General features: G+C 36.5%; 2 protein-coding genes across 2 annotated transcripts; both read right to left on the reverse strand.

Moving 5' to 3' along the window:
• Nucleotides 1-26,650: 26,650 nt before the first annotated feature.
• On the reverse strand, nt 26,651-27,598 carry LOC308432571 (vomeronasal type-1 receptor 100-like; the record flags this gene model as incomplete). The annotated part of the gene is made up of 1 exon (XM_080932363.1): nt 26,651-27,598. The coding sequence occupies one exon, from the start codon at nt 27,596-27,598 to the stop codon at nt 26,651-26,653; it is 948 nt and encodes a 315-aa protein (XP_080788489.1).
• Nucleotides 27,599-60,126: 32,528 nt separating this feature from the next.
• LOC308432573 (vomeronasal type-1 receptor 100-like) lies at nt 60,127-61,014 on the reverse strand (the record flags this gene model as incomplete). Its single annotated transcript, XM_080932365.1, has 1 exon — nt 60,127-61,014. The coding sequence occupies one exon, from the start codon at nt 61,012-61,014 to the stop codon at nt 60,127-60,129; it is 888 nt and encodes a 295-aa protein (XP_080788491.1).
• Nucleotides 61,015-72,089: the final 11,075 nt, after the last annotated feature.

A 72,089-nucleotide genomic window follows, 5' to 3' on the forward strand; every position in this document is an offset into this window, starting at 1 on the left:
TTTTGTAGTGTGTTGGAGAAGCCTACATCTGTGACTCCTGTTTTTTGTTTTTTGATTTGTTTTGTTTTTTATGTTTTCCACCTCCCGGGTTGGTCTTTTAGTGTTTTCTTTATTGTTTCCATTTCCATTTTCAATACCTTCGTCAATTCCTTCATCTGTTTGGTTCTTTGTTCCTCTAGTTCTTTGATTTCTTTGAGTGTTTTTTGGTTTTTCCTCTTTAAAAGCTTCTATTTCCTTCTGATTTTTTTTCCAATTCTTGTTTAAGGGAGTTATTCATGCTCTTCTCAAAGATCTCCATCATCATCTTGAGGCATGATTTCAGTTTTGACTCTTCTTTTTCTGGAGTATTTGGCAATCTGCTGCTTGCTGTGATGGGAGAGCTGGGTTCTGATGTTGCCAAGTTGTCTTGATTTCTATTCTGTAAGTTCTTTCACTTTCCTCTTGCCATCTTCTAGTCTGTGATATACCTGGTCTTGTTGTCAGTGATTGGTTCCTTTCTTGTGTATGTGTCCTATGTTCCTGGATTTCCAGTGTTTTAGGTGGCAAATGGCTTGAGCATTTGGTCTGCATGCAACAGTCCTTCAGGGTGTACAATGAGTCCCTACAGCAGAGTACCTGTTCCCCTGGGCCAACTGGAGGGCCACCCCTACCTTTCACTAGGCCCAGCCCTCTCTGCAACCTGGTTACTCACAGTGCAATCATGCCAGACCTGTGTCCAGCAACTCTGCTGTTCAGAGTGGCAAATGGCCTGAGCATTTGGTCTGCATTCCCTGGCTTTCTGGGTGGATAACAAGTCCCTATTCCAGGGTTCTTGCTCCCCTGAACCAATGGTGGGGGCTCTTTCTGAATGTTCGGCCCACACCTCTCTGTGCCACAGCCCCTCATGGCACAGTCCCACCAGGCCTGTGTCCCTGGATCTCCACTATTATAGGTGGCCTTGAGACATAATTCATATATAGTCACAATTATAATCCATGATTATCTCACTATTTTTATTACAAAAATATCTATCCGAATTAATTGATTTTAATACATTTTTCCCATGAAATTTTACATCTTCAGAATTTAGAATTGAAGACACATATACATTGAAGACTATTAGCGTACTTTAAATACCCGAATCATAATATTAGTAGTAGTTAATAATAGTAATTAGTAATTGTTAATAATTAACTATTACTTTTATAAATGCCCTTAGGTTGATTCCAGAAAACTTCTCATCACATTAAAACCATTTGTCAACTTCAAATAAGGAATAAACAACTACAATTTTTGGTTCATTATTGCGGGAAAGAAAACTAAATCTCTAAGAATATGATGCTTTATGGCTCTTTCTAGCTATCCATGTTGTTATTTTACCCAACTACTCATTTTTCTATATTTGTCTTCTCCACTTTTACCTAAGAACTTACTCATTTTTATCTTTGATGAATTTTGATAAATGATATTTTTTCCCCTTTGTCCCCACTTCTCCCATACATTCCTGCCCGTTCCCTACTAAGCAGTACTGTCTCCCCCACATCCTCCATGAGGTACTTGTGTGCTGCTGTTCTGCTGTCCATGGCTTTCACTCTCAGCCATTTCTGGTGTTGCTTTCCTGGTTGCCATAGTCTCTAAAGTTTGTATAATATCTGATGAGGTAAATCTAGGAGCCTCCATGAAGAAAGAACATGTGACATTAAGACATTCAGAACTTTAAAATCAGCTTTGTGATAAAGATACAAAATATTACTACACTGCCCAGGATTCTGTGAGAAACAAAGTGCCTAATTATATTTTTCAGTTCACTTTTATATTCCTCATATAGAGACACATGCATACATGTGTAGAAATAATATGAAGTTAGTAGATGAGACCATCTTATAATGTCCCAATGAAATTAACATGATAAATCACACAATTTATATTTACATGAATTTTTGACCTAAAATGTTTAATGTAGTAAAGGAATAAATTCATCTCAACTGCCAGAGCCAACCCTCTCATTCTCACCACAATATACAATTACAGTAGCTGCACACTGATATTCTGTGTGCAGAAAAGCTGTGGGATTGAGGCTGCAGATATGGATTAGTGATTTAGAGAAATTTTAACTCTTGCAAAGGACTTTTGTAAGATTCCCAGCAATGACATGATGATCCAAACCAATTGTGACTCTATTTTAGGGAAATTAATTGCCCATTTCATGGAATGTTGATGGTAAACATAAATGCAAGCATGAAATTATTCATGTATATAATATAAATGAGTCACATAATTATATAACAATTTGAGAATACTTCAAGCCCTGCTCACCACATTGAAAGATATACCAATTTCTAAATTGCAAATGCCAAAATATACATGTACATTAATTTTGTATTAGTTTTACATATAATATATTAATATAGCACATGTATTATGACTAATATAAAAATATGGTAATATAAATTAACAACTATCAATGAGAATTGTTTTTTTTCTAATGATATGTTCTATGAAGTCTCTACACATCTGCTGCTTTATAAATGCCTATCACATGCAGAAAATGACACATCTTCTAAGTTTCTCATGTGATATCTTTTCCTCTGGTTCACTGAAGCTAAAACTGGATGATAAGAGACCATAGCTACCATGACTTCAGAGTTGTTATTACGTCAATCAAAAGAAAATTTGCATAATTTATTTAAAAACAATTTGCAGTGCTATGGCCTACTTGATTAATTTACTTTGTAATATTTATTTGTAAGTACTAATACTCAAAGTGTGTCAATACAATTTATGAGAATGGAGAAGCCATCATGGTTAAATATTCCAAGAACAAAAATCAAATCCGTGTGCAGAAAACCATCTCAAGCGATGTGCAATAAGAGACCAAGAGCTGCTTTTTATATAGCTCTTCATATTTTTTTCATTTTTATTGAATATTCTTTGTTTTTACATTTCAAATATTATTCTCTTTCCCACAACTCCCATTCCCTCTACCCTTTCCCTTGCTTCTTGAAGGTGCTCCCTCTCCAAAATAACCATTCACACCTCAGGACCTTGGCATTCCACTACAATGGGAAAATGAGCCTTCACTGAACCAAAGGCCTCCTCTTTCAGTCCTGCCAGAAAATGTTATCATCTGCTACATATGTAACTAGATCCATGAGTCTCTACATTTTAAAACAAATATTTTACCTCCTTATCATCATAGGTTTCAATTTTGAAACATTTTGGTTTATCAATTTATGGTATCCTTTACATTTGTGCTGTGGATATTTAATAATCTAAGGCACATATATACATCATAGATGACATGTATCCATTTTATTTGAGATTTTACCACACTTACTAAGGACCAAAATGCAGGATTACTGTTCAGCAAGAAGTTAAAGTAAGTTTGAGACTTTCAGGTGACAAGATACATGGTGTTGCATGATGTACTGTCTACTGTCAGCAACAAGAAGACTTCAGGAATCTCGATCATTGAGGACCTTAGCCACAAATTTAGTGCTACTGAATTTTTAGGAAATAGATAGTGACAGCAGAAATACACACTGATTGGTTATTACTAAGGTATTAATTAATATCTATTACTTGACTGATACTTGTAAATAACGTAAATGGGTGTATTGCTATTTGGAAATTGAGTTTAGCACAGGGGTAAGAGTGAGCACACAGATGCTGACTAGAATATTTTAACCTCACAGTTATGAGTCTATTCACCTGAGATGAAGCAGCAGCAGAGGTGTCACTGCAGAAACTGTGAAAGCAATCGTACCCAGAGTTTCATCATCAGTTGCGTGGCATAATTTGGAAATATGTGAAATTATTCACTAAGAATGTGTGTGTGTTTGTCCATGTGTATGTGTATGTGTGGGTGTTTTTGAGTGTGTGTGTGTGTGTGTGTGTGTGTGTGTGTGTAAAATTATTAGAATATTTAGACTAATTAATTAGTCTAGGCTAGGGCTGCTAACATAAATACCTTTCCATAAAGTGATTGAAAAACTGAGGCTCATATAAAATATGGTTGTGAAAAAAATTAAGGAAAATGGAGAATATTTTCTCTGTTTTGATTAACTCAATCAAATGCAGGAGACCTGCATAGTGTACCAGTGCAGACATTTAATTTGAATTACCAAAAAGAAACTATAAAATATGTAATGATTACAAAAATTCAATGACTATCATATAGATATTTAAATATTGATACTATGTGATTAAGGAAATAATGAAATTATCTAGTAGTATTTTGATCTTTTTTAAAAATACATCAAATTCATAATTATATACTACGTTTTTTAATCTTCAGTACTGGAGTGTGTGTGTGTGTGTGTGTTTGTGTTGAGGAAAACTGTGGAGGGAGATAGAAACCTGTAAAACTGTACTATATTATTTATTAATTATTGGAGGAAACCTTGGGGTAATTGTCATCAAATAATTTTATACTGTTCGAGAATTTTAAATATTTTTCTCACTGCTAATGAATAGTTTGCTCTAAAACATAGCAGGGGCAATGTTGAAAGGATTAATATAGAAAATTTAAAATATTAAAACTTATTCTGTTTACTTTAAACAGTAAAACATCGACTAAAATGTATTCAGTTCACCTGTTTGAACAATAAGTTCGCATGGATTTAATTAGTAAGTAATGTGAAATTTACTGATCCTTTTGGAATACACAGAAGATTTAATATATTAGAACACTATGCAATGGAATTAAAAATCTCTCAAATTCTTTACAAAACTTTTTATATCACCTTAACAATGCCTAATAATTTTGTAGACCTTGAGTTGAAACTTTCCTAAAATACCCAAGTGTATGCAGACATAACAAACTTGAAAATTACTGACAAACACTAAATTAGTTAATATTTTTGTACATTCCTATCTTAAGTTTCATTGTAGTAAATGCATACAATCAGTTAACCAGAAAAAAGTAGTAAAATATGAAAATACAAAACACAAGTTGAAAGTAGCTCAATATTATAAATGTACTTCTGAATACAAATAAATGTGTGCTCTTTATTTTTACCTTTAAAGTATTTCAGTGTTTTGTTACAGGAATTGAAAACTAACACTGTTGGCAGTTGAAATACATAGAGTATGTGCTCCGGAGAATCCTCCATCAGATGTGATCTCTAAGTTATTGAATCTGAAGTGACTTTTTACATGCACATGCATTAATATGATCATTTACTATATAGAACCACTGATGAACTTTATGCTTTAGCCAATACTTTTTCTCCTTCATTCTGTTAGAAACCTGTCCTCTTTCCAATACCCTTCTTTGAGTCCCACATACATAATCAGAGATGACATTAATTTTTTTTATAAATGGTTACAACTTATACCTCCATGCATACATTCATCTGTTGAATTCTTATTATACATTATGGCTCAATAGGAATATTCTAAGCAAAGACTTCTCAAATCCTTCACCACAGAATCTCCTGCTTCCCTCTTTCACCTACTTACAGCTCTCAATATAATGAAGAGAAAAGAAACACTCACCAGACTTGGCCTTTGACAAACATTCTTGTAGAACAAGTGTCTACCAAGTGGTTATAAGGAAGAAATGCCATCATCTCATCTCCCTGTAGTCCCATAATAATCTTGTCATCTGGATAAGATAATTTTGACTTTCCGGGTCTTACAAAGTGGTGCCCTCAAATGGAAAAATGAACTTCCCTAATTACAGGAAATTTGTAGGGTAGGAGCAGCTGAGTACTAGATTTCCCATGTGTGATCAATACTTTTCAGGAAATATATGTCTGTGTGGATTAACTTATCACAGCCCTTGTGAACAAAACAAAAGTAACAATAATAATATTTTACTTAATAAAAGTAGAAAACACGTAAGATTTCTCAATATATCCTACCTAAGTTGCAAAACTTATACAGGTCCCACCATACTTTCTTGACAGTGGCTTCAATGTCTCACTGAGAAATTAGCAGCACTTGTGAAAAAATTAATTAATTGCAACCTTCTCTTAAAAGACTTAAGAAAATTAACTTTTCTTGCTTAGCACATGGAAGTAAGATTCTGAAACTGTAGAATCAGGAGAAACTGATGTGCAGAGAGTATGTAGCTCAGTGACAGAGTACATGCCTAGAAAGTTTTGCATGTGGTAGACCATGACATAAGTCAAACTTCAAGTTCTAGGCACAGGGAAGGGTAAATAATACCAAGTCAATGGCAAAAATGAGCTTCAATAAAACCAGAAAAGTAAAAATTCTAAAGGCAAAAGAACATCATTGCCCGAGATACACAGGGAAAACAGAAAAGAATAAAGGAGAATAAGATTTACTATGCATCTTATAGTTAAGTCACTAAGTATACAGAATGGGAAAGAAGATTGAAAGCTCTATAAGAAAATTGCAAGTCACTAATAAAGACAATCCATTTTGACGGAAAATAAATTATGTTCATAGCAGCCTAATTTATAAAAGGCAGAAGCTGGAAAGAACCCATCTGTTCTTCAATAGATAAATGGTTACAGAAATTGTGGTATATTTACACAATGAAGTACTACTCAGTTATTAGAAACAATGACTATGCAATTCCTAGAAAATGGATGGATCTAAAGAATATCATCCTGAGTGAGGTAACGCAGTCACAAAACAACATACATAATATGCAGTCACTAATAATTGGATGCTAGCCTTAGAAAGCTTTGATTACCCAAAAACCAACTCACCGATCATATGACGCTCAAAAAGAAAAAAAAAAAAAAAGGTTAAAATGTGGAAGCCTCAGCTCTTCTTATAAAACAAACAATAAGTGTATAACACACACTCAGAGTGGGGTACAAGTAGACCTTAAATCATTAATAATTCAAGAGTTAAGAAGATAGCCTTGAGCAGTGAGCCTGCCCTGAGCCAGCTTGTGGACCCCAGTTCCCCCTCCCTGCCTCAGCTTGTTCCAGGGAACCAGTAACCCTGCATAGGCTTATTCCCCACCAGACAAGAAGGAGTGAGGAACCGCACTCAGACCACCGGCCACCGGGAACAGAAGTGAGCCAGAGTTGAGCCAGAAGTGAGCCAGGGACACAGGTCTGGAACAGCAGTGAACCAGAAATGAGCTAGCAGTGAGCCAGCTGTGATTCAGCAGTGATCCAAAAACACAAAACTGACAACAAGATGGCAAGGGAAAGGTAAAAGATGTACCGCAGGGGAAAAAAAAAAACAACCTGCCAACACCAGTACCCAGCTCTCCCATCACAGCAAACAGCAGAATGCCAAATACACCAGAAAAAGAAGACTCAGACCTAAAATCATACTTCAAGACAATGATAGAGATCCTTAAACAAGAACGTGAAAAAGAGAAAAAGCATAGAGAATTAGAAGCTTTTAAAGAATAAACAAAAAAAAAAAAAAAAAAAAAAAAAAAAAAACAATCAAAGAACTCAAAAACTAAAGGAAAACAGAAACAAAGAGATGAAGGAATGGAAGAAGGAATTTAAAATGGAAATTGACACAATATAGAAAACACTAAAAGAGATAACCCAAAGTTAGAACACCTAAAATAGAAATCAGGAGTCACAGAAGCAACCATTTTCAATAGACTACAAGAGATGGAAGAGAGAATCTTGGGGGCTGAAGACAACATTGAAAACATAGACAAAACAGTCAGAGAAGGTGCAAAAACCTAAAACCTCCTAACCCAAAATGTCCAGGAGATCCAAGACACAATGAGAAGACCAAAACTAAGGATAATAGGGATAGAAGAGGGCAAAGAATATCAACTAAGAGGCACAGTAAATATTTTCAACAAAACCATAGAAGAGAACTTCCTTACCCTTAAGAATGAGATGACCATGAGCATAAAAAAAGCAATCAGAACTCCAAATGGATTGGATCAGAAAGGAAATTCCTCATGGCATATAATAGTCAAAACGCCAAGTGCCCAAAGTAAAGAAAAAATATTAAAAGCAGTAAGGGAAAAGGGCCATGTAACATATAAAGGCTGACCAATCAGAATCACACCCAATTTCTCAAAAGAGACTATGAAAGCTAGAGGAGGCTGGAAAGACATCATGCATACCCTAAGAGATCACAGGTGCCAGCCAAAGCTGCTACACCCAGCAAAACTCTCAATCACCATAGATGGAGAGACTAAGATATTCCAACACAAAACTAAATTTACACAATATCTGACAACAAACCCAACACTGCAACAAATTATAGGTGGAAAACAGATTACAACCAGGAGAACTACATCCTAATAAAAACAAGAAAACTCCTAAGCAAGAAAACCAAAGGAAGAAAGACATACAGGCACAATTCAACCAACAAAAGCAAAAATAGCAGGAAACAGCAATCACTATTCCTTGATATCTGTTAATATAAATGGACTCATTCCCTAATAAAAAGATAGAGGCTATCAGAGTGGGTACATAAACAAATCCCAGCCGTCATCAAAAGCCTCTCAACCAAAAAAAGCCCAGGTCCAGATGGGTTCAGTGCAGAATTTTATCGGACATTTATTGAGAACATAATACCAATACTTTCCTAACTATTCCACAAAATAGAATCAGATGGAAAACTACCTAACTCATTTTGAAGCTACAATAACCTTCATTCCTAAAACACAAAGAGACCCTAGAAGAAAAGAGAACCTCAAACCAATCTCACTTATGAACATTGATGCAAATATACTTAACAAAATACTAGCAAACCGAATCCAATAACACATCAAAATGATCATTCACCATGGTCAAGTAGGCTTCATCTCTGGCATGCAGGGATGGTTTAACATATGGAAATCCATCAAAATAATCCACCATATCAACAAATTTAAATAAAAAACCACATGGTCATCTAAATAGATGCTGAGAAAACATTTGACAAAATACAACAGCCCTTCATGTAAAAAGTCTTGAAAAGAACAGGAATCCAAGTCCCACACCTAAACATAATGAAAGCAATATACATTAAACCAACAGCCAACATCAAACTTAATGGTGGGAACTTGATGCAATCCCACAAAAATCAGGCACTCGAAAAGATTTCCCACTCTCCCCCTACCTATTCAACACACTGGAAATCTTGGCTATGACAATTAGACAGCAAAAGAAAATCAAAGGGATACAAATTGGAAAGGAAGAAGTAAAAACATCAATATTTGCACATGACATGATAGTGTACTTAAGCAACCGCACAAATTCTACCAGAGAACTCGTACAGCTAATAAACAAGTTCAGCAAAGAGGCCGGATATAAAATTAACTCAAACAAATCACTAGCCTTCCTATATTCAAAGGACAAACTTGTGCAGAAAGAAATTAGAAAAAAGATACCCTTCACAATAGTCACAAAAACTATGAAATACTTTGGTGTGACTCTAACTAAGCAGGTGAAGGACCTGTATGACAAGAACTTCAAAACTCTAAAGAAGGAAATTGAGGAAAACCTCAGAAAATGGAAAGATCTCCCATGCTCATGGATTGGAAGGATCAACATTTAAAAAATGTCCATCTTACCAAAAGAAATCTACAGATTCAATGCAATTCCCATCAAATTTCCAACCAAGTTCTTCACTCTGTTGGAAAGAACAATTTACAATTTCATTTGTAATAACAAAAGACCTAGAATAGCGAAATCCATCCTCAACAACAAACAAACATCTGGGGGAATCCCATCTCTGACCTCAAGCTATATTACAAGGCAATTGTGCTGAAAACTGCATGGTACTGTTACAGAAATAGGCATGTGGATCAATGAAATAGAATAGAAGTTCCAGAAATGAGCCCTCAGGTATATGGCTACCTGAGTTTTGACAAAGGAGCTGTAAATGTTCAATGGAAAAAGGACAGCCTGTTCACCAAATTATGTTGGTCCAACTGGCACTCAACATGCAGAAGAATGAACATAGACCCTTACTTATCTCCTCTTACAAAGCTCAAGTGCAAGTAGATCAAATATCTCGACATTAAACCAGATACACGGAAAGTATTAGATGAGAATATAGGGAAAACCTTAGACCTCGTGGGCACAGGAAAAATTTCCTAAACAGAACACCAATAGCTCAAGCTCTAGGGTTAGAGATTGACAAATGGGACTTAATGAGATACCAAAGTTTCTGTAAAGCTACACACACTATAATGATAACAAAACAGCAGCCAACAAATTGGGAAAAGATATTTACCAACCCCACATCTGATATAGGCCTAATATTCAATCTATACAAATAACTCAAAATGCAAGACACAAGAGGATCAAACAACCCTATTAAAAAATGCGGTACAGACTTAAACAAAAAGTTCTCAATTGAGGAATATCGAATGGCTGAGAAACATCTAAGAAAGTGTTCAACATCCTTAGCCATCAGGGAAATGCAAATCAAAACAACCCTGAGATTCCACCTCACACCAGTTATATTGGCCAAGATCAAAGACTCAGATGACAATAGATGCTGGCGAGGATGTGGAGAAAAGGAACACTTCTCCACTGTTGGTGGGGTTGTAAACTGGTACAAGCACTCTGGAAGTCAGTCTGGCAATTCCTCAGAAAACTGGACATAGTACTACCTGAAGACCCACTTATTCCACTTTTGGGCATATACTGCAGAGAAGCTCCAACAAACAACAAAGACACTTGCACCACAATGTTCATAGCAGTCCTATTTATAATAGCCAGAAGCTGGAAAGAACACAGATGTTCTTCAGTAGATGAATATATACAAAAATTGTGTTATATTTACACTATGGAGTACTACTCAGCTATCAGACCCAATGATTTTATGAAATTCTTAAAACAATGGATGCATCTAGAGAATATCATTCTGAGTTAGGTAACAAATTTGCAAAAAAACAGAGATAATATGCAGTAACTGATAATTGGATACTAACCCCAGAAATCTCTGTACACCAGAGAAAAAACTCACAGACTATATGAAGTCAAGAAAATATACAGTCCAAAAAAAAAAAAGAAAAGAAAAAGAAAATGAAAAGCCATTATGCTTAATCTTTACACACCAAGAAAACTTTGACAAATTCCAGGTTATATTTTGTTTTGCATGTAGTTTGTGCTCATTTTAACTAGTAAGATTTTAATGTACACTATCAAACCTTTAAAAAATCAAGTACTGACACAAATGAATTCCTATGCTTTTATACAAAAATGCTTATAATCTGTATATTTATTTTTGTTGTCATTTAATTTTTGATCTTAGCTAATCTGACTGGTGTGAGGTGGAATCTCAGAGTTGTTTTGATTTGCATTTCCCTGAAGGCAAATAATGTTGAGCACTTCCTTAGATGCTTCTTGGCTATTCGATATTCCTCAAGGGAGATTTTTTTGGTTAGGTCTGTACCATATTTTTTAATAGTGTTGTTTGATTCTCTGGTGTCTAGCTTCTTAAGTTTTTTGTATGCATTGTATATTAGGACTATCTGATGTGGAGTTGGCAAAGATCTTTTCCCAATCTGTAGGCTGCTGTTTTGTTTTCTTTTTTTTTAATTGAACAACTTTATTTAAAAAAACAATATTAATGTATGATTTTTATGTATTTTTGCATAAAAGTATATGAATATATTTTTGTCAGTGCTTGGCTTTTTTTTTAAAGGTTTGGTAGTGTGCACTATGAACTTACTAGTTACCATGAGCATGTAAAACACGATGTAACCCTGGAATTAGTCAAAGTTTTCTTAGTTTTTAAGGATTAAGAATAGTGTTTTTTTCTTTTCTTTTCTTTCTTTCTTTCTATTATTTTTTTGAACTTCACACAGTCTTTGTGTTGTTTTTGTGGTGTTCTGAGCTTTCTGGGGTTAGTATCCCATTGTCAGTGACTGCATACTGTGTCTGTTCTCTTGTGACTGGGTTATCTCACTCAGGATGATATTCTATAGATGCATCCATTTTCTAAATAATTTCATAAAGTCATTGTTTCTGATAGCTGAGTAGTATTTCATGGTGTAAAGGTAAAACAATTTTGTATCCATTAATCTACTGAAGGACATCTGGGTTCTTTCCAGCTTCTGGCTATTAAAAATAGGGTTCCTATGAACATTGTGGTGCATGTGTCTTTCTTGTATATTGGAACGTCTCTGGCCAGAACAGGAATAACTGGTTCTTCAGGTAACACCATGTCCAATTTTCTGAGGAATCGCCAGTCTGATTTCTGGAGTGGTTGTATCAGTTTACAATCCCACCAGTGAACATCCTCGCCACCATCCGCTGTCATCTGAATATTTTATATAGCCAATCTGACAGGTGTGAGTTGGAATCTCAAGATTGTTTTGATTTGTATTTCTCTGATAGCCAAGGTTGTTGAGCACTTCCTTAGATGCTTCTTTGACACTAGATATTCCTCAGTTTAGAACTTTTTGTTTAGGTCTGTAGCACATTTTTAATAGGGTTGTTTGATTCTCTGGTGTCTATTTCCTTGAGTTCTTTGAATACCTTGGATATTAGGCCTCTATCAGATGTGGGATTGTTAAAGACCTTTTCCCACTCTGTTGGTTGCCATTTTGTTTTCTTTACAGTTTCCTAAGCAGCACAGAAACTTTGAAATCTCATTAAGTCTCATTTGTCAATCTTTGACCTTAGAGCTCGAGCTTTTTGTGTTCTGTTCAGGAAATATTCTCCTTTTTCTACGGGTTCTAAGTTTTTTCCTAATTTCTCATCCAATAGTTTCAGTGTACCTGGTTTAATGTGGAGATCTTTGATGCACTTGCACTTGAGCTTTGTACAAGGAGATAAGAAAGGGTCTGTTTTCAATCTTCAACATGCTGTGTGCCAGTTGGACCAACACCATTTGTTAAATAGGCTGTCCGTGGGTAGACCATAGTGATCTGAGAGGATGCATGGGAGTATTTCAATCTTTTTATATCGATGAAGGCTCGTTCTGTGTCCAATTATGTGGTCAATTTTCGAGAAGGTGCCATGGGGTGGTGAAAAGAAGGTGTATTCTTTTATTTTAGAATAGTATGTTCTGTATATATCTATTAATTCTAGTTGGTTCAAAGTCTCTGCTAGTTTTGCAGTGTCCTTGTTCAGTTTCTGTTTCCCTGATCTGTCCATTGGTGAGAGTGGGGTGTTAAAGTCTCCCACTATTATTGTGTGGGGTGAAATGTATTTTTTGAGCTTTAGTAGAGTTTCTTTTATGAATGTGGGTGATTTTTTATTTGGAGCATATATGTTAAGGATTGAGAGTTCCTCCTGACAGATTTCCCCGGTAATGAGTAAAAAGTGTCCTTCTTTATCTTTTTTGATAACTTTTGGTTGGAAGTTTACTTTATTCGATATTAGAATAGCCACTCCAGCTTGCTTCTTGGAGCTGTTTGCTTGGAAGTTTTTTTCCCACCCTTTTACTCTGAGATAGTGTCTGTCTCTGTCTCTGAGATGAGTTTCCTGTATGCAGCAAAAGGCTGGATTTGGTTTATGTATCCAGTCTGATAGTCTATGTCTCTTTATTGGGGAGTTGAGACCATTTATGTTAATAGATATCAAGGAATAATTGTTTCTGTTTCCTGCCATTTTTGCTTTTTTTGGTTGAGTTGTGTCTGTGTTTTTTTCTTCTTTTAGTTTTCTTGTTTAGGAGTTTTCTTGTTTTTACTAGGCTGTATTTTCCCTCATTGTACTGGGTTTTCCACCTATAATTCGTTATAGTGCTTGGTTTGTGGTCAGTTATTGTGTGAATTTTGATTTGTCTTGAAATATCTTTGTCTCTCCATCGATGGTGATTGATAGTTTTGCTGGGTATAGCAGCTTGGGCTGGCACTTGTGCTCTCTTAAGGAGTGCATGATGTCTGTCCAGGCTCTTCTAGCTTTCATAGTCTCTGTTGAGAAATCGGGTGTGACTCTGATTGGTCTGCTTTTATATGTTACCTGACCTTTTTCCCTTACTGCTTTTAGTATTCTTTCTTTACTTTGGGCACTTGATGTTTTTATTATTATGTGTCGGTAGGTATTTCTTTTCTGGTCCAACCTCTTTGGAGTTCTGAAAGCTTCTTTTATGCTCGTGGTCATCTCAATCTTGAGGGTAGGAAAGTTTTCCTCTATGATTTTGTTGAAGATATTTACTGTGCCTCTTAGTTGATACTCTTCTCCCTCTTCTATTCCTATTATTTTTAGGTTCGGTCTTCTCGTTGTGTCTTGGATTTCCTGGACATTTTGGGTTAGGAGCTTTTTGTTTTTTGCATCTTCTCTGGCTGTTTTGTCTATGTTTGCAATGTTGTCTTCTGCCCCCGAGATTCTCTCCTCGATCTCTTGTAATCTGTTGGAAATGCTTGCTTCTGTGACTCCTGATATCTTTTTTTGGTGTTCTGACTCTAGGGTTATCTCTTTTAGTGCTTTCTTGATTGTGTCAATTTCTGTTTTAATTTCCCTCTTCCATTCCTTTATTTCTTTGGTTCTGTTTTCGTCTCGTTCTTTGAGTTCTTTGAGTGTTTTTCTTGTTTCTTCTTTAAAAGCTTCTGAATCTTTTTACTTTGCTTTTCCTCCCTTTCTTGTTTAAGTAACTCTATCAGCGTCTTGAGGCATGATTTCAGGTCTGTGTCTTCTTTCTCTGGAGTGTTTGGAATTCTGATGTTTGCTACTATCGGAGAGCTGGGTTCTGGTGTTGCTAGATTGTCTTGGTTTCCTTGGGATATACTCTTTCTCTTTCCTCTTGCCATTTTGTTGTCAGTGATATGTTCTTGCCTTTCCCTTGTATCTGGTCTGTATCCCTGGTACACTTTCCGTGTGCACTCCGCAGAGATCTCTCTACTCCCCGGCAGCCCAGGTTCCGGGTGGCAGCTGGGCCAGGCTCTGCTCTGCGTACTGAAGTCGCCTCCGGGTGGGAACAGACGTTCCTAAGATCTGTTCCTGGTCACAGATGCTCAGCCTCTCCAAGCCACCTTTCCGGCTGGCAGGTGGGCCAGGCTCTGCTCTGTGTCCTGAAGTCATCTCAGGGTGGGAACAGAAGTTCCTAAGATCTGTTCTTGGTCACTGGATCGGGGAGGACAGGGCAGGTCAGGGCAGGGGGTGCCCTTTCCGTGTGCACTCCGCAGAGATCCCTCTGCTTCCCCGCAGCCTAGGTCTCCCACTCACCAGTTACTCAGCCTGTTCGAGCCGCCTTTCCGGCTGGCTGTTGGGCCAGGCTCTGCTCTGTGTCCTGAAGTCGTCTCCGGGTGGGAACAGAAGTTCCTAAGATTTTTTCCCAGTCACTGGATCAGGGAGGACAGGGCAGGTCAGGGCAGGGGGTGCCCTTTCCGTGTGCACTCCGCAGAGATCCCTCTGCTCCCCCGCAGCCTAGGTCTCCCACTCACCAGTTGCTCAGCCTGTACAAGCCGCCTTTCCGGCTGGCAGTTGGGCCAGGCTCCGCTCTGCTCCCTGAAGTCGTCTCCGGGTGGGACCAGAAGTTCCTAAGATCTGTTCCAGGTCACAGTTGCTCAGCCTGTACGAGCCGCCTTTCCGGCTGGCGGTTGGGCCAGGCTCCGCTCTGCGTCCTGAAGTCCACATCTGCTAGTTTTAATGTGTCCTTGTTCAGTTTCTTTTTCAATGATCTGTTCACTGGAGAAAGTGGGATATTGAGGTCTCACACTATTATTTTGTGGGTTGCAATGTATGTTTTAAGCTTTAGTAGAGTTTATTTTATGAATAAGGGTGCCCTTTTATTTGGAGCATATATATTAAGGATTGTGAGTTCTTCCTGACAAATTTTCCCTGTAATGTGTAGAAAGTGTTCATCCTTATCTTTTTAGATAACTTTTGGTTGAAAATCGACTTTATTCGATATTACAATGGCCACTCCAGCTTGCTTTTGAGGCTGTTTGTTTGGAAGGATTTTTCCCAACCTTTTACTCTGAGATAGTGTCTGTCTTTGTTTCTGAGATGAATTTCCTGTATGCAGCAAAATACTGGGTTTTGTTAATGTATCCAGTCTAATAGCCTATATCTTTTATTTATTTATTTATTTATTTACAACTTTATTTTACAAAAAAAGATAAATGTACAGATTTATACATTTTTTGCTTAAAATTATACAATTTTGGTAAGTACTTTTTTTTAGATTTTAACACAATTTTTACATAATACTATATGAATATATTTTTTAGTCAGTACTTGATTCAAGGTTTGATTGTATGCCTTGAAAACTTAATAGTTACAATGAGCTAAAGTACATGTAAAACAAAATGTAACATGGAAATAGTTAAAGTTTTCTTGTTTTGTAAATATTTTTTTGTTTTGTTTTGTTTTGTTTATTTCTTGGACTTCATACAGTCTGTGGGTTGTTTTTGGGGGAGTGCAAGCCTCTGGCGTTAGCATCCCACTATCAGTGACTGCATATTATGTCTGTTCTTTTGTGACTGGGTTATCTCACTCAGGATGATATTCTCTAGATGCAGACATTTTCTTAAGAATTTGGTTAAGTCATTGTTTCTGGTGGCTGAGTAGTATTCCATTGTGTATATGTACCACAATTTTTGTATCCATTCATCTTCTGAAGGACATCTGGGTTCCTTCCAGCTTCTGGCTATTATAAATAGAGCCGCTATGAACATTGTGGTGCATATATCTTTGTTGTGTATTAAAGTGTCTCTGGGGTATATGCCCAGAAGTGGAATAGCTGGGTCTTCAGGTAGTACTATATCCAATTTTCTGAGGTATCGCCAGACAGATTTCCAGAGTGGTTGTATTAGCTTGCAACCCCACCAACAGTGGAGAAGTGTTCCTCTTTCTCCGCAGCCTCACCAGCATCTGCTGTCCTCTGAGTTTTGGATCTTGGCCAATCTAACTGGTGTGAGGTGGAATCTCAGGGTTGTTTTGATTTGCATTTCCCTGATGGCTAAGGATGTCGAGCATTTCCTCAGATGTTTCTCGGCCATTCGGTGTTCCTCAACTGAAAATGTTTTGTATCTTTTTATGAAATTTAGTCCATTTATGTTAACAGATTTTAAGGAATAGTCATTGCTGTTTCCTGCTATTTTTGCCTTTAGAGGTTGAATTGTGCCTGTTTGTCTTTATTCTTTTGGCTTTCTTGCTTTGGTATTTTCTAGTTTTTACTAGGATGTAGCTTCCCTCGTTATATTGGGTTTTCCACCTATAATTCATTTTAGTGCTGGGTTTGTGGTCATATATTGTGTAAATTTAGTTTTGACTTGGAATATCTTGGTCTATCCAGCTATAGTGATTGAGACTTTTGTTGGGTATAGCAGCCTGGGATGATATTTGTGTTCTCTTAGGGTCTGCATGATGTCTGTCCAGGCTATTCCAGCTTTCTAAGTCTCTGTTGCAAAATCAGGTGTGATTCTGATTGGTCTGTGTTTATATGTTACATGACCTTTCCCCTTACTGCTTTTAGTAGTCTTTCTTTGCTTTGGGCAATTCGCCTTTTCACTATTATGTGTCGGGAGAAATTTCTTTTCTGGTCCCTTCTATTTGGATTTCTAGGCGTTTTTTATGCTCATGTTAATCTCTTTCTTTAAGGTAGGGAAGATTTCTTCTATAATTTTGTTGAAGATATTTACTGTGTCTCTTAATTGATATTATTTTCTCTCTTCTATTCCTATTATCCTTAGGTTTGGTCTTCTCATTGTGTCCTGGATCTCCTGCACATTTTGGGTTCGGAGATTTTTGGTTTTTGCATCTTCTCTGACTGTTTTGTCTATGTTTTCTACATTGTCTTTTGTCCCCTGAGATTCTCTTTTTCATACTTTTTAGTCTGTTGGAGATGCTTGCATATTTGACTCCTGACTTCTTTTATAGGTTTTCTACCTCTAGGGTTGTCTCTTTTAGTGTTTTCTTTATGGTTTCCATTTCCATTTTAAATTCCTTGTTTTATTCCTTCATATCTAAGTTTTGCTTTCCTCTAATTCTTTAATTTCTTTGAGTGTTTTTCTTGTTACCTCTTTAGAGCTTCTCTTCTTTATGCTTTCCTCCCATTCTTGTTTAAGGTTCTCTGTCATCATGTTGAGGTATGATTTCGGGTCTGAGTCCACTTTTTCTGGAGTGTTTGGCATTCTGCTGTTTACTGTGATGTGAGAGCTCTCTTCTGTTGTTGCCAGGTTTCCTTGGTTTCCCTGGGTACGTTTTATCACTTTCCTCATGCCATCTTGTTGTCAGTGATTGTTTTCTGTCTCTCCCATGTAACTGGCCTGTGTCCCTGGATCTCTGTTTTTCCTGGCGGCAGATAGCCTGAGCACCTGTTCTGCATGCATGGGCACTCTGGTTGTAACCCAAGTCCCTTACACAGAGTTCCTACTCTCCTGAACTAATATGGTGGGTGCACTTTCTGAGCACTCAGCACAGACTTCTCTGCTCCCCAACTACACCCTGTGCAGTCTCACCAGGCTGTGTCCCTGAATCTCTGTTATTCCTGGTGGCAGATGGCCTGAGCCCCTGTTCTGTACCCACGAGCCCACTGGGTGGAAACAGAGAACCTAAGGCAGGGTTCCTCCTCCTCTGACCAATGGGGGTGTGCACATTCTGAGTGCTTTGCACCGACATCCCCGCTCTCTGGCTACTCAAAGTGTGTCTTACCAGGCCTATGTACTCGGATTACTGCTGTTTCTGGTGATAGATGGCCTGAGTGCCTGTTCTGTTATCACGGGCCCACTGTGTGGAAAGAGAGACCCTAAGTCAGAGTTCATGTTCCGCTGAACCACTCGGCGGGGCACACTTTCTGAGTGCTTGGCACAGACCTCTCTGCTCCCTGGCTATACCCTGTGCAGTCTTAGCAGGCCTCTATCTCTGGATCTACACTGATCCTGGTGGCAGATGGTCTGAGCCCTTTTAGCAAGCTCAGGCCTGCTGGGTGGAAACAAAGACCCTATAAGGCATGGTTCCTGCTCCCCTGGACCAATCAGGGGGGCACACATCCTGAGCACTCAGCACTGACCTCTCTGTTCTCCAGCTACTCGGAGTGCCATCTCACCAGGTCTGTGTCCCTGGATCTCCCATTCATAATCATTATAACACACAATATCACTGTTGACACGATTCTAAAAATTAATGACATGATGACCATAATTAATACACCTATAAATAACTTTAATATTAATGGCCTCAAATCCCTACCCCACAACCAGAGACCGACTGTATAGATCAGGAATCAATTTCCATTAATCTGTTGACTCTATGAAACCCATCTTAGGTTGTATATTAAAGCAAATGGGTGACAAAATCACTGCAATGTAACTAGGAAGAATTCATATGTGACCATCCTAACCTCTGAGAAATCAGGCCTTGAACAAAAATTAATCAGCAGAAATTTTAAAAAAAAAAATCATTATATTCAAGGGATTATTTCACCAAGAACACATTGCTATTCTAAATAAATATGTATCAGGGACAGCCAATTTTATATAAAAGAAAACTTATAATGGGTTGTAAGACACAGACAAGCATAAATGACACACAAAGCAGGATTAGATATGTCCTAAGCCTGTCTATTTCTGGAATTAGGAATTAGAATTCTTGCTTTTCTCCTGAAACTTGAGGCATTGGTACGTCATGGATAGACATCTTGCTCCCTTCGTCTCTCCATCTCTCTATTTTTCCTCTCTCCCTGTCTCCATCACTATATTTCTGTTTCTCTCTTTTCCTCGATCTGCTGGGTAAACTATGGTTTGGATGTTGAAGAATGAAAATTGATCCATTTTTATTATTTTCTAAAAAGTTAAGTCATAGTGGAATCAAGGGCCTCTACATAATACCAGATATTCTAAATGTAATAGAAGTGTATGTGGGAAAGAGTTTTGGATACCTCACCCAAGACAAAAAATTGCTAAATAGAACATCAATGGCTCAAGATCTAAGATCAACAATTGACAAATGGGAAGTTATGAAACTAAAAAGGACACTGTCTATAGCACAACCTGGTAATCTACAGATTGGGAAATGTTCATTGCCATCCATATATCCAAAAGAAGGCTAATATCCAAATTATATGAATAAATAAAAAAGTTACACTAGAGAATCAAATAAATTAATTAAAAATGGGGTACAGAGATAAATGGAGAATTCTCAACTGAGGTATCTCAAATGTCAAAGAAACACCTACAGAAATATTTATCATCCAACTCACACCAATCAGAATGGCTAAACTGAATAACTCAGGTAACAGCAAATGCTGGCAAGGTTGTGGAGAAAGAGCAACACTCCTCAGTTGCTGTTGGGATTGTAATTTGGTTAAAACACCCTGAAAATCAATCAGAAGGTTCTTCAGAAAATTTGAAAATAGATCTACCTGAACACTGAGCTATATCATTTTGGGCATATACCCAAAATATCCTCCATCATTTCACTGGTTCAAGTGTTTAACTATGATCATAGCAGCCTGATTTCTGAAGGCCAGAAGCTGGGGACAACCAAGAAGTCCTACAATGGAAGAACAGATACAGAATATGTGATTCACTTATACAATCAAATACTACTCAGTTACATAAAAAAGGATATCATAAAATTTACAAGCAAATAAATGGAAATAGAAAACATTATCCTGAATAAAGTAATTCAGACCATGAAGTATATTCATGGTATGTATTCACTAATAAGTGGATATTTACCAAAAAGGACAGAATACTTAGGACACAAGCCCCAGAACTCAAGGAGTTTAACCAATTGAAGGATGCCTCAGTTCCCCTTGAGAGGAAGAAGGCAGTCATAGGGAGAAAAGGCAGAAAGGGACCTGGACTGAAAAGTGGACAAGAAAGGGAAGAGGATTATGTTCAGGTATTAGATTAAGAAAACAGGACTGAAGCTATGAGAATTGAGAATGGAAACAGGCAACCTCAAGAGGTCAGAGGTTGGTAGATCCTCTAGAATGAATCAGAGACTTGTGAGGTGAGAAACTATCAGGATTCAGAGGAAGGGACCTTTGGTGAAGTGTTCTATACTGGGAAAAGGGAACTTATAGAGTATATCTCCAGTGGAGGGAGAGAATATCAACAGAAGGAAAGGTGCTGCAATCTAACAGTCAAAAGTTCTGACAGAATTCTTCCTGTCTGAAGAAACAACAGGAACAATATTGAAAACAGCATGAGAGAAAGGAGGTCCAGTGACAGTCCTAAATGTGGATGCAGCCCTAGGGAGACTTGGGGCCTTAACACTTTTCCTGATGCTGTGGTGTGCTCACAAACAGGAGCCTAGAATAACTGCCCTCTGTGAGGCCCAACAACCAGCTGAGTAAGATATAGGCACTAGTATACAACCACTGGGGACCTCAGAAGTTGAATTGGGGGAAATGCTATAATAAATTGAGGTAGACAGTGGACCAATGAGAATGGCAGTCTCAACCAACTTGAACACCTGAGATTTCACAGACACTGAGCCACCAACCGGGCATCATACAACAGCTGATTTGATGCTTCTGACACATATACAGCAGAGTATTTCCTAATCTGGAAATAAATCTAACCCTCAAGAGACTTGAGGCCCCATAGAGTATGGACGCATGTTGGGATGTAGATAGGGTGTGAATATATCATCATTGATATGGGGAGAAGGAGGTATGGAATGGGGAGCAGTCAGGAAGTAGACCAAGAGGAGGATGAAATATGGATTGTAAAAAAGGATTAAAGAATAAAAAATAAAAATGGGGGTTCAGAGCTAAAATAAGAATTCTCAAAAGAGGAATCATACATGTGGCTGAAGAGCCCTTAAAGAAATGTGCAAAATCCTTAGGTATCAGAGAAAAATCTTTGAGGGTTCATCTTATACCCATCAGAATGGCTAAGATCAAAAAGTCAAGAGATACTCATGTTGGAATAGATATAAAGAAAGAGAAATAATCTTCCACTGCTGATGGAAATGCAAACTTGTAGAACCACATTGGAAATCAGTTTGTGGTTTCTAAGAAATTTGGGACTACTTCCACCTGAAAGTCCAGATATACCACCTCTGAAATTATGCCCAAGAGTTGTTGCAATATATCACAAAGGCCCTTGCTGAATTATTTGTAACAGCTTTATTTATAATAGCCAGAATCTGGGAACAACCTAGACGTCCCTAAACTGAAGACTGGATAAAGAGAATGTAGTATATCTATACAGTGGAATAGTATTCATGCATTAAAAACCAAGACATCACAAATTTGCAGGCTAAGAGGTGGAACTTGAGAAATCCATCCTGAGTAAAGTAAGCAAGACCAAAACGAACATGCATGGTATGTACTCACTAATAAGTCTATGTTATTCATCAAAAAATGGTAGCATGGTATACTTCAGAGACCCAAAGAATATAAACAACAAGGAAAACACAAGTGAGGAAATGTGAATCTCACTTATAAAAAAGAATATAAGAGTAAAAAGAGGCCAATGGCAGGAAGATAATCAGAAGTATGATTGGAGAATTTAGGAGGAATGAAGAAGGACATGAAATATGACTAGACAGCCCTGAAAATGAATTGAAATCTGCAAATGTTGGGGGTGGGGAGAGGGGGGAAATCTCCAGGACAAGACTTTGCCTGGGACAAGAGAGATGTCCAGGAATTGGAATATGGAGAATGAAGGGGCGATCTCCTATATCAGAAAGGAAGCCTATGGGAGCCATAGATACATTAACCCACCCACAACATATTCTACCACAAATTCATTCTGTCTATATGTAATGTTGGCATCCAAGAGGGAGCAGAGACTGAGAAAATGGACAAACAGTAACCAGACCCTCTAAAGACCCATACAATGGGCAAGTACACTTCCATGACACAATGACACTCTGTTATACTGACAGATAGAAGCATCATTTTATTCTGAGAAGTTCCACACAGTACCTGACTCAGATACGGAACCCACAGCTAAATAGTGGATGGAGCTTGGGGATTCTAATGGTAGAATAGGAGGAAGGATTGTATATGTTGAAAGGGATAGAAACTCTACAGGAAGACCAACAGAGTCAATTCACCTTGACCCTTGGGGCTCCCAATGTCTGAACCACCAACCAGTCAACATAGACCTGCTGGACCTAGGAATCCCCTTTCATATGTAGCAGATGTGGAGCTTATGGGTCCTAGAACTTTGAGTGGGGACTATTTCAAATGCTGTTGCTTTTATATATGAGATACTGTATCTTTTGGGTTCACACACCATCTTAAAGATCCTGACTGAAGTGTTAACTAGAATTCACTGACAAACTTACACCTAGCACCAGTTTCAGTTTACTGTCCTACAAATGTGTACTTCCAGGTTTCGGATCTGCATCTGTCATTCCATTTCTGACAAACCATTATTCAAGAGGAATACAGAAGTTAAGATTGTGATTTGGCTCCCAGTACCAGTCAATTATGAGACAGGCCATAATGACCCATACAATCGAATATATGCCAGGCTAGAAATCCCCTTACATGTTTGTTTGATTATATAAATGCTTGCTTCGAATAAGCCTTGGGGCTCTCCACCTTTCTGTCCTGTTTGCCAGGTTTTACAGGGATCCCAAGTTAAAGGTTGAAAAAAGAGATCATATTGTGATTTCATCTGAATTGAGTATTTTGTGGTCTTTTGGGTTTAAGAGACACTTATGGCATAATACTATCTCATTAAGAGTGGTGTTCAAAACTCAGACTTGTTGCAGTAAAGATTAAAAAAATATACAAGGTTTATTCTTTTTTAACAACTTTATTTTACAAAACAAAGATAAATGTCCATATTTTAAGTATTTTTTGCATAAAATTATACAATACATTTATGTCAGTACTTGTTTTTCTTTTTTAAAGTTTGATAGTGTGACAAAGGTCCCACCAGTAACAATGAGCATAAAGTACATGTAAAACAAGATGCAAACAAGGTTTATCATTTATCGACCCTGAGGTCTCACTCATTGGGCCCGGTTTTAGAACTGATCTCCATACACCTATGGCACTCAGTCTGAGTTGCCACCCGGTCTCTCAGTCCATGAAACTCCTTTCCCTGGGGCAGTTTTCTACCACCCATTTTCTTCCTCCATCCTGAGGAGTTCTTTTACTCCAAAATCCATACAAACACAACTATACAGCCCAGTAGCTTTTCATACAGGTTTATGTGTTCAATTCTCAATACACAAACCCTCTACACAACAAGATTATATCAAATAGACAAAGATAAAATTGCCCTTCTATATGAGATATTAGACCTATAAAATCCTTAAATGTTTGTAGCTATTTAATTCCAACTAATCCCATCTGTATCTAGCTGGCCTAGATCAAGGCACACCAAAAGCATTATTTTTACTTGGCAATAATGAGGAAAGCTTTACATTTTAACCCCAAACTATATTGCTTCTATAGACCTAAATCATAAAACATGTCAAAATGATCTTAATCCCCTCCTCTTCCTCAAAAATCATGTTGGCCCATTATACTGATGACAGTATACTGCTTGGACAAAGTTAGCAGAAAGTAGCAGTCTTTGGGAAGTGGTTCATAAAATGCTTGCACTTGAGAATATGGGACAAAAATTCTGACCAAATTTCAAAGGGGGAAGGTACATTCTTCTACCAAGTCCCTGTTACTATGAAGAAAAAAAGCAGAATGCTTAGTGAGAATATACAGATTTTGGAGACAGTATATTCCTAAAGTGGGTTCTTCTCTTTAGCTTATTTACAAAGGCATTTGGAAAACGTTCAGCTTTGATTAATAGTGGAATAAAATAAGGCTCATCCACACTTCCATATTATGGTTCAGGATGCTTTCCCATTTGGGCCAACAACCTAATAGACCTTATTCACTGAGGTTTCAGTAGCAGATAGGAATCCTTTCCAGAGCTTTAGTAGCCTCTATAAGTGAATCCCTGTGGAAGTTCTTCGGATTTGGGATTAAGACTACATCATCACCTACAAGCAAATAGTCTTCTATTGAGAGACCTTCACATTACTCAAAGTGAACTCAAAATGGATTTAAAGCCTCAAAATAAGAACAGACACATTGAACCTTACAGATGAGAATGGTGGGGATAGTTCTGAACTCATTTCCACAGGAAAAAATCCTTTCAGAACAGAATATTGACTACATAGAACCCAAGAACTACTAATAAAGGGACCCTGCAATCTAAATATCTTCTGTGTAGCCCTGAATAACTGAGAAGCGATATTCCTTGATAGTCATTTCTATATAAAATTTTAATTTACTTAGAGACTCTTTATGCAGAAACTATCCACTGTTAAGAGTAAGCTACATGCTATGCAGTACATGGAAAACACAAAACAACCTAAACCAAGTCCTACTATTCCCTTGCATGTATATTAGGACTTCGGACTATTATGAGATCCTTATGTAAAAATGTGTGTTTCCCTTTCTGTTTTTTTGTGCTTTGGCTTTGGCACATTTTCCTCTGTGTCTTTTGTTTGATTGTGATTCTTTTATTTTTTATTTATCTTTTTGTTTATTATTTTGATACTACTTAAAAGCTTCCTCTTTTTTCATTATAGAGAAAGATATACTGTCAATTTGGTTGGGGAAGGAGGTTAAGAGGAACTGGAAGAAATAGGAGAAGCAGAAACTTTAACCAGACTATATACTCTGTATGAACAAAAATTCTCAATAAAAGGAAAGCATATTTGTTAAATGGGTTATGGTGGTGAACACTTCTAATCTGTGAGCTGGAAAGGCAGAGACAGGAGAAGCGGTTGGACTCCCATCTTGACAGAGGTCACAGACAGATATGCTCTATTGAATATAGCAGGTGAATGGCAACAGCACAACAAACAGAAACAGCAGGTGACAGGCAACAGTGTTTCCTAGCCTCTCATGTGATCCTGTATATACATAGTCATGTGTGCAAACAGTTCATACATGCATCCATACATACAATTAACTCATTCACAACATGTATGATTATCATATCAATTTTTATTTACTAATGAAATTTTAATAAGGGTAAATACATTGAGGTACAAATAAACAGGCACATGCTATATGCAGACAACAGTAATTATTTACCTGTGGTTATAAAAAAAGGGAACTTGATATTCAGAGTATTTGTATGGATCCAGAGAAGTTATAATTAAAACCACAATATAATATTTAAACTATTCTTGATGTGGAAGAGTGGATTAAAATCATTTGAAAGAAAGCTTGAAATGTCAGTATCAGCAAGGACCTCTTTTTGAGTAAAACTGGTAGCAATATTCATTTCACAAAGTAAAAAGGAGAAAGATAATTCATGTAGAAATATAAACTTAATATGTACAACTAACTTAAAATTTTATAGTAGTTAGAAACAGGAATGTCAAAAGAATATATATGTGTAATACTACAAATTTTAATGAAATTATACAAATACTGCTTTGCTACTTTAACAATTAAAATTTAAATTTTATAGAAATTTATTTATGTATTCATTAATTTATTCATTCAAATATCAATCAGTGTCCCACTGACAGAATTCCATTCCCCATTCTTAAACTTCTATGAGCTCGTGCTGCATCCCTTTGTCTTATCCAACCAAGCATACAAAGTTTCTGCAGGATTAGGTTGCATCCTCTCCAAGGGAAGCCAGATACTGCAACTCTGTTCAAGACAGGTGGCAGCTCCAGGAAAAGGTCCAACTTGTTGTTGGAATCAACCTGGAGTACCAGCTGTACATGTGCTATATATGTGCTAGAGCCACTAAATTAAAATAAACTGTATTTTAGACAAAAATAATTGGTGCTACAGAGAATTATTTCTTAGAAGCAATTGTAAGTTCAATTCCAGGGGATTTCAAGATATCATCTCACCTCTGTAGATATCAGGAATGCACACATACATACATGCGGATAAAAACACAAGGGTATAATAAACAACAAATTTATAAGTTTTTAAAGAAAAGAAAAAAGTTGTGTTTAAAAACAAAACTCTGATGATGATTTGAGTGGATATTTTTCAGCATAATTATTATTCTTTTGTCAGAACTGATTTGTACCAAAGGAGTAATTGTGGGATAGACATACATCACAAACATCTGAATCTTCAGGATGACAGGGTCATACATCCATAACAGGACAGCTGTGGATGAGATGATGAAGTCCACCCAGTACATGACCACAAAGCAAACCACCAGCAGCAAGATGGTCTGGGTGGCCCTTTTCTCAGGGGACACTCTCAGATGGTTGATGTTATGAAGATGCTTGCATTGCCTCTGATGTCTGCACAAGAAAATTACCATGTATACACTTGTGGTCAGCATGACTCCTACAAGAAACACATCTCTGGAGGTTGTCAATGTAAACATCAGTACCCTGATGATGGAATTCATGCGGACGAGTGAGCATGATTTAGTGACCTGCATCTGGTTGGTCTCACTCACATTAGTAAAACCAAGAACATAATATATCTGGTTACTACTGTTTGACAAACTGAAAGACCAAATAAAAAAGAAAACATATATCATATATTTTTTTAGTTTTTGTTTAAATTTTGCCAACAAAGAGGTACTGGGACTGACAGTGACAGCCTGGAATACACTCAGGAGGCAGGTGATACAGATAGAGAGGCTTCTCATCACCCTGCTGATGTAAAAGGTTGCCTTACATTTGAAGTCATTTTTAATGTTCAGTGACTCAAATAAGTCTGTAAAGAAAAGGCTCCCTCCCATGAGTAACATCATTATGTGAATGAAGGTCAGTTGACATGAGATCAGGTCCGTGGGCTTAGATCTGTGACCTAGAATTATACAAATATAGAAGAAAAGAAGAAACATATTGGCTATGACTCCAAGTCCTGATTGGAAATAAAGGATATTCTTGAATGAGGGCATAAGTGAAAATTGTATTCATCTTAAGAACATAGTAGAAGTTAATTCCAAAATATCTGAAAAAAATAGAGTATACATCAAGCTTGAGTATATACATTCACTGGAAAATAAAAATATATCCTCATTATACTTTGCATACTAGTTGAAGAATATCCTGTGTCTTTAACTTGTTGTTTCAGATATTACATTTTAATATGACTTTTGTGTATCTCCTGTATACATACCTTATTATAGACAATAAATGCATCCATTTATATTCATGTAGTTTTCCTAATTTGTGAGCTTGTAGTGCCAAGTTTCATACCTCAGTAATCCAATGCTGTTGGTTCAAATTAACTCACATTATAATTAACACCTAAAACAGTAGTGATGCGCACAGATAGTCGCATTGGTATAACTGAATAAAACTTATGTTGATGTGGAGAATTGTTACAAAAAAATATTGAAAAAAATTGAGGGGAGTCCAAAAACTTACTATGCTCTATTTTGTGCAAATATCTATCCATGCTTCCCTCAAAATTCTAATGAAAGCACTGTGAAAATTCATGATAATTTTAATTAGAAAAATATCTTTCTGAATTCACCTATTTATATGTTCCTTTGTCAAAGAAATAATTATCTGAATTTATGACTCGATACAACGGAGACCACTAGTGAACGTTCCACATCCTATAACCATTAGGTAGCAATTATGAACATTTGTAGTTGGCACCCAGCTTAGTTCCCATCTCATCATCTTTTCTGAGACTGAACTTCAGATTTTAAAATGTAATTCCTAGCTTCATGGAAAATAGTGATATATTTTCCTTTTGAATGGAATTATAAATTAATAGACTCAGAAGTTATGTCTTTTCAGCCATTCATGTTGACATTTTACCTAATTACCTCTTTCTTCTGTATTTATTTCCCCACTCTTCCTAAGAAGCCCCTGCTCCTATTTTCCTGTTCAGGTATTTGTACCCTGTAAATCTGGTCTCTATTGCTCCACCAACAACCCTATCCTGGCATTGGTTCCATTTTCCTTTCTTAGTTTCTGTAATCACTACATAATCACACCCGAAGATGTAGAATTTGGAGCCTCCAACTAGAGGAATATGTGACATTAAGAGAATCACTACTTTCAAACATTATGACAAATATAAACTTGCTCAAGATGACCAGATTGTGATGCTGTTTGGGAATTTCTAGTTTAAAACTGATCCCATCTCACACAATGAAAAAAATAAGTTCCCAGTGTTATCATATGTCATCAGCATCCACACATGTTCTATAGCTTCATTCTACAATCACATATTTAGTGCCCATGTTTTTTATTTGCCATGATTGCCAGAATTGACAGATTATGGAATTAATTTAATTTAGTACCTTAAAATCAGCCTGTGATAGAGAAACTGAAAATAACTACACTGGCCTTGAATGTATTGAGAAAATCTGTGACTAATTATTTTTCAACTTCACTAGCATAGTCCATATATATAAATACACACATACTTTCCATAGGAAAAACAACAACATCAACCAACCAGAACCACTAGAGCTCCCATTGACTACAACACCAACCAAAGAGTACACATGGAGAAACTCATGGTCCAGGGGCAAATGTAGAAGAGTATGGCCTTAATGGATATCAACAGGAGAAGAAGCTTTTGGTCCTGTGAAACTTGATGCCCAGTATAGGGAAATACCAGGATGGGGAGGCAGGAGGTAGTGTGTAGGTGTGTGGGAGAGCACCTTACAGAAAAAAGGAAGAGGGTATGTGAGAAGAGGGTTCCAGAGGGAAAACTGGGAAATGAGATCATATTTGAAATGGAAATAAAATAAATATTCAATAAAAATAAATGCATGGATGCATATCTGTACATAAATAATGCAAAAGATAGTGACCATGATCATCCATGGATATGATAGCATAAATCATACATTTTATATTTACATCATTTTTCCTTATAAAAACTTACTCTCAAAATTCAAATGAATTCATTTGAATTGTAGAGCCAAACATATGATTCTCTCAGCAACAGATATTTACATTAGATGCACCATGATGTTCTGTTTTTAAAAGCCCCAATACTTAGGGTGTTGATTAGCTCAGTGAACAAGAGGACATTTTGCTTTTGCAAAGACATGGGTTTGATTCTTAGCAATGGCATGGTCATTCATGTATCATCTGGAATTCTAGCTCAAGCGGATACTTTGCCTTATCTGGCCAGTCAAAGAAGTGGTAAACAGATAATATAAGTATGCAAAAATCATATACATATACTTATGTATAAACATACTAATATATATTAAATCATATATAATTTAAATAAATAAAGCTCCAGAATCATACTTAATTCAAGCTTTTGTCTGGAAAGTGTAAGAACTGTTCCTTAATTCTAATTTTAAAACTACAGAGGGATAATGTATATACAAAAATGTGTATTATTAATTATACAAAATAAGTTATTAATATAATAAAAGAATTGTAAATAATATAAATATGATAAGAAGTTAAAAGAAAGTAATGTAAAATGTAAAATTAGGCCTTTACAACCCTTAAATTGGAATCTTTATTTGGGACCCAGTGGAGCTGAGATTTGTTGGAAAAATAACAAAGCTACAATCAGTTAAAACACAAACATGCATTAAAAAAATAGTGTTTAATTTGAAAATGAAACAGCAGAACTGGTGGCTTCCACATTAGTTAAAACTGCAACATTTAGCTGCAAGTAGTAAAACTCAAAATATATCAATAAACATTTACAATAGTGGAGAAGTCATCTGTTATTAAAGTGACGCAGACCAAAAGACTATGTGTGCAGCCAGTTGTCTGAAGAGGATGCCACAAAAAGAGGAAGACACACACACAAACATACACATGCACACACACACACACACACATGCAGAGAGAGAGAAAGAGACAAAGACAGAGTCAGACACTGACACAGAGAGACAGAGACAAAGACAGAGAAATACAGAGAGACAGGGAGAGACAGAGAAAGGTAGAGGCAGAAAGAAAAACATCTTCGTATTGAGCTCCACATTCTCTGTAAACAGTCACTTTATCTATCCCTTAATACAATATTCAAAACAATCTTGTTTTCTGCATATAGCGATCTTTGTATGCTGTTTGTGAAGATTTAATAATATAGGTAATAAACTAGTGTAACAAATCAAAGAATTATTTTCATTTTAAACTTTACCATATCATGACCTAAAAGCTGTGTGATTGCTCAGAGAGAACACAAAGTGAGTGTTTGCTTTTCAGGTGACAATGAAACTTCTGGCTGATGTATTGTCCACTGTCAGCAACACAAAGATGTTTTTAAAATCTCAGATAGATTAAAAATGTGCACACTGAAATTAGTTCATAAACACATTTTATAACATAGAATGCTAATACTTATTACTTATGAATAAAGTAGTAATCAATAGATAATATCTGATAATCTTAAAGGTTTTAAGAGCATAATTTGCTGGAAATTGAACTTAGCACAGATTTAAGTGAAGATACACAGATGCTCAGTAGGATGTAATAATCTCACAGTTATGAGTCAGTTTCCCTGAAATGAAACAGGAAGTGTCACTGCAGAGATGCAGAGACTGTGGAAAAGCAATGCTGCCAGAGCTTTATCACAAGTTCCTTACACAATGGAAAATCTGTGGTGCCTAAAAGCATAAACTTATGTTTCTGACAACTGTTTTTTTGTTGTTGATGTTGTTGTAGATACTCTATAGCCAGAGAATTAATGGCAGATGCTGGAATTATTTCATTCCTTGTTATTGACAATAATTTTATAATTCTACATTGTCAGATTTTCACTTTAATCACGCAATTGTGTCCAAGTCTGTGAGAGTGAGGGAGAATCAGACAGAGGTTGGGATGAGAAAAAGGGAGAAGGAGAGCCAATCAACATGTAGTTCCTACACAGTTCGATCAAACCAATCATGCTCTGACTTCAGCTATGATAGTGCTTGTTTCATAGCAGTGTTCCACCTCAACTGTCTTCATTTTCCATTTTAATCTTTTATATATATATATATGTATATATATATATATATGTACCTGAAATTCCAGGAAAATATACAAGGTCTTGTGATATTTATCACAAAAAATTTAATTTTGTTGGCATTTTGTATGTGTGTGTATTAAATGATATTTTAAAAAGCAATTGAGATTTGAAACTATTAAAGAAAACCTAGGAGTTCTGACATTAAATAATTTTATATTACACAAGACTTGAAAAGATTTTCCTTAAGTCTAATGAATAGCTTACTCAATATCATGTAGTATTAATGTTACAAAATTTAATTTATAAAAGCTGAAATAAGAAAAAGTAATTCATTTAAATAAAATAACTAAAACTACTACAGAAAATTACCCAGTTTACATTTATGTAAGGATAACTTTACAAATATTTAAATTTGTGATGAGATTTCAAAACATTTTTGAAGTACCTATAAAATATCTACTTTATTAGAAATCATTGCAATAGTTTTAATAATGTATATAAAACATTTAAAACATTTATGATGTTAAAAGTGTTTGATGCTTTAGTATGTCATTGATTAAAAGTTTCCTATGAATTCTTAAGTATATTTAAACTTACCAGACTAGAAAATTACTAATAAATGCTTAATTACTTAGTATATATGTTTTATATGCTTAGCTTAATTTCATATAAATAAATGAATAAAATTAAATTGAGAAAAATAGCAAATGAGAAAATACAAAGTACGATTTGAATGTACCTTAATATGTACTCCTGATTATCAATAAATGTCTTTATTTTGCTTTTTACCCTCTAAGATATCCTAGGTATTTAGATACAGGGATAAAAAACTAACCCAGTTGGCTTTACCTAGGTGAAACCATGATCATTATTCTACATACCCAATAGATTTCTCTGTCATATATACTCTTTAAAATGTTGAAACTGAAGCTACATTACATAAATATATATATATGTATATAATATATATATATATATATATATATATATATATATATATATATATATATATCAGAGTACAGTCATTGTAAAAACTGGTGGGTTTGATGATATTATTATTTAATACAATAATACCAATGGCTATCTTTACCCCATGGGCCTTTCCTGTTTCTATTCTCCCTTCTGCTAGTTCCAGTCCTCTTCCCATTCCCCATTCTACTTTCATATATTTGATAAGAAATCAAATTAAGTGAAATCCATGTTCTTATTAACCATTACACTGATATTTTTATGTCTGCAAGCATCTCTTTTATTTTCTTATGGTATAATATATTAAATGCCTATTTATGCTCTCACTATAAAGAAGAGAAAAAGGAACAGTCACCAACCTTGGCCTTTGAAAGACATCTATGTAGAATGAGATCTGAAGAAGCAGTTATAAGAAAGAACTGTCATCAGCTCATTCCCTCTACACCCTTATTTATCATGTCATTTGGAGAAGGCAGCTCTGAGTTCAAGGTTGTTAGAAATTGGTACCATTAGATGGAAAAGTGAACTTTCCTAATTCCAGGAGAAGAGTGAAGGAGAAACAGCTGAGCTCTGGGTTTCCCATAGGTGACCTATTCTCTACAGGCATTAACTGTGTGTGGATTAATAGATACCAGTCCTTGTGAACCACAAAAGTAAGAACAATAATGTGTTATTGAAAAGAAGTAGAAAAACCTTCTACAATCCCAAGGTATTTGTCCTGCTTCCAAAACACTCATGATGTCTTCCATACATACTTAACAGTGGCTTCATCGACTCTCCTAAAAATTACCAGCTCTTTTGCTACAATTTTGAAAATGTTACCTCCACCATATATACTTGGAGAAAGCCATTTTTCTTACAGAGAAAACAGACAGGAGGTAATATAACTCTGTTATCAGCAGATATCAGACTGTTGGTTGAGAAATGAGGTTCACTTGGTTGAGCGCATAGAAGAATTTTGTACATAAGATACCATGAAATGAATCAAATCTTGAAATTATTGCCATAAGCCAGAGAGAAAAATCCCAAGTCAATGGCAAACAAAAAACTTCAACATACCGTAGAAGAATACTGCTACAAACCACACCCCTACATATATTAAAACACTAAGAATACAAACAAACCTGGGTTGAAAGGTCTAAGAAAAAATGCAAGTGTCAAAAAAAACCTGTCAAATGAAAAAGTAAGCTTTCCTAATTCCAAGTTAATAGAGGAGGAAGAACTGATTTCTCAAGCTAAACTTTCAAAACCAGAAAAGTCTACAATATTGCCTCTCAAGTGGTAAATGACAGTCAATCTATAATAATATACCTAGCAAAACTACTGCTGTGATTGTGATTGAAGGACTAATTACAAATGTCCACAACATAGATAGACAGGCCGTGTGTGTGTGTGTGTGTGTGTGTGTGTGTGTGTGTGTGTGTGTGTGCATGCGTGCGTGGGTGTGTGTTTGTGTGTTTATGTATGAGTGTGTGTATTTTGGAGTCTGAATAACTGGAGATCATGTTAGATAGTTGTTTTTATTTTTTGAACTTTATTTTAAAAAACAAAGGTAAAAGAAAAAAATTTAAACATTTTTGGATAAATGTATACAAATACAATTGTGTCAGTGATTGGCTTTTTTTTTCTTCTTTTTAAGGTTTAATAATTAAGGTCTAACTAGTTAAAATGAGCAAAAGATACATGTAAAACAGGGTGTAACCCAGAATTAGTCAAGGTGTTCTTGGTGTATAAGGATTGAGCATGACTTTTTTTTTCTGTTTTCTTTTCTTTTTTTCTTGAACTTCACACAGTCTGTGAGTTGTTTCTGGGGCAGTCAGAGCCTCTGAGGTTAGTATCCCACTATCAGTGACTGCATATTATATCTGTTCTTTTGTGACTGGGTTATCTCACTTAGGATGATATTCTCTAGATGCAGGAATTTTCTTAAGAATTTGATTAAGTCATTGTTTCTGATGGCTGAGTAGTACTCCATTGTGTAAATGTACCACAATTTTTGTATCCATTCATCTACTGAAGGACATATGGGTACTTTACAGCTTCTTGCTATTATAAATAAAGCTGCTATGAACATTTTGGTGCATGTATCTTTGTTGTACATTGGAGTGTCTCTGGGGTATATGCCCAGGAGAGGAATAGCTGGATCTACAGGTAGTATTATGTCCAATTTTCTGTGGAATCGCCAGACTGATTTCCAGAGTGGTTGTATCAGTTTACAACCCCACCAGCCGTGGAGAAGTGTTCCTCTTTCTCCACAACCTCGCCAGCATCTGCTAACTTCTGAGTTTTGGATCTTGGGCAATCTCACTGGTGTGAGGTGGAATCTAAGGGGTTTTTTTTTTTTTTTGATGGTCCCTGAAATATTTAATACATCAATAATACTAAATACTACTAAAACTACACACTCTAAACAGAGAGCTGTTTTGTGTAAAGCTTAACATTTTAGAGCATCAAGAAAATGTTTTGTGCTTCTGTTGCTTCATGGCTTTGTGTAGAAGTTTTTTTGGAATAAAATAAATGCACAGGGTGTTTGTTCTAATTTGAAACAAGCCACTTCACTACCCAGTGCTCTCAAAACTCAGGAGAGGTTGACATCGTTTGCTGTCCTTACATAAACACTGTAGGTCTGGCTGTTCAGAAATGAGGGAATGAAGTCTTGAAAACAGCCAAGATTTAGGTTAATTAATTTTTTTCTTTAATGCTTTGTATAGTCTTGAAATCTCTGGCTGGATTAATTGAACATATTTAGCATAATAGTACATTCTCTACATTCTAGTACATTTTGTGGCTCTTGGGGAGAGAGTACAGTTTAGTTTGTACTTTGTGTTATCATTCAAGTAGAGGAATTTACTCTTGTTGATTAATGTATGTGGAGATTTGGAGTCTGTCATCTGATACCTCAATGCTCTCCTGATATTGTTTTAGGAGCCCACATGGGTTGTTTAATCCAGAAGAAAAAATGCTTGGCCAGCAATAGAGTGGGGTACCAGTCCCAGTTAACCACTAACATATCTCCTAAGGGAGCTTTGGTTTCCTCCTGAGAAGGCAGTGAGGTTTTTTTAACAACTTAATTTTACAGAACAAAGATAAATGTACAGATTTCAAGCATTTTTTGTGTAAAATTATACAATACATTTTGTCAGTATTTTTTTTTCAGATTTTAAAATAATTTTTACATAAAACTATATGAATATATTTTTTAGTCAGTACTTGATCTTTTAAAACGTTTGACAGTATGCATCGAAAACCCAATAAGTACAATGAGCACAAAGTACATGCAAAACAAAATATAACATGGAAATAGTCAAAGTTTTCTTCTTGTGTAAAGATTTTTTTTTTGTTTTGTTTTGTTTTGTTTTCTTTATTTCTTGGACTTAATACAGACTGTGAGTTGTTTCTGTGGCAGTGCAAGCCTCTGGGGTTAGCGTCCCACAATCAGTGACTGCATATTATGTCTGTTCTTTTGTAATTGGGTTATCTCACTCAGGATGATATTCTCTAGATGCAGACATTTTCTTAAGAATTTGGTCAAGTCATTGTTTCTGGTGGCTGAGTAGTATTCCATTGTATAAATGTACCACAATTTTTGTATCCATTCATCTTATGAAGGGCATCTGGGTTCTTTCCAGCTTCTGGCTATTATAAATAGAGCTGCTATGAACATTGTGGTGCATATATCTTTGTTGTGTACTAAGGTGTCTTTGGGGTATATGCCCAGAAGTGGAATAGCTGGGTCTTCAGGTAGTATTATGTCCAATTTTCTAAGGTACCGCCAGACTGATTTCCAGAGTGGTTGTATTAGTTTGCAACCCCACTAACAGTGGAGAAGTGTTCCTCTTTCTCCGCAACCTCGCCAGCATCTGTTGTCATCTGAGTTTTGGATCATGGCCAATTTGACTGGTGTGAGGTAGAATCTCAGGGTTGTTTTGATTTGCATTTCCCTGTTGGCTAAGGATGTCGAGCACTTCCTCAGATATTTCTCAGCCATTCGATATTCCTCAACTGAGAACGTTTTGTTTAGCAGTGTTCCCCATTTTTAATAGGGTTATTTGATTCTCTGGTGTCTAGATTTTTGAGTTTTTTGTATACCTTAGATATTAGGCCTCTATCTGATATGGAGTTGGTAAAGATCTTTTCCCATTCTGTTGGCTGCCGTTTTGTTTTCTTGACAATGTACTTAGCCTTACAGAAGCTTTGAAATCTCATTAAGTCCCATTTGTTAATCTTTGACCTTAGAGCTTGAGCCATTGGTGTTTTATTCAGAAAATTTTCTTCTGTGCCTATCTGTTCTAAAGTTTTTCCTAATTTCTCATCTAATAGTTTCAGTGTATCTGGTTTAATGTGGAGATCTTCGAACCACTTACACTTGAGCTTTGTACAAGGAGATAAGAAAGGGTCTATTTTCATTCTTTTGCATACAGAGTGCCATTTGAAACAGCACCATTTGTTGAATAAGCTGTCTTTATTCCATTGAATGTAAACAAATTTTGTGAAAAATCAGGTGACCATATACATGAGGGCTCATTTCTGGATCTTCTATTCTATTCCTTTGATCCACATGCCTATTTCTGTACCTGTACCATGCAGTTTTCAGCACAATTGCCTTGTAATATAACTTGAGGTCAAGGATAGTGATTCCCGCAGATGTTTTCTTGTTCTTGAGGATGGATTTTGCTATTCTAGGTTTGTTGTTGTTCCATATGAAATTGCACATTTATCTTTCCAATTCCATGAAGAACTGTGTTAGAATTTTGATGAGAATTGCGTTAAATCTGTAGATTGCTTTTGGTAGGATGGCCATTTTTAAAATGTTGATCTTTCCAATCCATGAGCATGGGAGATCTTTCCATTTTCTGAGATCCTCCTCAATTTCCTTCTTTAGAAGTTTGAAGTTCTTGTCGAACAGGTCCTTGCCTAGTTAGAGTCACACCAAGGTATTTCATAGTTTTTGTGACAATTGTGAAGGTTACCTTTTTTCTAATTTCTTTCTCCACATGTTTGTCCTTTGAGTATAGGAAGGCTACTGATTTGTTTGAGTTGATTTTGTATCCAGCCACTTTGCTGAACTTGTTTATCAGCTGTAGGATTTCTCTGGTGGAAATTTTGGGAACACTTAAGTACACTATCTGTCATCGGCAAAGAGTGATGTTTTTATCTCTTCCTTTTTGATTTGTATCCCCTTGATCTCCTTTTGCTGTCTAATTGCTCCAGCCAGGAATTCCAGTACTATGTTGAATAGGTAGAAGGAGAGTGGGCAGCCTTGTCGAGCCCCTGATTTTAGTGGGATTGCTTCAAGTTTCCCACCATTAAGTTTGATGTTTGCTGTTGGGGTGCTGTATATTGCTTTTATTATGTTTAAGTATGGACCTTGGATTTCTGTTCTTTCCAGGACTTTTAACATGATGGTGTGTTGAATTTTTTCAAATGCTTTATCAGTATCTAGTGAGATGACCATGTGGTTTCGTTCTTTGAGTTTGTTTATATGGTGGATTACATTGATGGATTTCCTTATATTAAACCATCCCTGCATCCCAGGGATGAAGCCTACTTGGCCATGATGAATGATCGTTTTGATGTATTCTTGGATTCAGGTTTTCAAGGATTTTGTTGAGTATTTTTGCATCAATGTTCATAAGTGTGATTAGTCTGATGTTCTCTTTCCTTTTAGGGTCTTTGTGTCTTTTAGTTACTAGGGTTATTGTAGCCTCAAAAAATGAGTTAGGTAGTATTCCATCTGATTCTATCTTTTGGAATAGTTTGTAGAATATTGGTGTTATGTCCACAATAAATGTCTGAAAAAATTCTGCACTGAACCCGTTTGGACCTGGGCTTTTTTGGTTGGGAGGCTTTTGATGACTTATCTGTTTCTTTAGGTGTTTTAGGGTTATTTAGATGTTTTACGTGGTCCTGGTTTAACATTAAAATCTTGTATCTGTCTAGGAATTTGTCCATTTCTTTCAGATTTTCCAATTTGGTGGAGTATAAGTTTTTGTAGTAGGATTTGATGATTTCTTGATTTTCCTCCATTTCAGTTGTAATTTCTCCACTTTCCTTTCTGATTTTCTTTATTTGTATACTCTCTCTTTGCCTTCTAGTTAGTCTGGCTGGGGGTTTATCAATCTTGTTGATTTTCTCAAAGAACCAACTCTTGGCTTTGTTGATTTTTTCAATGGTTCTTTTTGTTTCTATTTGGTCTATTTCTGCCCTAATTTTGATTATTTCTTGCTGTCTACTCCTCTTGGGTATATCTGCTTCCTTTTGTTCTAGGGCTTTTAGCTGTGCTGTCAGGTTGCTGATGTAAGCTCTCTCCAGTTTCTTTTTGGAAGCACTTGGGGCTATGAATTTTCCTCTCAGTACTGCTTTCATTACATCCCATAGGTTTAGGTATGTGTTGCTTTCGTTTTCATTGAATTCTAGAAAATCCTTAATTTCTTTCTTTATTTCTTCTTTGACTCTGCTATCCTTTAACAGAGCGTTGTTTAGTTTCCATGTGTATGTGGGCTTTTTGTTGTCTTTGTTGTTGTTAAAGACCAGCCGTAGACCATGGTGATCTGAGAGAATGCATGGGAGTATTTCAATCTTCTTATATCGATTGAGGCTCATTCTGTGTCCAATTATGTGGTCAATTTTCAAGAAAGTGCCATGGGGTGCTTAGAAGAATGTGTATTCTTTTACTTTAGGATGATATGTTCTGTTTATATCTATTAATTGTAGTTGGTTTCAAGTCTCTGCTAGCTTTGCAGTGTCCTTGTTCAGTTTCTAATTCCATGATCTGTCATTGTTGAGAGTGGGGTATTAAAGTCTCCAACTATTATTATGTGGGTTGAAATGTATTTTTTGAGCTTTAGTAGGGTTTCTTTTATGAATGTGGGTGCTTTTGTATTTGGAGCATATATGTTAAGGATTGAGAGTTCCTCCTGACAGATTTCCCCGGTAATGAGTAAAAAGTGTCTTTCCTTATCTTTTTTGATAACTTTTGGTTGGAAATTTACTTTATTTGATATTAGAATAGCCATTCCAGCTTGCTTCTTGGAGCTGTTTGCCTGGAAGTTTTTTTTCCCACCCTCTTACTCTGAGATACTGTCTGTTTTGTTTCTGAGATGAGTTTCCTGTATGCAGCAAAAGGCAGGATTTTGTTTATGTATCCAGTCTGATAGCCTATGTCTCTTTATTGGGGAGTTGAGTCTATTTATGTTAATAGATATCAAGGATTAGTTGTTTCTGTTTCCTGCCATTAATGCTTTTGTGGTTTGATTTGTGTCTGTGTCCTTTTCTTCTTTTAGTTTTCTTCTTAAGAGTTTTCCTGTTTTTACTAGGCTGTATTTTTCCTCATTGTACTGGGTTTTCCACCTATAATTCATTGTAGTGCTGTTTGTGGTCAGATATTGTGTAAATTTTGATTTGTTTTGAAATATCTTCATCTCTCCATCTATGGTGATTGATCGTTTTGCTGAGTATAGTATCTTAGTCTGGCATTTGTGCTCTCTTAGGGTCTGCATGATGTATGTCCAGGCTCTTCTAGCTTTCATAGTCTCTGTTGAGAAATCAGATGTGATTCTGATTGGTCTGCCTTTATATGTTACCTGACCTTTTTCCCTTACGGCTTTTAGTATTCTTTCTTTGATTTGGGCACTTGGTGTTTAGACAATTATGTGTCGGGAAGAATTACTTTTCTGGTCCAACCTATTAGGAATTCTGAAGGCTCATGGTCATCTCATTCTAAATGTTAGGGAAGTTTTCTTCTACAATTTTGTTGAAGATATTTACTGTGTCTATTACTTGATATTCTTCGCCCTCTTCTATTCCTATTATCCTTAGGTTTGGTCTTTTCATTGTGTCCTGGATCTCCTGGACATTTTGGGTTAAGACCTTTTTGGTTTTTGCATATTCTCTGAGTGTTTTGTCTATGTTTACAATGTTTTCTTCGACCCAGAGATTCTCTCTCTCATCTTTTGTAGTTTATTGGAAATGCTTGCTTCTGTGACTCCTGATTTCTTTTTTAGGTGTTCTACCTCTAGGATTTTCTCTTTTAGTGTTTTCTTTATTGTGTCAATTTCCATTTTAAATTCCTTATTCCATTCCTTCATCTCCTTGGTTCTGTTCTCCTTCTGTTCTTTGAGGGCTTTGAGTGTTTTTTTTTTTTTTTTGTTTCCTCTTTAAAAGCTTCTGATTCTTTTTGCTTTTCCTCCTGTTCTTGTTTAACGATCTCTATCAGCAACTTGAGGTGTGATTTTTAGGTTTGTATCTTCTTTTTCTGGAGTGTTTGGCATTCTGCTGTTTGCTGTGATGGGAGAGCTGGGTACTGGTGTTGCCAGGTAGTCTTGGTTTCTTTGGGATAAGCTATTTTGCTTGCCTCTTGCCATCTTGTTGTCAGTGATATCTTCTTGCCTTTCCCTTGTACCTGGTCTGTGTTTCTGGATATTCACTGGTTCAGGTGGCGGATGGTTCAAGCCCTGTTCTGCACTCCAAAGCCGCCAGGTGGGAATAGAGGACCCAATGTTGGGTTCCTGGTTGCTGGATCAAGCAGGGCAGGGGCGTGCTTTCCTTGCACACTCGGCAGAGATCTCTCTCTGCTCTTTGGCTGCTCAGATCCCCTATTCACCAGTCTTTAAACATTTTGAAACTGCTGGTCAAGGCGACAGATTGGCCGAGCCCTGTTCTGCATGTATTAACATTTTAAATGTTATACCCTTCACACAATCTTCCTCCTCTTCCTCTTCAACATGCTTCCATGAAGGTACTCCCTGTACCAATTAACCTCTCCACATCAGTTCTTTAGTTGTTTGATGATGTTGTTCTTCCCATGAGGTTGCAAACCATTAATCTCTTTTGGTTTTTTCCTAACTCTTTTATTGGGATCCTCTTATTCCGTCTGATGTTTAACTACAAGCAAAATCATCTGTATCTATATGACTCTGGAAAGAACTCTGAGGATGCATACATATCTTTTTCCTGCCAGTAAACATTTCTTGGCATCAGCAATTGTTCTTGGGTTTTGTGGCTGCATATGCAGTGGATCTCCAGAGTCTTGTACATCTTTTCTTCAGTCCCTCCTCCTATCTTAGACCTTGTATTTCCTCCCTATATTGTTCTCCCTTCTAAGAAAGACTGAGGCATCAACATTCTGGTCTTCCTTATTTTTGAGCTTAAAGAGATCTGTGGTTGGTTTCTTGGGTATTCTGAGCATTTTTTTTTTTTTGAGCTAGTATCTGCTTATAAATGAGAACATACCATGAGAGCTATTTTGTAACTGGGTTACATTACTGGGTATGATAGATTCAAGTTCCATCCATTTGCCTTGGAATTTCATGAACTTGTTTTTAATAGCTGGGTAGTACTCCATTGTGTATAAGTACTAGTATATCTGCATCAATTCCTTTATTGACGAACATCTGGATTCTTTTCAGCTTCTGTTTTTAGAAATAAGGCTGCTAAGAATATAGTTGAGCATGTGTCCTTGTTAGATGTTGGAGATAAGTTTGGGTATATGCTCAGGAGTGGTTTAGCTGGTTCCTCATGTAATAATATGTCCAATTTTCTGAGGAACTGCCAGACTGATTTCCAGAGTCATTGTACCAGCTTATAACTGAACCAACAGTGGAGGAGTACTCATCTTTCTCCACATCCTCACCAACATCTGCTGTGACCTGAGTTTTTTATCAAGCCATTCTGAGAGGTGTGAGATGGAATGTAAGGGTTTCTTCAATTTGCATTTTCCTGATGACTAGGGATGTTCAGTATTTATTTAGATGCTTCTCAGCCATTCAATACTCCTCAATTGAGAAGTCTCTGTATAGCTCTGTACCCCATTTTTATAAAAATCATTTGGTTCTCTAGAGTCTACCTTTTGAGTTCTTTGAATATATTGGATACTAGACTTCTATCAGATGTAAAGATCATTTCCCAGTCTGTTGGTTGTCATTTTGTCTTTTGACAGTGAACTTGGCCTTACAGAAGCTTTGAAATTTCATGAAGTCCCATTTGTTGATTCTTCATCTTAGAGCATATGCCTTTGGTGTTCTGTTCAAGAACTTTCCCCCTGTGCCTATGTGTTCTAAGCTCTTCCCCACTTTCTCTTCTAATAGTTTCAGTTTATTTAATTATTTTAAGGATTTATTTATTATATATAAGCACACTGTCGCTGTTCAGACACACCAGGAGAGGGCATGGGATCTCATTACAGATGGTTGTGAGCCACCATGTGGTTGCTGGGATTTGAACTCAGGACCTCTGGAAGAGCCATCAGTGCTCTTAACCACTGAGCCATCTCTCCAGCCCCAGTTTATTTAATTTTATGTGGAGTTCTTTGATCCACTTGGACATGAGCTTTGTATAAGGAAATAAAAGGGATAGATTTGCATTCTTTTGCATGCTGAGTGCCTGTTGAACCAGCACCATTTGTTGAAAAGGCTGTCATTTTTCCATTGAAAGTTTTAGCTTCTTTGTCAAAGATCAAGTGACCATGAGAGTGTGGGTTCATGTCTAACTGTTTGGTTCTATACCATTAGTCTACATGCCTGTACAATACTGTACCAATACTCTCTCTGTGCCTTCTAGTTAGTCTGGCTAAGGGTTTATCAATCTTGTTGATTTTCTCAAAAAACAAAACAAAACCAAAAAAAAACTGCTCTTGGTTTTGTTGATTCTTTCTATAGTCCTTTTTGATTTTTCAGCTCTGAGTTTGATTATTTCCTGCCATCTTGGGTGTACCTGCTTCATTTTGTTCTAGAGCTTCTAGTTGTGCTGTCAATCATTAGTGTATGCTCTCTCTAGTTTCTTTTTTCAAGGCACTCAGAGCTGTATGTTTTCATCTTAGCACTGTTTGCATTATATCCCATTAATTTGAGTATGTGTGGCTTCATTTTCATTATATTATAAAAAGCCTTTAATTTCTTTTTTGTTTCTTCCTTGACCAACCTATCAATTAGTAGAGAATTGTATAGTTTCATTTTTTCTGTGGGCTTTTTGTTCTTTTTCTTATTATTGAAGATCATCCTTAGTCTCTGGTGATCTGATAGAATGCATGGGATTTTTTTTAATCTTCTTGTATCTGGTGAGGCCTGTTTTGTGACCAACTATATGGTCTATTTTGAAGAATGTGCCAAGAGGTTCTGAGAAGAATGTATATTATTTTGTTTTGGGATGAAATATTCTGTAGATGTCTGTTTAATCCATTTGGTTCATAACCCTTGCTAGTTTCACTTGTTTCTGTTCACTTTCTCCATCTGCACTGTTCTTTGATGAAAGAAGGGTGTTGAAGTCTCCCACTATTATTGTATGTGGTATAATATATGCTCTGAGCTCTATTCGAGTTTCTTTAATGAATATAGGTGCTCTTGTACTTAAAGCATAGATGTTCAGGATTGAGAGTTTATCTTAGTAGATTTTTATTTGATGAGTAAAAAGTGTCTTTCCTTATGTTTTCCTTGACTTTTGGTTGAAAATCTATTTAATTCAATATTAGGATGGCTCCTCCAGCTTCTTTCTTGGGACCATATGTTAGGAGAGTTTTCTCCCAAACATTTACTCTGAGGCAGTGCCTGTCTTTGTTGTTGAGATGGGTTTCCTGTATGCAGCAAAATGCTGGATCCCCTTTAGATATCCAGTCTGATAGTCTAAGTATTTTTATTGGAGAATTGAGTCCAATAAAATGTTAAGATATATTAAGAAATAGTGATTGTTATTTCCTGCTATTTTTGTTGTTAGAGGTATAGTTATGTTTGTCTGCATTTCTTCTTTGGTGTTTCCTACAAGAGGATTAGTTTCTTGATTTTCCTAGGATAAAGATTCCCTCTTAGTGGTGGATTTATCTATCTGTTATCCTTTGTAGGGCTGGATTTGTGGACAGATATTGTGTAAATTTCTTTTTGTCCTAGAATGTCTTGGCTTTTCCACCTATGGTGATTGAGAGATTTGCTGTATATAGTAGCCTGGGCTAGAACTTGTGTTCACTTAGGGTCTTTGTGTTGTCATTCCAGGATCTTCTATGTTTCATAGTCTTTGTTGAAAAGTCTGGTATAATGCTTATCAGTCTGCCTTTATATATTACCTGTCGTTTTTCTCTTACTTCTTTTAGTATTCTTTCTTGTTTTGAGCATTTTTTGTTTTGACTATTATGTGTCAGGAAGATTTCTTTTCTGGTCCAATCTCTTTAGGGTTCTGTAGGTTTCTTGTATGTTTGTGGCCATCACTTTTTTTAGGTTAGGGAAGTTTTCTTCTATTATTTTGTTAAAAATATTTGCTGGGCCTTTCAGTTGGTAGTCTTTGCTCTTTTCTATACCTAGTAACCTTAGGTTTGGTTTTCTCATTGTGTCATGGATTTCCTGGATGTTTTGCTGTAGAATATTTTTGATATTTGCATTTCTCTGGCTTTTGTGTCAATGATTTCTGTGGTATCTTATGCTCTCCACTATTTCGTGTATTTTGTTGGTTGATGACTCTTGATGTCTTTCCTAGATTTTTCAACTTCAGGGTTCTCTCCTTTTGTGTTTTCTTCATTCCTTCTATTTCTTTTTTCAGTTCCTTCACCTGGTTATTTGTACTTTCCTTAAGCTCTTTACGTGATTTTTATGTTTCTTCTTTAAGGACTTCAATTTGTTTGCATGTATTCTCCTGGATTTCCTGCACTGCTTTAAGTGTATTATTTATTTGCTTCTCAAAGATTTTCTCATCATTGTGAAGTATGATTTTAAGTCTAAATCTTGTTTCTCTGGTGAGTTAGACTATCCACTATTTTCAGTGGTGGGAGAACTGGGTTCTGATGTTGCTAGGTTGTGTTGTTTTCTATTCATTGGAGTCTTGAGATTGCCTTTTGTCATCCTGTTATGGGTGATGCTAGGTGATCTTCTTGTCTCTTAATGGAACTTGTCTCTCTTTTGGGTCTATGGGCCTGTGGTCTCTACAGGGACATTGTTACTTGTAGTTAGTTTCTCTGAGTAGGCTGTGAGTTCTGATGGCAGAGCACAGTCCTGATGCACCTTGGCCTGGTCTGGCCTTGTGTTGGAATTGTGTGCTCCCAGGCACTACTGCTGCCTGAGCTTTGAGCGTTCTGGGTGGCCACTCTCAGGGTAGACAGTTGACAGAAGAAGTTGACTCACCCTTCAATTAGAATGGAAAGTACCCCTGCAGCTTTTCCAAGCTCCCAGGAACCTGTGTATGGGTGGGCTACAGGTCCTGATGAAACTGGGCCGAGTCTTGCCTTGGGCCAGTAGTGTGTGCTCCCTGGCAGTATTTATGCCTGTGCAGTGTGGCACCCAGCTGTTTTAACATGCTCAGAATTGCATCTGCCACAAACACCCAGAATAACCAGGTTATCAGGATCCAGGGATACACAAACCCCAGCCCACCTAGTGGCATGTGTCCTTTACTCTCTAAACTTGTGCCCTGAGCAGACCTTGTACACTGGTTCAGTATCAATTTCCACAATTTCCAGTTCCTCTAATACACTCAGTATCACAGACCTTTGGAGCTGGTAACACACCCATCCCAACAACAACAATAGGAAGACCTCCAGGTGCTTTAACATACCCAGAATTACAGGATCTCAGAGGAAGCTCAACTCCCAGGAGATCAGACTCAACCAAGAGCACTGGAACTTTGACACTGTCAAGATCACAGTTGAGGCCCCAACATCTTTCCCAGCACCCAGAGAAAACTTGACCTTCAGGGGCTCTGAAAAAACAAGACCCCAGGAGCTTTCTCATACCAGGATTTTAAGAACTCAGAGGCAGATTGACTCTATGGAGCTCTGATAAACCAGATATCAGGATCACAAGATCTCAGAATCACAGGATCACAGAGGTAGCTCAACTCTGAAGAGTTCTGACACAAGAATCACAAGATGGACAGGCTCCAGTCAGACAGCAAGGGCAGGTAGCACTAAATACTAGGTGGCAAAAGGCAAACCCTTGGCTACTTGGCATCATCAGTACCCACTTCTCCCACTACAGCAAGTCCTAGATGCCCCATCATATCAAAGAAGCAAGATTTGAATTTAAAATCACACCTCATAATAATGATAGAGGACTTTAAGAAGGGTATAAATAACTCCCTTAAAGAAATACAGTATAATACAGGTAAACAGGGAAAAGCCCTTAGAATTGAATCACAAAAATCCCTTAAAGAATTACAGAAAAACACAATGAAACAGGTGAAGGAATTGAACAAAACCATCTAGGATCAAAAATAAATATAGAAACAATAAAAAAACACAAAGGGAGACAACTCGGGAGGCAGAAAACCTAAGAAAATGATGAGGAGTCATAATTGCAAGCACTAACAACACAATAAAAAAGATAGAAGAGAGAATTTCAGGTGCAGAAGATACCATAGTAAACACTGACACAGTAGTCAAAAAAATGCAAAACGCAAAAATAACCTAACACAAAATATCCAGAAAATCCAGAACACAACTTGAAATCAAACCTAAGTATAGTAGGTATAGAAGAGAGTCATATTTTCAATTTAAAGGAACACTAAATAATTTCAACAAAATTATAGAAGAAAACTTTCATAACCTAAAGAAAGAGGTGCTCATGAATATATAAGAAGCCTACAGAACTCCAAATAGACCAGAAGAGGAACTCCGTCTATTACATAACCAAAATACCAAATGCACAAAAAAATATTAAAAGCAGTAAAGGAAAAATGTTAAATAACATATAAAGGCAGACCTATCAGAATTACATGAGGATTCTCACCAGAGACTCTAAGGCTAGAAGATCATGGTCAGATGTCACAAATGCCATAAGAAAGCACAAATATGAGCCCAGGTGACTATAACCAGCAAAATTCTCAATTAACATAGATTAAGAAACCAAGATATTCCATGATTAAAACAAATTTATATAATATTTTTTCACAGATTCAGCCCCACAAAGAGTCATAAAGAGAAAACTCCAACAAAAAAAGGGAAGCTACACCTTAGAAAAAGCAAGAAAGTAATCTTTCTTCAAGAAACCAAAAAGAACATATCCACATAAGTAGGATAAACAGGTTGAGAAAGGAAAAAGGGAAACAATACCGTTCATAATAGTCACAAACAATATAAAATACCTTGGTGTGACTCTAACCAAGGAAGTGAAAGATTTATATGACAAGAACTTCAAATCTCTGAAGAAAGAATATGAAAGTCTCAGAAAATAAAAAGATCTCCCATGCTCATTGATTGGCAGGATTAATATAGTAAAAGTGGCCATCTTCCCAAAAGCAATCTACAGATACAATGCAATCCTTATCAAAATTCCAACTCTTCAATTCTTCATAGAGTTAGAAATAGCAATTTGAAAATTTATTGGAAATAGCCAAAATAAATAAATAAAGAAAGAAAGAAAGAAAACCTCAGAATAGCAAAACCTATTCTCAACAATTAAAGAACTTCTGGGAGAATGACTGTACTTGACCTAAAGCTGTATTGCAGAGCATTCTTGATTTAAAAAACAAAACAAAAAAACAAAAACCTGTAAGTATTTGCAAACAGAAGGCAGGTAGATCAACTGAATAGAATTAAAGACCCAGAAATGACACCACACACATACCGTCTCTTGATCTTTGACCAAGGAGCTAAAACCATCCAGGAAAAAAAAGAGAGAGCATTTTAAACAAATGTTGCTGATTTAACTGGCGGTGATTTTGTGGAAGAATGCAAATCAATTCAATCTTATCACCTTGTGCAAAACTCAAGTCCATGTGAATTAAGGTTGGCCACATAAAACAAGATACACTGAACATAGTGGAACAGGAAAAATTTTCCTGAACAGATTACCAATGGCTTGGGCTCTAAGATCAACAATAGAAAAATGGAACCTCATAACATTGCCAAGCTTTGGTAAACCCAAGGACACTTTCAATACGACAAAACTGCAACTATCTGATTGGGAAAATATACATATGAATCCTACCTCTGCTAGAAGTCTAATATCTAATATATACAAATTACTCAAGAAGTTAGACTCCATGTAATCAAATAACTCTATTAAAATACGGAACAGAGCTAAACAAATAATTCTCAACTGAGGAATACTGAATAGTTGAGAAGAATCCAGAAAAATGTGAAAGAGCCTTAGTCAACATGGAAATACAAATCAAAATAACTCTGAGATTCCACCTCACACCATTCAGAATGTCTAAGATCATAAACTCAGATTAAAGATGCTGGCAAGAATGTAGAGAAAGAGAAAAACTTCTCCATTGTTGATGGGATTGCTAGTTGGTGCAACAACTCTGGAAATCAGTCTGGCATTTCCTCAGAAAATTGGACATGAGAACTCAGGTATATCACTCCTAGACATATACTCAAAATATGATCCAACATATAACAAGAATACATGCTCCAATATATTCAAAGCAGGCTGATTTATGATAGTCAGTTGCTGGCAAGAACCCAGATGTCTTCCAACAGATGAATGGATACAGAAAATGTAGTACATTTACAAAAAAGGGTACTACTCAGCTATTAAAAACAATGACTTCATAAAATTCTTAGGCAAATGGATGGAACTAGAAAACATCATCCTGAGTGAGGTAACCCAGACACAAAAGAACACACCTGGTATGCATTCACTGACAAGTAGATATTAGCCCAAAAGCTCCTGGGGAGTATAACATCAACCAAAAATATACATTAGGTGACCCGTGTCCCAGAATCATATATAGCAGAGGATGGCATTGTCTGGTACCAATAGGGGAAGCACTTTGTCTTGTGAATTCTTGTTTCCACAGATTCAGAAATGCTAAGATGTTGAGGTGGGAGTGGTTTGGTGCTAGGGGAAACACCCTTATAGAAGCAAGGGAAGGGGCTATGGGAGAGGAGGAAATGAGGAGAGGATATTTACATTTGAAATGTAAATACATAAACTATCCATTAAAAATACTTACATGATGGTATTCTGTAAAGTATTTAACAAGAATATTTTCTTTAAGGTTACATAATATATACATTAATGTTGTTATTCTGACTATAGAAATAAATAAAAGATTAAATAGAAACAAGTATGTGATTTCAATACCCAACAGGATGTATCTTCTAGGCATGTAAACTTCTATTAAAATTAGGATACTTGCCATGCTCTTGGAATTGAGCTCTTGAGAAGTCTTGGAAATCCTGTCTCCCCCATTTCGCTCTCTCCTTCTCTCCATCAATTTTCTCACTCTCTCCTCACATTTCCTCTCTCTTGCCCACTCTCTTTGAATGAGAGAAACAATAATCAATATGAGTGAAAATAGAGAAGGCTATAGATGGGTGTAAAATTAGCAGTATCAGGTGTTTAGCATCTACTTTCTAAAATCTGGATAAAGAGAACCTCTTAGAAAGTTACAGAATCTGATTATCAGTGAGTGCATACCATGTGTGCTCTGTTGTGACTCGGTTATGTCACTCAGCACATGGTCTGCACTCACTGATAAGCAGATACTAGCCCTACAAAGCTCTGAGTATCCAAGAAATAATTCACACACATTATGAAACTTAAAAAGAAGGAAGGCTAAAATGGGGATGTTTCAGTCCTTTTAAAAGAGAGAACAAAATATTCACACTCACAGGAGGAAATGCAAGGTCAAATAGAGGTGCAGGGATTGAAAAAAATCACTCAGAAGCTGCCTCACCTTGAGATCTACCACATATACAGCCACCAAATCTAAGCTCTATAGCTGATTCCAAGAAGTACTTACTTGCAGGAACCAAATAGAGATGCCTCCTCGGGACTATGTCAGAGTCATATAGATACAGCTGAGCATAATTGCAGCTAACCATTGGACTGAACTCAGGGACCCCAATCAGGGTGCTAAAGATTGGACCTAAGGAGCTAAAAAAGTTGCAACCTCATGGGAAGAACAACATTATCAAACAACCAAACTCTCCAAAATTTCCATGTACTAAAACACCAACATTTGTGCACACATTGAGAGAGCTATTGATCCAGTTGCATATGTTGTTGATGATAGAAGTGTCTAGTATCAATGTAAGAAGAGGCCTTTGATCCAGGGTGGGCATGTTTTCCCAATGTAGGGGAATACCAAGGCAATGGGGTGGAGCCGGTGATTATAAGGGAGTGCACCTTTGTGAAGGCAAATAGAGGTGAGGAATGGCATCTGGGGAGGGGGCAGGTAACATCTCAAATGTAAATACAGCATATCTAATTTAAAAAAAAAAGAAAGTTACGGAATTTTAGCGAGGTTCCTGGTAGGAGACATGCTATTTGCTTTGGAGTAAACATAAAAAGTGCAAGTTCAGGTAGGCATGGTCTATCTAAGTCATACATAAAATTCTCACATAAAATTACTAGATATCTGCTCAATGTATCAACCTAGATTCAGTGATGAATAGTTTTCTATAAACTTTACCCATTAAATGCATCCACAGGAGAGAAACTTAATTAATAACATGTCTCCATAAGATCTCACTATTGGCAAGCATGTAGAGTATATTCTTATTAGGAAATTAGTTTTAATTAGAAATATTTTAAGTAGAAAATTCTCATAACCTGTGAGATTGTCCTACTCATTGTGGGTGACATCATTCTTGGGCTGGTGATCCTGAGTTTAATAGAAAACAGGGTGAATTAGCCCCATGGAGCAAACAAGAAAGTAGCATCCTCCAATGGCATCTGTATTAGCTCCTACCTTCATGTGTCTGCCCTGATTGAATTTTTCTCCTTACTTCTTCCAATGATCAACTAAAATGTGAAAGTGCAATACAAATAAATTCCTTCCTCCAAGCTTACATTTGATCATGATTTTTCATAAATAAAACTATCCCTGGATGACTGGATACTTGAACTTTCATTTGGTAGACAGCCACTGTTTATTTAGGGGAACTGCAGCCTATAAGCTATTCTAAAAACTCTCCTATCTATGTAAATATAGATCCATTCTATAAATTTTAATCATCTAGAAAACCATGGGTAATACAGATTGTATACTATGTGACTCTAATATAGTGGTTCTCAACCTTTCCACTGCTGTGACACTTTAATATATTTTAAGTTGTCTTGGTTTCCAACTGTTAACTTATTTCCATTGCTTCTCCATAAATGAAAATTTTTAACTGTTGCGGATGATGGCAATGTAAATATATGATAACTCAGACAGTTTTAAGTGATCCCTGATGAAAGCTCACTCAACCCTCAAAGGGTTAGGGACCCACTGTTGAAAACCACTGCTCTAATACCACCACCAGGAAACCCCTAAGTTGGATTAACACTTTCAGCAAATTACCTGAAATTAACTTACAAAAAGTAGCCTTCCTATAAAATAAAAATGAACTAAGAAAGTACTCATGGAATCAGTTTAACAATAGCCTCCAAAATATAAATATATTTTCAGAAAACTAACACAGCAAGTGAAAGTATGCTAAAATACAATGAAAAACTATAAGCAATTGAAGAAAGAAACTGAAGGAGGTAAGAGAGGATGAAAAGATCTCCTCTGCTCATGGATCAGAAAGAATAATATGGTAAAAGAAAACCACTTTCTCAAAGTCATCTACAGATTCATTATAATCTTACCCAAAACTTCAACACAATCTTCATAGAACTTGAAAGGACAATTGTGAACTTCATATGGAAACAAAAACAAAACAAAAAACAAAGAAACAGAAAAACACAACCAAAAATCTGAATAGTGAAAACACTCCTGACAACAGCAGAAGGTATTATTTTTTTAATTGAAATAACTTTATTTTAAAAAACAAAGATAAATGTACAAATATTAAACATTTTTTCATAAAAGTATATGAATATATTTTTGTCAGTACTTGATATTTTTAAAGCTTTGATAGTGTGTATTAAAATCTTACTAGTTACAATGAGCATAAAAAACATGTAAAAGAAGATGTAACCTGAAATTAGTCAAAGTTTTCTTGGTGTGTAAAGATTAAGCATAATGGTTTTTCATTCTCTTTTTATTTATTTATATATTTGGTCTCTGTTTTTTCTTGAATGTCATATAGTCTGTGAGTTGTTTCTGGGATTAGTATCCAATTATCAGTCACTTCATATCATATCTGTTCTTTTGTGACTGACTTATCATACTCAGAATGATATAATCTAAATGCATCCCTTTTCTTAGGAATTTCATAAAGTCATTGTTTCTGATAGCTGAGTAGTACTCCATTGTGTAAATATACCACAATTTTTGTATCCATTCATCTACTGAAGGACATCTGGGTTCTTTCCAGCTTCTGGATATTATAAATCGAGCTGCTATGAACATTGTGGAGCATGTGTCTTTGTTGCATGTTGGAGCTACTCTGGGGTATATGCCCCAAAGTAGAATAACTGGGTCTTCAGTTAGTAATATGTCCAATTTTCTGAGGAATCACCAGACTGATTTCCAGAGTGGTTGTACCAGTTTACAACTCCACCAACATTGGAGATGTGTTATGCTTTCTAGGCAGTACCTGCTGTCATCTGAATTTTTGATCTGAGCCATTCTGATTGGTGTGAGGTGGAATCTCAGGGTTATTTTGATTGCATTTCCCTGATGGCTAATGATGTTTAGTACTTCCTGAGATTCTTCTCAGCCATTAGATATTCCTCAATTGAGAACTTTATGTTTAGCTCTGTACCCCATTTTTAATAGGGTTGTTTTATTCACTGGTGCCTAGCTTCTTGAGTTTTTCGTATACCTTGTATATTAGGCCTCTATCTGATATGTGATTGGTAAAGATCTTTTCCCAATCTGTTAGCTGCCCTTTTGTTTTCTTGACAGTGACCTTAGCCTTACAGAAACTTTGCAATCTCATTAAGTCCCATTGGTCTATATTTGACTTTAGAGCATGTGTGATAGGTGTTCTGTTCAGGAAATTTTCTCCTGTACCTATGTGTTCAAAGTTTTTCCCTATTTTCTCATCTAACAGTTTCAGTATACCTGATTTAATGTGGAGATCTTTGATCCACATGCACTTGAGCTTTTACAAGGAGATAAGAAAGGGTCTATTTTCAAACTTCTGCATGCTGAGTGCCAGTTGGACCAACACAATTTGTTGAATAGGCTTTCCTTTTTCCATTGAATATTTACAGCTCCTTTGTCAAAAATCAAGTGACCTTATATGTGAGGGCTTATTTCTGGATCGTCTATTCTATTCCATTGGTCCACATGCCTATCTCTATACCAGTACCATGCAGATTTTTTTAATTAGGAGGGCAAAAGATTTTATTTATTCTATGCTATAAAATGAAGAACTATTTTAAAACACTCATTTATAATACTTAATAGTATATACTGACAATTGACAAAAAAAACCAGTTTGAGTTGTTATGGGATCCATTACTTCACCCTAAGCACCAAAATTTGTATTTACACAAGATGAATGGACCTAATATAGGGTTATGATTAATAATACCTGACCATTTGATATTGTTTTATTCCAGAGTTCATTATTACATTAAAAAGGTAAATCATGTGTTGAAAATTGACATTGAAAATTGATTCTCCAGATCTGAAACTCCAGAGTATAGTAAAGTAGAAAACACTTTTGTTTACTAACTGAAGACCCAGCTATTCCACTTCTGGGCATATACCCCAGAGACACCTAAATACACAACAAAGATACATGAACCACAATGTCCATAGCGGCTCTATTTATAATAGCCAGAAGCTGGAAAGAACCCAGATGTCCTTCAGTGGATGAATGAATACAAAAATTGTGGTACATTTACACAATGGAATACTACTCAACCACCAGAAACAATGACTTAACCAAATTCTTAAGAATATTGCTGCATCTAGAGAATAACATCCTGAGTGAAATAACCCAGTCACAAAAGAACAGACATAATATGCAGTCACTGATAGTGGGATGCTAACCCCAGAGGCTTACACTTCCCCAGTAACAACTCACAGACTGTGTGAAGTCCAAGAAAAAAAAAAGAAAGAAAGAAAAAAAACAAAACAAAAAAAAGTTTTGCTCAATCCTTACCTACCAAGAACAAATTGACAAAATCCGGGTTACACCCTGTATTACATGTACTGTTTGCTCATTTAAAAAAAAAATCTTTACACACCAAGAAAACTTTGACTATTTTCAAGTTACATCTTGTTTTACATGTACTTTATGCTCATTGTAACTAGGAAGATCTTAATTTCACTATCAAACATTAAAAAAATAATCCAAGTACTGACAAAATGTATTGTATACTTTTATGCAAAAAAATGCTTAAAATCTGTATATTTATCTTTGTTTTTACAAATAAAGTTGTAAAAAAAGAAGAAAAAAAAAAACACTTTTGTATTGAATGAGCATTAATCTCAGCATGTACTGTTTACCATGTCAAATGCTTGCAGAGTTCAAAACTGAAAGATTTCTGCACTTTCAACCTACCCAAGTGAAACCTCCATAGCATACACCATACAGTTTTTAGCACAATTGCCTTGTAATATAGCTTGATCAAGGTCAGGGATAATGATTCCTGCAGATGTTGAGGATGGATTTCACTATTCTAGGTCTTTTGTTATTCCAGATGAAACAGCACATTGCTCTTTCCAACTCTGTGAAGAATTGGATTGGAATTTTGATGGGGATTGCATTGAATCTGTAGACTGCTTTGGGTAAGATGGCCATTTTTACAATGATGATCCTTCCATACCATGAACATGGGAGATCTTTCCATTTTCTAAGGTTTTTCTCCATTTCCTTCTTTAGAGATTTGGAGTTCTTGTCATACAGGTCCTTTTCTTGCTTAGTTAGAGTCACACCAAGGTATTTCATGTTGTTTATGACTATTGTGAATGTTATCTTTTCCCTAATTACTTTCTCCGCATGTTTGTCATTTGAGGACAGGAAGACTATTTGTTTGAGTTAATTTTATATCCAGCCACTTTGCTGAACTTGATTATCAGCTGTAGAACTTCTCTGGTGGAATTTTGGGGTCACTCATGTACACTATCATGTCATCTGCAAACAGTGATGTTTTTACTTCTTCCTTTCTGATTTGTATCCCTTTGATTTCCTTTGGCTGTCTAATTGCTCCGGCCAGGACTTCCAGTACAAAGTTGACTAGGTAGGGGGAGAATGGGCAGCCTTGTAGAGTCCCTGATTTTAGTGGGATTGCTTAAAGTTTCCCACTGTTAAGTTTGATGTTGGTTATTAGTTTGGTGTATATTGCTTTTTATTAAATTTAATTATGGGCCTTGGATTCCTGTTCTTTCCAAGACTTTTAACATAGAGGGGTGTTGAGTTTTGTGAAATGCTTTCTCAGCATCTAGTGAGATAACCATGTGGTTTTTTACTTTGAGTTTGATTATGTTGATGTATTTCTGTATATTAAATAATCCCTGCATCCCAGGGATTAAGCCTACTTAATCATGGTGAATGACCATTTTGTTATGTTCTTGGATATGGATTGCAATGATTTTGTTGAGTATTTTTGTATCAATGATCATAAGTGAGATTGATCTGAAGTTCTCTTTCCTTGTAGGGTCTTTTTGTGGTTTAGGAAGCAGGGTGTTTGCTATGAGTTTTCCTCTCAGTGCTGCTTTCATTGCATCCCATAGGTTTGGGTATGTTGTGTTTTTGTTTTCATTAAATTATACAAAATCCTTAATTTCTTTTTTAATTTCTTCCTTGACCATGCTATCATTTAAAAGAGCATTGTTTAGTTTCCGTGTGTATATGGGAATTTTGTTGTCTTTGTTGTTATTAAAGACCAGCCTTAGTCCATAGTGATCTGAGAGGATGCATGGGAGTATTTCAATCTTTTTATATCTATTGAGGTTTGTTTTGTGACTGATTATATGGTCAGTTTTGGAGAAGGTGCCATGAGGTGCAGAGAAGAAGTTGTATTCTTTTGTTTTAGCAGGATATGTTCTGTAGCTGTCTATTAATTCAAATTGGTTCATAGCCTCTGCTAGTTTTACTGTGTTCTTGCTAAGTTTCTTTACAATTATCTGTCCAAGGATGAGAGTGGGGTGTTGAGGTCTCCCACTATTATTGTGTAAGGTGCAATATATTTTTTGAGCTTTAGTAGGGTTTCTCTTATGAATATGGGTGCTCTTGTATTTGGAGCATATATGTTAAGGATTGAGAGTTCCTCCTGACAGATTTCCCCAGTAATGCGTAAAAAGTGTCCTTCCTTAACTTTTTTGATAACTTTTGGTTGAAAATCCACTTTATTTGATATTAGAATGGCCACTCCAGCTTGCTTCTTGGGGCAGTTTGCTTGGAAGGATTTTCCCAACTTTTTACTCTGATATAGTTTCTGTCTTTGTGTCTGAGATGAGTTTCCTGTGTGCAGCAAAATGCTGGATTTTGTTTATGTATCCAGTCTGATAGCCTATGTCTTTTTCTTGGGGAATTGAGTCCATTTATGTTAACAGATATTAAAAAATAGTGGTTGCTGTTTCCTAATATTTTTGCTTTTGAAGGTGGAATTGTGCCTCTGTGTTTTTCTTCTTTTGGTTTTCTTGCTTACATATTTTTTTTTTTGTTTTTACTAGTATGTAGTTTCCCTCCTTGTATTGGGTTTTCCACCTATAATTCATTATAGTGCTGGGTTTGTGGTCAGATATTGTGTAAATTTAGTTTTGTCTTGGAATATCTTGGTCTCTACATCTATGGTGATTGAGAGTTTTGCTGGTTATAGCTGCTTGGGCTGACACTTGTGTTCTCTTAGGGTCTGCATGATGTCTGTCCAGGATCTTCCAGGGTTAAACAGAGGCCCTAAGACAGCGTTCCTGTTCCCATGAACCAATGGGGGGGCGCTTTCTGAGTGCTTGGCACAGACCTCTCTGCTCCCTGGCCACTTCCAGTGCAGTCTCACTAGATCTGTGTCCCTGCATCTCCACTGTTCCTGGTGGTAGATGGCCTTAGCATCTGTTCTGCACACCAGCGGAAGTTATTACTAATCCTTTAGTAGGAAGGAGAAAGATCACAGATCCAAATGATCATAGCCTAATTAATTAAAACAAGCTTTTGTTTTTATTCATGTACATAGGCCTCCTCCCCAAACTGGGTTTTAAGAGGTCAGCAGGTACGTGAGAAGAATATGGCTTTTATACCTCAGGGGTACAGGGCTTTTATGTGGGAAATTTTATGGGCAAAATATGCAGGGCTATAAGATCATAACATAAATTTGTCAGGTAACGGGCTCCTCAAACAAAGGCATTGTTGCAAGGAGAGCATCACAATGTAGTCACAGGTGGTCATACAATCATTTGGAACAAAGGTAGGATAGCAAGTTAGTCATAAACAACTTTTTGAAACAAAAACATAATTGCCATCCCTGGATCAGATAGTACAAAACAAGTTGTAGTTAAGTTTAAATGTGGAATATAGCCCAATCCTTGAGAAACAGATTTTGTAAAAATCATAAACAGGAACAAACATAATTTGTCTTCTCTATAGGATGTCTTTAAGTCTAAAATGGGGCATACTGGTTCTTTAGTATTATTGCTGATCTTGAAGTGTTCACTAGAGCTATACTAATAAAAAGAGCTTTGTATTGGAACAAAAACAGACACATTGATGAGGTGAATAAGATTGAAGACATAGACATAAATCCATATTGCAATGGACACCTGAGCTTTTATAAAGTCAGAAATACACATTAGATAAAAGATGGGTCTTCGACAAATAGAAAAGATCAAATGGAGCATCTACATGTGGAAGAATGAGAGCAACCAAACTAGTCACACTACACAAAACTAAAATTCAAATAGATTAAAGCCCTCAACATAAGGGACCCAATCAAAGCAAATGTTGGAAATAGTGTTAAGTTCATTCTTATAGAAAAAAATGCTCAGAGCAGAACAGCATTTACACACACAAACACACACACACACACTCTCTCTCTCTCACACACACACACATATACACACAAAACAATAATTAATAAATGGGACATCATCAACTAAAAACATATTTGACATGGAGAAAGAGACAATCTTAAGGACATATAGACAGTTACAGAAAAGGAAGATTTATTTATTTATTTGTTTGTTTATTTGTTTATTTTTCCAACTACACATCAGGTAGAGGTCTTGTTTCTTGGTTTCTATAGCAGTAACAATAAAACACCATAAACAAAAAACAAGTAGTGTAGGAGAGGATTTACTCATCTCACACTTAGACATTGCTGCTCATCACCAAAGAAATCTGGACAAGAATTAAAATAAGGCAGGATCCTGGAGACAAGAGCTGATGCAGATGTCAGAGAGTTAGGTTCTTACTACCTTGCTTCCCACATTAGACACTTTCTAACAGAATGAAGAACGAGCAGAGGAGAAAAGGCACCACCTGGCTTAGGCTGAGCCCTTTGCAGTTGATGAGTAATTGAGGAAATGCCTAACTTATTAATACAGATTTCATAGAGGAAGATCCTTTCTCTTTAATGAGTCTCGTGTCTGTAAGTTGACAGAAAATCAGCCAGTACAGGGTTAATATCTAAAATAAAGAACTCAAAAACTTTTACATTAAGAAGAGTTACCCAATTTAAAAGAGGAATAAATACCAAAAACAGATCTTTCAAAATTGGAAACTCAAAAAAAGGGCTATCGAAAGGGAGGTCTTCCTCTTGCATGGGGAGCCTGTGGTGGAAAGCAGTGCTAAGATTTTAGTCTAGACCCAGTCTTGCCCCTTCTCTGGCTCTTTGGGTAGGTGCATGGCAGTCCCTCGGGGCTGTAGAGGGAGCTGGTTAGTACAGCACAGAGATGAACACAGGCACCCCTAGAAACTTTGGCAAAATTAAATAAATAAATAAAGAGCTGAGGAGTGCCTGGGCAGGTCTGGGCAGGTCTTCCCCAAGTCACTGGCAGTATCTGTGAAATGGTCAGTGTGCTGCCTAGGGTCCAACCACATAGTGGGGTAGGTCAGTTTGCCCTAGCTCACTGGAGCTTCATCCTCACTGGATGTCTTGGGCTGGTGGCTAGGCTTGGAGAAGTCATCCTCTAACATCTCCGGGTTCTCCAGCATCTATCAGATCAGAGCGGGCAACGGACCTGGAATCTCCATAATCAGGGTTATAGATTTTTCTGCTCCCTTACTGCTGATAGTGCAATCCTCATCAAGATTCCAACTCAATTCTTGATAAAGTTAGAAAGAACAATTTGCAATTTTTTAAATAATTAAATAAATGTTACTAATGAGTATAGATTAAAATGGTTTTAAAGAAAAGACTTACAAAGTAACATCAGTGAGAAGCTTTTTTTTAATAGCCTCAGTATCAAGGACACTTTTGTGATAATGAAAAAGAAAAGAAAGCAGAATTCATGTGTAAAAGGGAATATGTGCTGTACCACAAATTGAAGAAGATTATAGTACTTGGCATAAGTAATGTCAAAAGAATATATACATGAAATACCACAATCCTTATTTGAAGAATGTCACTTTGCTCCTTGAACAACTCAAGTTTAAGAAGAATTTGTAATTTAAAAAAAAGCACAATTACAGTGGCAATAAGAGCAGATCACCTAATGTCATTTGAAACTACAGTTTCAAGGGAACTGATGATATCTTCTGACCTCTGTATCAGAAATGTACACATGCATAATGCAACAACCCTAGTACATATAAACAAAAATGAATGATTCTGTTTTAAAGGAAGAAAAATAATTTTAGAAAATATAGTGGCACTTTTAATGCAACTTTTTCAGTACACTTATTATTCTCTTATCAGAACTGATTTGTACCAAAGGAGCAATTGTGGGATATGCATTTGTCACAAAGTGTTGAACAGTCAGGGCGACTGGGTCATACATCCATAAGAGTATTGAGGTGAATGAGATAATAAAGTCCAACCAGTATATGGCCACAAAGAAAACTACCAGCAGCAAGATAGTCTGGGTGGCCCTTCTTTCAGGGGATGCTCTCAGGTAGTTGATGCTATGAAGATGCTTGCATTGCCTCTGATGTCTGTACAAGATAATCACCATGTATGCACTTGCAGCCAGCATGACTCCTACAAGACATATATCCCTGGACATTGTTACTGTTAAAATTAATCCCCTGATGATGTAGTTCATTGGGATAAGTGAGCATGATTTAGTGACCTTCATCTGGTGGTTTTCACTCACATTGGTAAAATGAACAACATAGAAGATCCACCTACTACTGAATGATAAATTGAAAGACCAAAGATAGAAAAAAGCATGGATGATGTGCGTTTTTACTTTATGCTTAAATTTTGCCAGGAAAGAGGTACTGGGACTGATAGTGACAGCCTGACACACACTCAGGAGGCAGGTGATACAGACAGAGAGGCCCCTCATCACTCTGTGTGTGTAAAATATTGTCTTACATTTGAAGTCATTTCCAAGTTTTAGTAACTCTAACACATTTGAAAGCAAAGTTTCTACTCCAGTGAGGATCATCATTATGTGAATGAAGGTCAGTTGACAGAAGATCAGGTCCATGGGTTTAGGTCTGTGATCTATGACTATGAAAGTATAGAAAAAAAGGAGAAATATATTTGCAAGGAGTCCAAATCCAGCTTGGATATAAAGGACATTCTCTAATGAAGACATAAGTGGAGAGTATATTCACCTGAAGAGCCGAGCAGAACTCTATTTCATGTATCTGGACAAAACAGTGATTATGTGAAATGTGTTATCCATTGGAGAGTGTGTCTATATCATCATTTTATTTTCTCTACTAATTCTTCATTAACTTGTATCTTCAACTTCTGATATTCCAGAATGTACATCACAGCCTATATATATATATATATATATATATATATATATATATATATATATATATATATATGTTTCTATGTATCATCCATTTATCTCTTGGGTATAAAATATTATGCACCTTTGTCTAATGCCTTAGAAATTCAATTCAATTGTATTGATTTCAGTTGTCTCATTGTATAGTTAACACCTAAAACAGTAGTGATGAGAACAGAATATTAATCACATCCATCTACCTGAACAGAATGTATGTTGGTTTGAAAATAAATTTGCAAAAGCAATCCTAAATATCAGGCAATACTGTCTCATATTATGTAATTTTAATATGCTCTGTGCATGTTTTCACTTATAATTCTTATGATATCACAGAAATAATTCATGATTGTCTTACCATTTTAATCACCAAAAGATCTATCTCAATTAATCTTTTTAATTTTTTTTCTCCATAAAATTTTATATCCTCAGAATCTAGAATTTAGGGCATCGGAGGATCAGTAGTGTACAGTCCACACCATATTACTTATGTAACTATTATTGTTATGAATGATCCTAGATGGATTCCAGTTACTTCCCATCACATTAAAACCCTTTGTGAATTCTAATTAAGGGTTAAAGACTACTCCCAGCTATCAAGACAAGTGTTGTAGTAATCTTTCCAATCAAATAAGCCAATACAATGAAAAAACAACTCAGTTAATATAAATACAAGTAGTGTGTCTAGACTGGGCAGACCTACCACTACACTACTCTGTTCCAAGCCTAGTGCTTCAGCTCCATTTTCCTTCAACCTCCCTCTCCTCCAGAGAGCTTTCTCCATCCTCTCTACAACTTTCCACCTCCACCTTTCCTTATTCTGCCTTGTCACCAGTTCTAGCCCATTTAAAATTAAAATAGAAAAAAAAAGTTTCTGATGAAGTCACCTGAGTATATGACTTTGCAGCCCTTCTTTGGAAAGTGGAGTTAACATAGAAAAGCAAACAGTTCCAAGACAAACCACAAGATTCAAACACTATTTTTCTTTCCCTTTTGGGGGGACAGGGGTGGGGAAGTAAATCACTATGGTTACTTATGACATTTTCTAGCCATCTATGCTGTTATTTTACCTAACTACCCTCTTCACTATATTTATCTCTCCCACCTTTACCTTAGAACTCACCCATTTAACCATTTTGCTGTGACATTAAGACAAACATTATTTTCCATACACTATGACAAACATGTATTGCAGAAGATGACCACGTGGTGATTGTTTGGGGAATTCCTTTTTAAATTGCTTCCCATACAGTCAAAATCAAGGTCTCGAGTGTTATCATATATCACCAGGATCCAGAAATTTTTACAGTTTCACTCAAAAGTCTTTCTTTTGATGCTTATGTAAGTTACTTGGTTCAGATAATAGGATCAGTTTATGAATGAACTAGTTTAAGTCAGCTCTGTTATAAAGAAATATAAAATCACTACATTGACTCAAAGTCTCATGAGAAAAAGAGTCCCTAATTATAATTTTCAAGTTTACTTTTATATTGAATATATAGAGATGCATGCATGCATGTACAGAAATCCTGCAGAAATTACAGGAAGAGATCATCCAATGAAACTGAAGATGACATGATAAATTACACATTTTATATTTATATGATTTTTCATCCTAAAATGTTTTTAATCTAATAAAGAAAGGAATCAATCTCAATTGTCAGAACCAATTCTCCAATTCCCACCTATATATATATATATATATATATATATATATATATATATATATATATGTGTGTGTGTGTGTGTGTGTGTGTGTGTGTGTGTGTGTGTGTGTGTGTATGGTAGTAACTCAATGATATTCTGTGTGCAAAAATATGCTTTGGGACTGAGGCTTCAATGAAGGAATAGTGGGTAAGAGCACTTTGAGTTATTGCAAAGGCCCGGGCTTAGATTTTTAGCAATGACATGACGATTGATAATCATCTGTGACTCTAGTTTGGGGGAATCTATTCCCTGTGACATTAAATGTTGGTAGTACACATAAATACAAGCAAACAAAACATTAATATATATAAAATAAATGATTATTAAATAAATATATTAAAAACTTAAGAATAATTTTTAACCTCAGCCCTGCTCTCTCAATTGAAAGAACAGTATTCATATGCCAATTTTAAAGTTGCAAATGCACAATTACATATAATTTTGTATTATTCTTATGTATACAATTTATTAATATACCACATGTAATATGAGTAGTCTAAAAAGATGATAAATTAAAAGATTATATTTTGATAGGTCTTTTTTTTGACAAAGCTATGTTCTTCAAATAATCTCTCCCATCCATTGCTTTGTAGATGTTTATCACATAGAGAAAATGATACAACTTCTTTCTCTAAGGTTCACTGAAACTGAGACTGGACCAGAAAAGACCATAGCTATCACAACTACAGAGCTGTTAATATATTCATCCACTAAGAAATTTTACTTTTTTAATTTAAAAAACAGTTGCAGTGCTGGAAGCCTTCACAATAATTTAAATTGTAATATTTAGTTTCAAGTATGTTCATAAACATTCATAAAAATAGAAAAGCACATTTTCTGTATTCACTCTTCTCTCATGAAATATCTAGCCTGCTTCTGGCCATCAAAAATCATAGTACTCAGTCATTAAGAATTAGGACATCCTTAGTTTGTTGACAAATGGATGGAACTACAAAATATCATCCTCAGTGAGGCAATTCAGAAAGACATGCACAGTATGTTCTCAGTGGTATGTGGATATTAGCAAAAAAAAAAAAAGTGCACAACACCTAAGATACACTCAAAAAGATCAACTAACTGAAGGGCCCAAGTGAGGACAGGTCAGTCACACTTGGGAGGGAGAAGAAAGCAGCCACAAGGGGAAAAGGAGGAAGGGACTGGGAGGGAAAGGGACAGGAGGGGTGGAGAGGGGAATTTGATCTGACATTGGGTGGGGGAAAATGATTGAAGCCCTGTGGGCCAGCAGAAAGAATGGAAAAAAGGCAACCTTGGGAGGCAGGAGGTTGAGAGGATCTTCCAGAATGTTCAAAGACTTGGAACTCAAATGGAGGGACCCTGGAAGAAATGCCCTAAAGTAGGGAAAAAGGACTTGTAGAGCCCACCCCCAGAAGGACAGGGCATCATTAAGTAGGGGGGTGGGGTAGCTATTCTACAGTCAAATCTCTGACACATAATTGTTCCTGGATGAAAGAGCTGCAGGGATGGAAATGAAGAACCTGAGGAACAGAAGGCCAGGACAGTCCCAAAGTGGGATCAAGCTCAAGGTGAGGCGCCAAGGCCTGACACTATTACTGAGGCTTTGGAGAGCTCACAATAAGGGACCTATCATGACTGCCCTCTGAAAGACCCAGAAGCAGCTGAAAGAGTCAGATGCAGATATTTGCACCCAACCAATGAACAGAAACTGCTGACTCCTGTGGTTGATTTAGAAAAAAGCTGGAAGAAGCTGAGCAAGAGGGTGACCCTGTAGGAGGACCATGGACCCCGGTGATCTCTCAGACACTGGATCACCAAGCAGGCAGCATACAGCAGCTGATATGAAGCCCCCATGACATATAAAGCAGAGGACTGCCAGGTCTGGGTTTATTCAGAGAAGATGGACCTAATCTTCAAGTGACTGGAGCTTCAGGAAGTTTAGATGTCTGGTAGGGTAGACTGGGGACATCGTGTAGAGGGAGGAGGTATGAGATGTGGAATAGTTGGAGGTTGTACCTGTAGATTTATATTAAGGCAATGCATGATTAAACAGGGAGAGGAAGCGGGATAAAGGAGGGGAAATGGAAGAGGAGGTGTCAGGGGAGAAGGAGGGCAGGACAGAACTGGAACAGGAGGACGACAAGGGAGAGGGATTTCTTAGGAGGAGAATAGAGAGCATAGTGGTAAATCTGCCCAAAATATATTTATACTGTTTCTCATCTTTAAGTATCATAATGCCTGATCTGGAGACCTTTGTAACTTTTTTCTGCTGTTCAATCCAGAACACAGCGATCCTCTCTGATTCTTTATTCCCAGAGAGTGGCCTCTTTGGGTAGCAGCTGGCAGCAATTGCTTGTGTGCTGGTCTCAGGCTACCTCACAGGCAGTTGTGCCCCAGAGACTTCTGTTCCTCCCTGTGATTCCTGATACTTCCCCCTGGCTGTAGCTCTCTGTCAAGGGTTTGGGAGAGGGATCCTCTCTTCAGTTGTCTTGTAGGCCCCCTCAGACCCAGTCAGTTTTCAATCCAACACTGCTCCAGCACAGATCCCTATTTTAGGGGCGGGGACTGGGAGCATTGAACTTTAAACTCAGGTTAGTTGGGTTCTAAACCAAACATTGGGTGCTAATTGTTGCAATATCCTTTTCAACCCAATTGCCAATTTGTTGCATTTTCTTCTTGAACCCAAATAAACCCATTCAATGAAAACACAACTCAGTAATTAGGAAAGCAAGCTGCAGTCTATTTTGGGCAGATTTAACTCTACACTTTCTATTCCCCTCCTAAAAAATCCCTTTCACTTGCTGTCCTCCTGTTCTAGTTCCTTCCTCTCCTCCTTCTCCCCTGACTCCTACTCTTTTGTTTCCTCTCTCTTTTCCCCCCTCCTCTCCCTGTATAATCATGTATATCCTAAACATAAATCTACATGTACCAGGAGGAGAATAAAATCTGGAGTGTTAAAAAGAATAAATGATAATAAAGAGTAGAAAAGCCATCACTATTAAATTGACACAAAATGAAAAACATAGCAGTGTGCAGACAACTTCCTCAAGAGATGTGCAACAAAAGACCAAGAACTGCTTTCTACTTAAGTCTACATTTTTAAAGAAAGATCAGTTTACCTCCTCATTCTCACAGTATTTGATTTTATAACAGCATTGTTTTATGAACTTATGGTTATCTTTGTATTATGTTTGTGAATAATACAGGGAACAACGATTATGGTAAGTCAACATAGCACTTTCATTTTAAACTTTACCACATCTAGTGCATCATGACCTAAAAGCTGTGTGACTGCTCAGAGAGAACACAAAGTGAGTGTGTGCCTTTCAGGTGACAAGTGAAATTGTTGGCTGATGTACTGTCCACTGTCTGCAGCAAAAATAAGTCTTCAGAAATCTTAGCAGATAAATACCTTAGGTACCCAAGCTAGTTCCATGGTTTTTTTTTTTGAAATAATGCCATAAGAAATAAATGCTGATCACTTATTACAACAGTATTATTTCATATATATCACCTGATAATCTTAAATAACTAAATATAATGAATTGTACATGGGAAATTGAGTTCGCTGCAGGCATAAGAGTAAGCACTCACACACTGACTAGAATATTACAGTCTCAAATTTATGAGCCATTTTCCCTGAGATGAACCAACAGAAGCACAGGTGTCACTGTAGAAACTTTGTAGAACTAGTCGTACTAAGAACTTCATCACATATTGCATGGCATAATTTTTAGAAAGATATGAAAATATTAACTGGATGTGTGTGTGCATTTTTGTGTGCTCATGCACATGTGCATGTGTGAAATTATGGGACTACTGAAACTAAGAGTATAGCAATGACATAATGTGGGCCAGGACTGCTAACATGAATATTCTTACATCAACTGATTGAAAAACTGAAAAAATATGTTTGTGAAATAATATAAAGTGTAAAGGAAACAGAATATGTGCCTTCTGTTTCTGACTGACTTGATCAAATGCATCAGCTCTGCCTAGTTTACTGGTGTAGACATGTAATATGAATTACAGAAAAGAAACAAGAAAATCTATAATTGTAAACACACACTCCAGAATTATCAATTGTTTTTTTAGTATTGGTACTATATGGCTAATGACATATGACATTAACCAGCAGTAATCTGTTACATATTTGAAACCATCAATTTCATAATTATGCATTATCTGTTCTACAGTTCAATATTGTTCTAGAGATAGAGATAGAGAGGTGTGTGTGTGTGTGTTTGTGTGTGTGTGTGTGTGTGTGTGTGTGTGTGTGTGTGTGTACTGTGGAATAATAGAGAGGGAGATAGAAACATGTGCAATTGTATAACAGCAGCTGTATTTTATTATTATTGTAGGAAACCTTGGGGTATTTGACTTTATCATTGCTGATGAAGAGTTTACTCCAAATTATAGCAGAAGCAATGTTAAAAACTTTATTTTTGAAAAATTAAAATATTGAAACTGAATTAATTTTTATTGAAACACTCCATTATCTACTGAAACGCATACAGCTCATCTGTTTTTAAGGTTAACTTTACATGGATTTAATAAATAAGTGACATTCATTTCCAGAGACTTTTGAAATACACAGAAAAGAGTCACTTTATTAGAAATCTTTATAAAGAATAAACAAATCTCAAAAATTTTAAAAGAAATTATTATATAAAGTTAAAAATATCTTTTAATTTCTTAGGCCTGGAGTAGAAAGTTTCTTAAGTATTACCAAGTATATGAAACTTCTCAAACTAGAAAATTGCTGTTAAAAAGTAAAATAGTTTATATTTCTTATATATTACTAGCTTTAGTTTCATGGTATCATATACATTCGGTTAGTTATATTGGTAAAGAAGTAAAAGGAGAAAATACAAGGTAGAGTTTAAATGCAACTTAATACTACAAACATATTCCTGCCCACCAATAAATACGGGTTCGTTTTCACCCTCTAAGGTATTTCAATATTTTGTTAATTGAATTGAAAAACTAACACAGTTGCAATTGGAATTCGTAGCATCCACATTCTGATATTCATAGAGTACATTTTCAGTGCACATACATCTGGAGTAACTTTTTAAATGTACATTCATTGTAAAAATGATAACTTTTATGACTTTATTTTTACATGTTTATTCAAAATACAATACCCACTGATGAACTTCACTGTTTACCTTTCCTGTTTCTCTCTCAATCATTCTGCTTGTCATTTACCTTCTTTAATACCACCTTCTACTGTCACATTTATAATCAGAGATTTCATTAAGCTCATTTATAAATGGTTTACAACTTATACCTCCAAACCTACATTCGTCTTTTGAACACTTAATATTCATTATGGCTCAAAAGGAATATTCTAAGCAGCACTTCTCAAATCCTTCAAAACAGCATCTCCTGCTTCCATCTATCACCTTCTTCTATCACCTCTCACTATAATGAAGAGAAAAAGAAACACTCACCAGGCTTGGCCTTTGATAAACATCCTAGCAGAATGAGGTCCTAGGAAGTAGTTATAAGGAAGAAATGTCATCATCTTCACTCCCTCTAGTCCCATAATTATCATGACATCTGAAGAAGGCAGTTCTTATCTTGAAGTTATTACAAAGTGGTACCACCAAATAAAAAAGTGAACTTTGCTAATTCCAGAAAAACAGTTGTGTGGGAACAGGTGAGCTCTAGGTTTCCCATGTGTGAGCTAATCAAACTGGGCCATATGTGTCTGTGTAGATTAACTGATCCCACTCCTTGTGAACCCAACAAATAAAAAATAATGCCATTTCACTTTTAAGAAATAGAAAATATTTAGATTACCCAAGGTATCTTTCCTGCTTCCTCCAGACTTATTTGATAGTGGCTCAGTGTCTTCCTTGAAACTAGGAGTTCTTGTGATAAAATTAGAAATATGTCACCTCCTCAAAACACACTTAGGAAAAGTAATCTGCTTTATATAGCACACAAAATGACTACTGGATACTGTGTGTTATCAGGAGAAACTATGCTGTTTCACTGAAATGTAGCTCAGTGAAACAGTGCATTCTTAGAACGTTTTGTATATGAGAGAAACCATGACATGAATCAAACCTTCACTTTATAGGCACACGTGAGGGAAAATAATCCCAAAGCAATGGCAAACACAAGAGGTACTATAAAATTGTAAAAGAAACTAGGCCAAAGAAACATGCATATCCTACAAGAAGCACAGGACAAACACAGAAAAGAAATGAGCATAATGGAAAATGTCCATGAATCTTATAGATAAAGGACTAAATATACAGAACTAAGAAGTGAATTTAAAGCTAAGAGAAAATTTGTAAGTTACAAATAAAGAATACCCTTAGGGAGGGAAAATGAACTCCTTTAACTACAGCAAAATGTGGGAATAGGAACTACTGACTTCTCAAGGAAAAGTTTCCAAGCCAGAAGAGCCTACTGCAATGCGTCTCTAGTGGTAAATGGAAGCCAAACTAAGGTAAAATGTTGAGTAAAATTACTGCCATGGTTAAGGAAGAACAATTTTCCAGAACATAGTCAGCTAAAACAAATTTTATACTCAACAAACTAATTGAAAGGCAACGTGGGAAGCATTATTTTGGAATGAAGGGAGGAAGGAGCATAACAAAGATATGTGGAAAAATATGAAGCCACAGTTACTGGAACACAAAGTACCACTAAGAACACAACACCAAAAATCAACATCATGAGAACCTTAATTCACAAATGCATTAATAACCTTTTTAATATGTTTCAATGGTCTCAATTCTCCACGAAAAAGTCATAAACTGGCTGAACGAATCAAGAATCAATTTCAATTCATCTACTGCCTCTCAGAAACCCATTTTGGGAATTACCTTAGAGTAAAATGACAGTCACAAATACTCCAATGGAACCAGGAAGAAATCAGATGTCACCCTAACATTTTACAAATCATGCCTCAAACTAAAACAAATCCAAATGGGAAAAAACGGAACATTTCCCTCTAATCAAGGGATTTTTTGACCAAGAATAGATTGCCACATGCCCCAGCTTGTGGGGTCTTCAACATAGACCTGAGGAAGGACAGACACAAATGTTAACAAGACACACAAAGAAGGAGAGCAAGTCTAAAGTGCTGATCAAGCTCTAGGTTTTTATGCGCCAATACCATTTCTTTTAATGAAAAATAAGAAGTATATGGGGAGGGTGACTTCCCAGGTGCAACAGAATATTCTGCTAAGCACGATCTGTTGCTTGGGTGACTGTTCCACTCAGCTAGCTACAAGAACACAATGAGAGCATCTTATTTCTGGGAAAAGACCTCTACCATGGGAAACAAAAAACTAGGCCTATATCTATGTGAAATGGCATTACTCAGGCTGAGAGAATTTCTTAATTCTGTTGGCTCCCAGAAGCCATCCTAAACAAATAAGTATAAGGGGCACAGATTTCATATAAAAAATTTACAAATGGATTAAAAGATAGATTAACCTAAGTTTATTGACACTAGGTAATTTCAATAACCAGCAGATGTGGGTCTAGGCCTAGGAACTTTTGGAACCAGGAATTAGAATATTTGCCTGTTTTTCTGGAACATGAGCTCTTGCAAAATCTTGAACCCACTCTCTCTCTCTACCTTTCTCTTTTTCTTCCTTTCTTCTTTTCTCCCACTCTCCCTCTCTCCCTTTTGCCTTTCTCCCTTTCTCCTTCTCTTTCTCCATCTCTTATTTTTTATCTTATTCCCTCCATTTCTTCATCTCTCCTTCTCTTACTTTCTTCCTCCCTCCCTCTGTTCCTTTTTTCCTCCCCCTTCCATCTACCTTTTCTCCCTCTCCACATCTCTCCCTTTCCATGTTCTCTCTTTCCCTCTTTTTCTCTGTCAGTCTTGTTCTGTATCTCTGTTGCAGTAAATCTCCAACCCCAATAAACCTGTGCAAAGAACACACTCCTCAGTTATAAACTGCACACATAGACTGAGTAGATATACAGCTACAATACACTATTCCCCAGCTATGAGATCCCTTGCAACATGAGGCTCCTCCATGCACATGGTTCTGCTCCATCCACCTTCCACCTCCTCTTAGTCCTTCTTCCTCTCTCCTCCATCTCCTTTTATCCACCCACTCCTTCCTCTTAAACCCCCTTTATTACTCCCAGTCACACTTTTTTCTTCCACTTTTCAATCACAGGCTTTTAGTCTTTATTTGACCCGTTAAAATGGGGAGAAGGGCAGATGCTTGTGAGGATGCAGAGAAAGAGGAACACTCCTCCACTGTTGGTTGGGTTGTAAGCTGGTACAATCACTCTGGAAATCAGTCTGGTGGTTCCTCAGAAAATTGGACATAGTACTAGCTGAGGACCCAGCTATACCACTCATGAGAATATACCCAAAGGACACCCTAACATCTAACAAGGACACATGCACAGCCATGTTCATAGCAGCCTTATTTATAATAGCCAAAAGCTGGAGAGAACCTAGATGTCCTTCAACAGAGGAATAGATACAGAAATTGTGATACATATACACAATGGAGTACTACTTCGCTATTAAAACAATGAGTTCATGAAATTCCCAGGTAAATGAATGGAACTTGAAGTTATCAACCTGAGTGAGGTCACCCAACAACAAAATAACGCTCATGGTATATACTCAGTTATAAGCAGATACTATCCCAAAAAGCTTAGAATATCCAAGAAGTCATCCTCAGAACTTAAGAAGCTCAAAGGGAAGAAATGCCAGAAGGTAGATGCCTCAGTCTTTTTTAGAAAAAAGAACAAATCATTCATGGGAGGAAATAAGAGACAAACAGAGGATCAGCAAGTGGAGAAAAGATCATCCAGAGACTGCCTCACCTGAGGATTCACCCCATATGCAGCCACTAACCCCAAGATATGAATGCCTCCTCAGAGGCTCTGCTAGAGCCATACTGATACAGAGAAGGATGCTTGCAGCTAACCATCAAACTAAACACAAGGACCCCAATGAAGGAGCTGAAGAAAAAAAGTGAAGGAGCTGAAAGCATCTGAAACCCCATGGAAAGAACAAAATTATTAACTATCCAAATGCACCAGAGCTCACTGGGACTAAAACACGAATCAATAAATTCACGCGAAAAGACCTATGGTCCCAGGCACATAAGCAGCAGAGAAAAGCATTTTCTAAAATCAATGGGAGGAGAGGACTTTGGTCCAGTGGAAGCTCATTTACCCAGTGTAGGGGA

The sequence above is a fragment of the Micromys minutus genome (genome assembly GCF_963924665.1).
Source record: "Micromys minutus genome assembly, chromosome: 18".
Taxonomy (NCBI): Eukaryota; Metazoa; Chordata; class Mammalia; order Rodentia; family Muridae; genus Micromys; species Micromys minutus.